At 39.0% G+C, this 72,089-nt stretch overlaps 1 long non-coding RNA gene across 2 annotated transcripts; it reads right to left on the bottom strand.

The window, feature by feature from the left end:
- Positions 1 to 28,698: 28,698 nt before the first annotated feature.
- On the bottom strand, positions 28,699 to 66,889 carry LOC110741343. Of its 2 annotated transcripts, XR_002517390.2 has the most exons (7): positions 64,696 to 66,889; positions 64,243 to 64,408; positions 58,305 to 58,351; positions 43,204 to 43,354; positions 39,647 to 39,774; positions 33,879 to 33,950; positions 28,699 to 28,972 (listed from the first exon to the last, which is right to left on the bottom strand). It is a non-coding gene; the product is annotated as an uncharacterized LOC110741343 (long non-coding RNA). The 2 variants fall into 2 exon arrangements; XR_002517391.2 differs by lacking the exon at positions 43,204 to 43,354.
- Between the last annotated feature and the right edge of the window lie 5,200 nt (positions 66,890 to 72,089).

Raw genomic sequence — 72,089 nt, 5'->3', positions numbered from 1 at the left:
CAAACGAACAAACAAACAAGCAAAACAAAACAAAACAGAACAACTCTTTATTCAGGTTTCTTGTCTCTCAGTGCAGTGTTCTCCCATGTTGCTTCTGCATGAAGCTTTTCTAACTTCATTAATCTTTTTAAAGCCTCTAAAAATAGGGCTGGCCTTTACCGTATAACACAACAGGTCATCTAAACTCTGTTGGGAGTTGTTCACTATTGTAGGACATGCCTTTCTCTTGTTTCCTTGCTCACACTGCAAGTTCCTTAAAAGCAGGAACCATGCCATCTATTTTCTGTTAAAACCATGGTACACTTGGCAGAATGTAAATAAACCTACAGTCAACATCCATTTGAATGATGACTCTTGCTGCAAGTCATTTTACTGAAAGCTCGCTGAATGCCCAACAGTCCCTGGTGCCTTGGGAAAATACAAAGTATAGAAAACAGTTTCTCCCCTTAGGAAGCTTTGGGCTTAGGTGGAGAAACAAGACAGTACAGAGAAATAACTCTGATGGTGTCTCTCAACATGAGCTCCATGGATCACTTGCATCAGACCTACTTGAATAACTTGCTATGAATTCAGACTCCTGGATCTCTTATGCAGAGATTCAGATTAGGGAAGACCCAGAAATCATCATTCATGATAAATTCCTCAGTTGACTTTGCACATTTGCAATTTTGCAAACTGGAAAATGTTAAGTAAGTTAGTGATCGTTTATGTAGTAATGGTCTTGAAAACAGCATTACAGAACTTTGATGATCTAAGGAGAGAACTCAGGCTGTATGATGTCAAGTGGAGAAGCTGGGAGATGGAGTGGAGCAAGGGACCCACGCCTGTTAAAGCTGCCATGCTAACTGCCACTCACCCCTGAGAAAGTGTGCCCTGAGCCCTTCTGGATGATGGTGAGTGGCGTTTTCATACTCCTGATCAGCTTGTACTCCAGATAAGTGGGCCACCAGCTCAGGGAGATGGAATGGCAGAATGAGGCCGCATTTCTGGACAACCCACGTGGAGGAAAGCAGACAATATGATCAGCACTGGAGGGGATTTGTCAGTCACTCTACTGGGTATCTATTGTTACATAACAAAGCATCCTGAAACTTAGCACTTAAAACAACAAACATTAATTATTTCACAAGGTTGCTCACAGAATTCGGAAGCTGTAATACTTGGGCTTACCCCCTCCCATAAAGCTGCAGCCAAGATATTGGCCTTGACGGCCATCATCTGAAGGCTTGGCTAGAGCTAAAGTATGTGCCTCCATGTTCACACACATGGCTGTTGGCTGGAGGTGTCAGTTCCTCACCACATAGACCTATGTAGATCTTTCTAGAGGACTGCTTGTGACATGGTATATGGTTTCCTTAGAGAAAGTGATGAGAGAGAGAAAGTGATGAGAGAGAGAAAGTGATGAGAGAGACCAAATGAAAGCCACAATGTCTTTGATAATATAATCTCAGAAGTGTTGTATACCCTCAATTGTGCCATAGTCTATTAGCTACACAGATCAACCCTGGTAGGAGGAAATTATACAAAGATATGAATACCAGGAGGTAAGAGTCAAAGAGCAAGAAACACGTGGCAAGAGTTACATCTGAGTAGAATAACTTGAAAGTTTTACTTTGTCCAGAAATATTGCCTTTTCTAAGATGTAAGAGAGATTTGATGATCTTAAAAGCATCTTAGAGGTCAAGTTACTCTGAGTCTTTTCTCTACTTCTTTTCCCAGAACTGAGTTCATATATACCTTCCTTCTGGATTAGAATAGGTATCTATAAGAAGACTTCTATAAGAAGACTTCTGTAAGAAGACCTGTAAGATCTTCTGACTGAAATGGGAAGACCCTGGAAGTCTTGAGCCTCCCAGTATAGATTATAATATATGTCACACTTCTTAGCAGACTGTGCAAAGCCACATGATGCTAGAGTCTTGGGTAGGTTGGGAATGATGACCCTTGTCCCCATTCTCAGAAGATAACTTTATCTCATCCTTTACCGTGATGGCTATTCTCTACTTGACCCCTTCTACATGTACATTCTTTGCACTTCTCTGGGTCCCAGGCTCCTTGCCACCTGCCTTTTGTTTGAGTTTGGCCACTGGAAATCACTGGTAGATGAACAATATTCTGTGTGTCCTTCTGGTTTGCTGTTATCTCTAGTTGTATCTGCATCACTTCACGACTTCAGCTCCTGCTGGGTGGCCCCTGTTCCAAGGATTCTGATCTCACTGGCTTTCAATTGCACTTATTGTTCCCCTTGTCCCTTCAACACTAACAGTGTAACAGCTTCTGGTGCTGTTAGTCTCTGAATGCTTCTTTTTTAAAAATTTGTGTTTGTGTATTTATTTATTTGAGATGGAATCTCGCTCTGTCACCCAGGCAGCAGTGCAGTGGCATGATCTTGGCTCATTGCAACCTCTGCCTCCCAGGTTCAAGCGATTCTCCTGCCTCAGCCTCCCAAGTAGCTGGGACTACAGGTGCGTGCCACCACATCCAGCTAATTTTTGTATTTTTAGTTGAGACGGGGTTTCACCATGTTGAGCAAGATGGTGTCGATCTCTTGACCTCCTGATCCCTCCACCTCGGCCTCCCAAAGTGCTGAGATTACAGGGTGAGCCACCATGCCTGGCCTGAATGCCTCTTTTTAACCTTAGTCCCATATCTATTAAGCGGTCTCCCATTATGCACTCTGATGATTTGGTTTTTGCCAGGATCCTGACTCATGTATTTTTTTATCAGAGGAAACATTGAAAGTGTGCAGCATGCTGACCCCACTGCAACATATGCTAGTCTCCCTCCAGTCCTATCTGACTGCTCCCCTCACATGAAGGTGAACAAAGTGGCCATCTTCCTACCTCTGCCTGGGCTCCAGATCCCAGCCCCACCCTCTGTGTTGAGCATCTCACGCTAACAGCTGTGCTCTGTCTCTCCTGGATCTCCATCTCTCAATTTCAGTTTGTGCTTTCAGAATCTAAATATGCTCAAGACTCTCACAGAGGAAAACCAAAAATCACTCTTCTTCAACTCCAGGGTCCCTGTCTCTTCTTCCTTTACAGAGAAATTTCTTCAGCCATCTTTCTACTTAGCAGTCTCTCGTTTTTTTTTTTTTTTTTTGGAGACAGAGTCTTGCTCTGTCACCCAGTCTGGAATGCAGTGGTGTGACCTCAGCTCACTGCAACCTCCACCTGGAAGGTTCAAACAATTCTCCTGTCTCAGCCTTCTGAGTAGCTGGAATTACAGACACCCAACACCATGCTTGGCTATATTTTGTTGTATTTTTAGTAGAGATGGGGTTTCACCATGTCTGTGGGCTGGTCTCAAACTCCTGACCTCAGGTGATCCACCCACTTCAGCCTTCCAAAATGCTGGGTTTGCAGATGTGATGTCTCTCTTTATTAATCTCCCATTCTACATCCAGGAAGAGTGAGGCTTCTGCACCCATCACTCCCAAACTGCTTTTGCCACATTTGCCTACCACTTCCATGTCACTGCGTGCAATGGATTTTTTTTTGTCATCACTTTGCTTACAGCAAGAGGTTCTGGTGATAAGTTTCTTTTTTTCTGAAGTCCCTTCTTCCCTTGGCCTCCACAACCTCATATTTTCCTGGTTTTTCTCCTATTTCTGTGGGCATTCCCTTTTAGTTTTATAGCTTGGCTTTTCCTCTTGACTCATCCCTTAAATATTGGTACTTCTTTGGGTATTTCTTTGTTGGTTTTTTTTTCTTTTTTTTCTTTTTTTTTTTTTGTCTTAGGAAATAACCTCATTAACCACCAAACTGTTGGATGCAAAGTCCTCGGAGTCACTCTGGACCTCCTCCCTTCAAGAGGAAACTTCAAAAAAAGCCCTATACCTCCAGCCCCTCAGCCCCAGTGATAAAGCCTGTGCTACCATCTTCAGCCTTCTCTGCCCCATTTCCCCTTAAGATCTGAGATGCTCCCGCTCCACTGGGCTAATTTCAGCTGCTCACGCCTCTGTCACATGCTCCCTTGCCTCCAGGCCTTTGCACATCCTACCCTTCTGTCAGGAGCACTCTTACTTTTGTTCATCCCCTCAAACTAAAATGTATTTATTTTATGCTTTGGTTTCTCTTCAGAATAAATAAATCTTTTGTCTTTTAAAATGTATTTATTTTTCAGCTCTTAACATAAGAGTGACTTCATCCAGGAGTCTCTTCTGGATAATTTAGACAAGCTCAGAACCCCCTCCCACTGCTCTCTTCTCTCAAGTCCGCATCCTTCCCACAGTATAATTTTATATTCACATTTATTTAACAATTCATCTTCTTCTCTAGACTCTGTTCACCACTGATTCCCCTCCAGGCACATGGAAGTTACTCTAGTTAAATGATGAAAGAAAGTTAGGAGAACCAGAAGTTTCCCATGTGTACAATGACCATATTCCTAAGGCAAGTTTTGGGGCATGAATATTTAACAATGTTTGATGTATATGATATTTGACATGCGGTCTGATGGGCTGAAGATTTGGAATCAAGACTACCCAAACTGTTAAAGAAAATGAAAGTGTTGTTTTTCTGTTTGGGGTGTGTGTGTGTGTGTGTGTGTGTTTCTTAATCTGGAATGTGTTCTTAAGGGCATGATGTGTGTATGAAGGGGAGGAGGCTCAGAAAACCAGGACCTGGGTCATTCCTCCTCTCTCTCCTGTCTGTTTCTACCCTCCTCTGTGCAAGCTTATTGGGCCCTTAATTATTTTCTATCAAGTTAATCAAACCTGGGGCCAGAGATGATTGAAAAGTAAATGCAAAGAGGCCAAGGCAATTCATGAACTGGGTCCCCTAACACATCTGCACACTTCCCTCCCAGCCTCACACAATCTTCCCTCTAAAGTCAAGCTTCCCATTCCCTAAGCTCCCCTACCTCCACTCAGCTCTCAAATATAGGATGTCTTAAGTCATTCATCCTCTCGCCCCTCACACCTTTCCTGGTGGCTCCATTCATGCCCATGATTTCAACCTCCACTCCCGTGTGGAATAATGCCGACGCCCAAATCTTTAGCACTCGCCCTCAGTACTCGCTGGGGTGCCAGACCTGTGTGACCAGCCAAATGCTGATTAATGATTTCCAGTTGGGTGTCCTCTGAGGCACCTATTGTGTCCACAAATAAATTTATCATTTTTCTTTTATTCCGCTCTCTCTTATCTTTGTTCTACAATATCCCAATAGAAACCTTCTAGTCACAATAGTGATAATGAGAAATATTTTTTAATGTCAACTATAAGCCAGGCACTGTTCCAGCAGTTATGTATGTATAAATCTGTTTTATACCTAAAACCCCATTTTACAGATGAGCAAGTGAAGCATAGACAGGTAAAGTAACTTGACCGAAGTTTAAGTCAGAAAGTCAGGATTCAAACTCTAGTTTAGGTGGAGAAGCTGAACTCATAACCACTATGCTATGTGCCTCTAGAGGATTAGATGTCTTAATATTGTTCCTTTCACTAGGGAGCAGGATTACTGAGGATTAGGCTTCTGACTGAATAAACTTTTATTTCCATCACCCAGTTTCACGCTTGGTAAATAGTGGTGTATATTGGATAAATAAATAAAGAAATGAAGGTGTGAAGAAGATATTGGAAAAGTAGCTATGAAGTTAACCACAAGTCCAAAAAAAAATCCATTCTAGAAAGGGATCCTCTACAGTCTCCTACTTCCTCTACATTGCCCCTTCTATTTGGATATTAGGGTCTTTAGAATCCCAGAAGACGTCTATAAAACATGGCACAATAGAAGTGGAGGTGGAGAAGTGGAGGGAAAGAGAAACAAACAAAAAGCATCTTCCCTTCTCTTATAGCAAGACTTTCCACTTCTCCTGGCTTTTATTTGTCACATTACAACAGAGTTTGGTATTTTCATTGTAATTATACAAGTATAGTTTGTTAATCTCAAGAGGAATAAAATATAGCCATATAATTTTATTTCCCTAGTGGAGAACCAAATAATAATAGCGAATTCTTAAGGAAGTATTTTGAGGTTCCAGGTGTTATGCTAAGCAGTTTCTAAGCCCATGGGTATTATTATTATAAGTTCTAATATGCAAGTGGGGAAACTGAGGCAAAGAGACTTGTTAAGGAACTTGCTCACGATGACAAGGCAAATACATGGAAGATAGGGATTTGGACACAGCCGGTGAGCCCATGAAGCTTCTGTCCTTCACCCTCAATGCTGTAGAAAGGCTTCCCAAGAAAATGGGCTTCTAAATAATCTGAACAGTGATGAACTGGGGATGGGAGGTGATGTGTCATTGGCAATATTTTCCCATTTTGTGAGGTATGGTGAGAAAAGCTGTTTCTCAATTCCATGGCAGAGCTTTCCCCATTTATTTTCTTGTGGTTTCATCAGCATACAACATGGGAAGGCAAGGGAAGGGAAAACAGCCATAAAAAATGAAAACAAAACCTAAAGTAAAGCCTGTTCAATCAGCTGCAGCTGCCATTAATTTCAATAAATATTCAGTTAAATTCATTGACAAGCAGCTTATGAATCTTGGAGAAAAATGGATCACTTCAAAAAATCTGCAACCTTTTGGAGGCTTGCTGAGTAATGTTATTTTTCAATGTAATGATGTTTAATATTAATTTTAATTTGCTGAATATGCCCTGGATAATTTGGAGCATCTACGGGGTTTAGTTTACAGGTTGCTTTTCCTTTTAAGGGGTTGAAAAATGTAAAAGAATTGATTAAACTGAGCATTCATTTTAAATATACTGGCAGAAAATTGTTTACTCCTCATGACTTCAAGCATCTGAATATCATGTCTCATGATCAGGGTTGCTTCTGGTTTGGTTTTTATTACTAGAGAATAGTCAATCTGAACAAAGCCTGAAAGAAAAGTCTATTCATTTCTGTTCGATTTTGACATTAAAGCCACTGCTCAGAATCAAATATACTTTTACTAAATGCTTGAATTTAGGTAAGCTGTGAGGATATAGGAAAAGATAAATTCAGTTTCTCCCACTATGCTTCTGACACCAGCTGAGTGTGTATGTTGTAGGGCTGGGGGTTCCCCAAACACTGAGAAATTCCCTGGCAGAATCTCCCATGGACACCAGTTGGATATCCTCCAATTCAATTCTGACACTACCTACCTGGAGATAGGGTCAGACTTAATAGGTTGAGGGCTCAGTCCCTAAGACTGTCCCCTCCCCCCTCCAACTTAGGATGCCAGTTGCAAGTCCAAGTTGTGGCCTGTGCTTCTGATCACTTGGCTGTAAATCAGCGTTCCCACAGCACCCTACTTGATCTGACGAATTTGCTAGAGTGGCTTACAGAATTCAGGAAAACACTTTGCTTATGTTTACTGGTTTATTTTAAAGGATATTATAAATGATAGAGATGAGCATCCAGATGGAAGAAATGCATAGAGTAAGGTATGGGAGGAGTGGCATGGAGTTTCCACGCCCTCTCTGGGTGAGTCACTCTCCAGGAACCTCCATGTGTCCAGCTATCTGGAAGCTCTCCAAACCCTGCACTGTTGGGTTGTTATGGAGGCTTCAACACATAGGCACAACTGATTAGTCATTGACTATTGATGATCAACTCAAACTTCAGCTCCTCTCCTCTTTCCAAAGATTGGAGGATAGGGCTGAAAGCACCAAACCTCTAGTCACCTGCTTGCTTCCCTTGGAAACTGGTCCCCATTCTGATGATATCTAGGGGCCCACGAAGAGTCACCTCATTAGAACAAAAGATGCTTCTATCACCCACGGAATTCCAAAGGATTTAGGAGCTCTGTGTCAGAAAACGGGGAAGAAGACAAATATATATATTTCACAAAACAGCATAAGCTGAGACCAAGAAAACAGCAGCCCTTTTTATATATTTCAATAGCCACTTTTATAAATTTCTGTATTCTATAAGAGAAGAATGTTTCTAAAGCAACTAAGGAACATTTGACTTCTTAATTATAATCTCTCATTGCCCCTATGATTTCATTCCCCCCACCGGTTTTCTAAAATTGTATCAGAAGTCCAGGAAGACCTCAGGGTACATGTATTTACATTCTTGTAGAGGTATCCAAGAGCACCCAAATATAAGAAATGGCGACATAAATTCATCTACTTTGGGTCCTAGATATAATTCTGTCATTTCCCCCATATAAATTAATGTATATTTGGGACTTAATCCACTTCAACTCCACAGACATTTTACCAACAGATCATCCTGTTATAACTGTTTTCATGTTGCCAGTATGACTCTCTTACATCATTACACACACACACACACACAAATGTCAGAAAACAAACCATCCTTGGTGAAGAAAATCATTTGCTCTTGTCCTCTTCCTGTTCTTTAATTCCTGGAAGCCTAAAGAGGAATAGGGATGAAATGTTTGTGTAAAAATGTACAACTATGAGGAAGGCATACTTTGGTAGATATCGTTTGTTGATACTTAATACTAACACATTACTTTTCAACTGTCACATGTACTATAGAGTCTTAAAGTATAGAAACTACATTTCCCAGACTTCTTTTGGGTAAATTCCACCAATGAGAGGTGCTTACATGAGATACAGAAGGTGAAGGAGAAGATACTATTCTACTATGGATGTTACAGGAAGATACAAGAGGGGTTTGCAGATGATTTTTCAGAAGACCTCCTGGGAATCACCAGGAGGTGATTTTGTTGCGACAGGTAGCAACAGTTCTCGGCTTTCAGTGCTTTGGGCATCCTCCTAAGAATCACTCACATTGCTAGTAACTCCCCTGCTATTCCAGCACTTCTTGGTATTTATAAATCAGCTTTACTGACTTTTCCTCCTCCAGCCTTCCTAGAGATGTGTAAGCCTCTAACACACTGTGTTAAACTTCTTTTACCTCTAAAAATCTGAAGTCATTTCAGGTTTTTATGACCAAACCCTAATGGATAACAGGTTCCCAGATTTCTTAATATTTGAAGTAAAACTCATTATGAGATAATACTTTAGAAAGAGAAGGAACTCTTCAGTTCTTATAAAATGGGTTACTGAGATATTTTGTTATCCCTAAGTAAAATGATATAAAAACTAACAGTGAATTGCTAACACAAAACTCTTCGCAGACTAAGAATTCAAAATAGATATGTTTCATACTTAGGGAGAATAAGTGCCTCATTTGAATGAAAACCTTGCTGTGTGCCAGCCTTTTATCTCTTTCTGAATGTCTCTGCTTTCTCTGTTTTGTGTTAGTATTGTTTGTTATTGTTATTGTTCCAATATCTCGATGGCTTAGCTTATTATATGGCTTAGAGTTGCTGTACAATAAATGTTAGTTGAATAAATTAATGAATGAATGTACGAATGAAAGTTGCTATGTTTCAAGTGCAAACTCATCTTACAATTTCTTCTACATTTTCCAGTCTTCTTAGTTCATTTGAAATTCTCTGTCTTGGGGAGTTCAGGGACAGCTAGTGAACCTGGGGATTGACTATGAGTACGCAATGTTTATTTATTCATTCTTGTATTAAACACACTGATTATGTATGGACACCATTCTAGGAAAAGGAGATACAGCGCTGAGTGGGGTACAGTCCCTGTCCTGGAGGATTGGGTGGAATGCAGTGCACGATGGACACATCATCACTCAGCTAACACTTTTATGGCCAGATAGAGTTCAGCATAAAGCATAATTACAGATTTAGAAAGATAATCTGGTGCCTATATTGTATATTTTTAACACCCCCGGTGGAATCTCACACAGCCCTCCACAGCCACACACAATTTTTCAGCAGCAAAATGCATGACTATTCTCACCAAATGGAGTAGGTTTGCACTAAATTTAACATTTATCATATCTAGATTACAGGGATTTGGGGATGTTTTGCTTGTAGATAAAGTGTTTGGATTTGTACAGTTTTCTATAATGCAGTATAAAGAAGGTAAAGGGAGGCAAATTGCCTAGGCACACTGTGTGTGTGAGGGGGGCGGGTGGCAGAGAGAAAGAGAGAGAGTAATGGGGGAGTATTCCAATCTTGAGTATGGAGAACAGGCTTCCCAGAGCCCAAAAGCTAAGTGGGAGTTGGTCAGATGGAGGTAATGGATTTTATGGGGAAGAGAAAGATGTTCCTGGCTGAAGCAGCATAATGTAGTAGGTGTGTCATGTGTAAGGTTCTGGGGAAAATGGCAACACCATGTATTATTGAAACTTCCAAGTGTTGTGGTGAATTGAAAAATGGGAAGTGTGAAAAGATGAGGCCACATTCACCGACGGTTGGAGAAATTAAGGGTAAGAAGTGCTAGATCTTATTCCTGAAGGAACTCCCACCGATCTGGCAAAGTTCCACCTCCTCAGTAACAGATCATGGTAACATCTCTAAGCTGCAAACAAGCTGCCTCCCAACTACAAGATGGCATTGCCATGAGCTAGCAACGTAGCTTTCCCTGAACCCAAACTTTCTCTCAGACTCAACACTGCCCTGCAAACTCTCATTTCTGCTTTTCTAGCAACGTGGAACCACATTTTTCCAACTATCTGCTTTACAACCCGGCTCTGAGATAGACTTGTCATTTCAATGTCTTTATTGTCCAGAGTTTGAATTCATCCACTGCAGCTTACGACCATTGATGTATATAATTCAGCACTTTAATCATCTTTGCAATTTTAATCATAGGGTTAAATGATTCTATTTTCCCATCCACCCCATTCACCTTTAAATATGCCAGGAACTGTGTATGTAAGTTGAGTTTTGCACCCATCTTTGAACATATTCTTCACTTACAATTTCATTTTTATTTTCAACATTCCCCCGCCACTTTTTGAATTAAGTAGAAATAATGGCAGCTGGTGCTACTTTTGGTGTTTGAACCTGAGTTAATCATGAATTCATCACTTACTAAGAGTAACGTCAGGAAAATTATTTAACCTCTTAGATGATTTCTGCTTTGGTACACCAACAATGTAAAAAGGCAAGATGCACCTCACTGGGTTGTCATCAAGATGACCCAAGTGAAGTGCCCAACTCATTCTGGGTGCTCATTAGCAGCATGACTCATTAGCAGCAGATCTCTTATGTAATATAAGTACCCCTCCCTTGTTCATTAGAGTATATATTGTGTGGTTCTTAATGCTCATATTTTCTCACTGGACTCATGGTATAAAGTTTCTTCTGAATTAACTTGTGTCAGTCAAATTGGGAGAAATTAGTTCCTCCAGTAGAAAATCAGAATTTGGTTGACAAATCTTGTACAGGTGGGTGTAGACATTTTTATTTTCCTTTGATCTGCATTCCTCAGGATTCGGACTTTTTAAAGACTGGTTTCTAAATGTGGACTTCAGCCTAGTGGATAATATGCCGCCATAGGAGGTAGATCAGATATATGGGAACATGCTTAAAGAAAGTCATGTCTGTTAAATGAGATGATCGAACTCTGAGCTCACGTGCATGGCGCCCACTGCAGTTGGACAGTGCAGTTTATGCCACTATAATGTGACAGTGTCACCTGGGCTTAACTTTGTGTTATCCCTGATGCTTTAGCAAAGTTTCATTTCACTGTCCTAGACGTGAGTTAGCTGTGCTAGAAGGAATAAAAGTAAAAGCAGGAGCATCAAATGAGAAACAATCCTCCATAAACCACCTTTCCAAAGCAGGTAGGTGGGAGCAAAGTTAATTAGTGGAAGGAGATGAAGAAAAATCTTGGAAAACAAGGGTTGGGGTCATGAGCTATGGCTTCTCCTTCCTTTGTAAAGCCACTACTAGTCACGGTGTTAATAATTTTTGTACTTTCCTGTTAAACATCTTCTTCCACAACTTTTTTCTTTTTAGTTCTGTGAGCACTTTCTCATCTGGATCCTGCTTCTAACAATGATCCTAAATAGGTTCTTTGAGGGAAGCTAAGCTTTTTGTTTTTGATGGAAACAATCTCTAACTCATGGTCTTAGAGCTTGCAAACAGGGTAAACATCTAACACGATTGCTATGGTTCCAGTGTATATGTCCCTCCACAATTCGTATGTTAAAACTTAATTGCCAACGTGATAGTATGAAAAGGTGGGGTGTTAAAAGTATTTTAATATTTGATAGTATTAAAAGTATTTGATCACCTCCTAAAGAGGTAGAGCCTTGTGAATGGGACGAATGACCTTATAAAAGAGGTGTAAGAGGGCTGTTGTCTGCATTTGCACTTCCAGCCCATCTGCCATGGGAAGACACAGCTTTCAAGGTGTCATCTAGAAAGTAGAGATGGGGCCCTCACCAGACATAAAATCTGCTAGCACCTTGATCTCAGACTTCCCAGCCTTCAGAACCATGAGAAATAAATCTCTATTATTTGTAAATTACCCAGTTTCAGGTATTTTGTTTTAGCCACACGAAAGGACTAAGATAATGATTTATTGAGATCACATCTCTGTGCTCTTCTCAGCCTCTGACCTGCTTTATTATCTCTGCTTACTACAGTCTAGGAACAAGCACTACTGTTGTTGTAGGAAATGTCAGCTCTTTAGGAACCTGGCGAGCGACCACAATGACTGGACTGTGGCTATCCTCAGTGGAGCTTGCTGTCCTTCTGGAAGTGGATTCTATCTCTCAATTTCTACTCTGTGGAAATATTTCCAAGGAAGAGTTGGAGTTTTCCTCCAAAGTTCCTATGTATCCTGCACACATTTTTTTGTAGTTTCTCTCAGTAGCATAGAGTTCGAATAAATAAAACCTACTGTTGAGAGGAGATCCCGCATTCATAACTCTCTTTACTGTGCATCCTAGAAAATAGCATATATCTTACCACTCTCCCCAGTATAGCTCCATTTTTATACACACAGTAAAAAAAAATTAAAATCTTTATTCCACATATTTATTATTTATCATGCACTATTTTACATATATTGTTTTATTTAATACAACCTCCCTATGATGAATAAACTCTTACTACTCTCAATACAGAGATAAGTGTCAAAGAATTTAACTGCCCTACATAAAGTTAGCAAGTGGTTGAGAAAGGGTTCAACCACATATCTAATTGATCCAAAGCCCATACTTTTAACTTCTATACTTTTCCTAAATACACTACTAAAACAAAAACGATCTGAATTTAAATGCCTCTGTTTATTTGCATCAACAATTGAATTTGCTTGTATAAATGTTACGGCATTGAACAAAATTAAAAAGCTCCAAACGAAGCTCAGCCATACAGACTTCATATACCCATTCATTATACAATACATTTTTCTACCATTCAACATTTAAAGAAACATCCCTTTCCTGACTGGGCATGGTGGCTTACGCCTGTAATCCCAGCACTTTGGGGGCCTAGGCAGGCAGATCACTTGAGCTCATGAGTTTGAGAGCAGCCTGGAAGACATGGCAAAACCCCGTCTCTATAAAACACCCAAAAGTTAGCTGGGCATGAGTGGATGAGGTGGGAGGATAGCTTGAGCCTGGGAAGTGGAGCTTGCAGTGAGCCGAGAGTGTGCTACTGCACTCCACCCTGGGCAATAGAGTCAGATCTTGCCTCAGAAAAAAGAAAAAAAAGAAAGAAATTTTCCTTTCTTTTAGTGGCAGCACATCTGAGCATTCTGCCTCTCCCATCTACCTCTGGGTATCTGGCACAAGGTCTCCTGGCTTGATGCAGTGTGAAGTTCACTCTGGATTCAGTCACATCTGAGTCCTTGTAGTGAAGGCTTGAAGTGACTCTTCCAGGCTATATGTGCATGAGGAACCTAGGAAACCACTTGTGGGGAAAAAACTAATCTAAAGAATTAGAGTCCGGCCTATAAACCTGTCCCGGTAACACTTCCTCAGTCATTAAAGAAAGATGCCAGAGAGACCAATTCTGAACACTGGAAGGTATTCCATGACTCTTTTCTTCGTTGGACTCAACTTCACATCCTCCAGGCTGACTAGGGGGGAATTTATGGTATAGCTCTGCAAGTAGCTAGGTCAAAATGAATTGTTTTCACTCATATCTATGAGACACAGAGTCCAAAGTAATGTGGCTTTTGGTACCCAGGGATCACAGTACAGCGAAAAAGACATGTGTTCACTGGTTGCAACTGATGCATGTAGGATTTGGGAAACCACGGTGCTGCTTGGATCTATTAAGGCTTTGACTCATTAGCAGTACACAAGGCCTGGCTACAACAACTGTGACAGCAGGTCCCACTTACAGAGGTAAGGGGCAAAGGCCACAGTGGTAGTAGCTATGTTCCTAATGCCCCAAGGCAGAAGCCAGGGTGACCTGTCAGTGGAAGTGTGTGTCTCACTTCCTCATGCACTTCCACATGGCTTTGCTGGCAAGAGTGTGAGGGACTTAAACACGGCTTTGCTGGCAGAGAGTGGGAGCATTTGAGAGGCACCATTTGCAATTATGTAGGGATAAGTATCATGCTCAGAGAATGGTTGGATGTTCTGCAGGACTTGAGAGGTGGGAAAGAAGAGAAGTGCTGGAGAATTGTTTGAGTTAGATATGTAACATTAACTTGCATAGTTATTTCTCTTTGATTCTTACAAGTATCCACAGAAATTTGGGTTATTGTTTCCATTGTATTTGTGAGGGGGCTAAGGCTAGGTAAATTGTCCATGATCAAATAGCTGGTAAGTAATGGAGAGAAGATCAAAACTTAGATCCTCTGACTTACCATTCTTTCCTATAACCTTCCTCCTTTCACAATCTCATGAAAATTATTATCTTCAATAAATTGTGTTTTTTTTTTTTTTTTTTACCAGCAAATTAGGCTTATGTAATCATAATTTTCCTTTTTACATTGACCATTAGAAATCTGAGTTGAATTTTTAAAAATTCTACTGGCAATATTAATCCAGTTAGTTAATATGTTTACCACAATTTTTTCCTAAAATTTTTCTATTTTCTGTTTTTCTTTTAACTGCTTTTTGTTACACCTCTCTTTTGTTGAAAGCCACTTCAGACCTTCTTGGAAGCAAGTGGGATATTCTCTTTATGTAAGTAAAGGAAGAAATCTGGAAATCAAACTTCCTACCTTCAGAGTGTGAATCAGATTGGTCATTCCCAGAGAATAAACTGAGAAATTCCAAGTGAATTGGGAGATATCACATAAACTTTGATTTTTTTCCCATAGTCTTAATGAATTTTGCTGATGTCTTGATATTCCCACTCAATCTCCCCTTTTAATCAATGTTATATGTTGGAGATAAATTCGGCAGAAGTTGGAGGATCAGACTTTAGTCATAGAACACAGGAAAGAATATCTAACAATTTAATAAATGCATATAAATTAAATGCATAATGTGCAAACCACTCCAGATTTGAAGTATTGAAATCTGGGGAAGAATCACAGTTAAACTGGCTGACTGGGCACTTCTTGACTTAATGAAAATTTGTCAGCAAAAGGCTACCATACGAGTTTGGGAAGGTGTACCTTAAGCACATCTTGAATGGCATGACCTTGTGGGTGAGGAAGATAGCATTTGCTATGAAATAGTAACAGGAATACACATGTCACACACAAGGGAAGAATAGCAATTGTTCCTAACTAGAACTGACAGTATGGTCCAGGAAGGTATGGAGATGAGTTAGAAGTTCTGGGGGGAAGAGAAGAAGAGCTTAGAAAAAAAAAAAAAATAGGAGTTAGAAGTGCCTGTGAGGAACTTAAAGCAAAAGCAATCTGAGAATGGAAAACCTCATAAAGGAAGGATGAATAGGAGTAGGAAAAACCACTGAACCACCATTATCTACAAGACAGGTGTATCACCTATGCTTCAGAAGAAATCTCATTAAAAATGCATGTCAGGATTGGACTGTGAATTGTCATTAAAATATTTACACAGAGGAAGAAAACTAATTTTTTTAAATGATAATGTGATTCTGTGAGGGTGATGACACTGGTGGTAGTATAGATTTTGGATCCTCCTGGATTCCCACCTGAAAATAGAAAAAGCAAATAGCAAGCAAGCCAGTGAAAACATGTAAAGCATTTATAACGTAAAGAGATGTCAAAGTAGCCCCAGGAATTCCAAAATACAAGCAGTTGGGAATTAATGGCCGACAGCCAGAAGACTGCGTGATATTGACACTGTGCAGGAAAAATAAAAAAGGAAGCAGTGGAGATTCAGATAGATAGACCTGGGAGGAGGAGAATCCCTAATTAGCTAAAAGGTATTCACCAGAAAGTAATGCAGACAATTTGACTTCTAGCAGGGGTTTCACTGTTCCACAAACAGCTAAGTGCAAGGATCTCTGCTAAATTTCTCAAGGGGTAAACATATAACCTAGTCCCTGCGAACTTTTGATCATAGCCAACCAGGACAGCTCTCCATGACAGAGTGCCAGACTTACTGGGGGCAGAACCTAAACTATTCGGAGCAGAATTAAAATGTACCAGCATAAACAACAAAGAAAAAGGAAGGTTTCCATGAAAGTCATGTGGGAAACAGAGCCCTCTAGTTCCAACGTTTCACAGAAGCAACAGAAGAAGGAGCTCTGTAAGGTTAAAAACGGTAATAAAAGCTATCTGAACCCAGCTTTTGCCTAAAAGTGCAAATAAATTAACTTCACAGGAAACTAAACAACAGAAAAGTATAAAAGTCAAACATCGCACAGAATTAATATAATAAAAAAGAGAATAAGAATCAGAATAACACCTCTACAGACAACGAAATCTTGCCAGAGACATGTTCCAAGAATGGATTAAAATTTTAATATATTATTTTAAAACAAAATAAATTTTTAAAAGTACATTACATAATACACGAAGGACACATAAGTAAAAATAAAAACACATAAATAGGAGACATAAGAAAGACTTCAAAATAAAAGAAAAAATACTTTCAGGAAATAACAAAACTAGAAAGTATGCAACAGCAAATAAACATAAGAAATAATGCCTTAAGAGAAATAGAAAATGAAAAGAAAAAAACTGTAAAAACATAAAAGAATTAAAGTACTGCCAGTGCTGTAATTCCAGCACTTTGGGAGGCTGAGGCAGGAGGACCACTTGAAGTCTAGAGTTCGAGACCAGTATGGCCGACATGACAAAACCCCGTCTCTACTAAAAATGGAAAAATTAGCCTGGCATGGTGACGCACGTCTGTAGTCTCAGCTACTTGGTAGGTTGAGGCACGAGAATCACTGGAACCTAGGAGGCAGAGGTTGCAGTGAGCTGAAACCACACCACTGCACTCCAGCCTGGGCAAGAGAATGAGACTCCATCTCAAAAAAAAAAAAAAAAAAAAAAAAAGAAAAATTAAAGAAAGTTGTAAAAGATTTTTGACAAGTATCAAAAAAACAAAAAAAGAAAAAAGACCTAATACAAAGAAACAGAGGTCTCCCAAGGAGAAAATTAAAGCAAAGAAATAGAACAATTAATAAATACTATAATTTAAGATAACTTACCTAAAATTAAAATATTCTTTAGAGAGTAAAACGGTGGCTGCCAGGGGTTAAGAGAAGGGAGGAGTGGGAAATTATTGTTTAAAGGATACAGAGTTTTAGTTTTGCAGGATTAAAATAGATGGATGGTGGCGATGTTTGGACAACAATGTGATATGCTTAATGTTATTGAACTATGCACATACAAATGGTTAAAATAATAAATTTTATGATATCTATACCTTATTATAACTGTAAAAATTAATTAAAAATACAAAACACGTTTTATAAAAGCAGGTACATCTAAACCATAGTGTCTCAGTGATGAAACCCTAAGGAAATGCAAGGAAGTTATTACTATAAAGCATGCTGGCTATGTAGGAAAGATGAAGCGGGCTGTGACTGGCTAATGTGATGAAGTAGCCAGAAGAGCGTTTTGAGGAGGTGGGCAGGAAAGTTCTACATATTGACAGAGATGGGAGTCACAAGAGTTTTGACCTGAAAATAATTCACTGTGCTATACATTTGTATTGTTTATTTTTCTATGTTCATCTTTTATTTTAAAATAGAAAGGGAGAAAGAATAGAAAATAAATGAGATAACTATGAATGTGTTCAGATACACAAAATCTAATAGAGTATTTCCATTTGCTTTGGTTGCATCCCAGCTATAGATCTTCACCGTGAAGACATTTATCTTGTTTATAGGTTTTTCGTTCAACCTTTCTCTCATTTATTTAACTTTCGGATTAATGTGCTTATGTTCTAGAAATCAAATATAAAGTGCTGAAGCAGGAAGACAGATACTAGTTACCCTCCCTTCCCCTGCCCTTGCTGAGGCCCATTCTCATCACCTTCTTTTATCTGCTCTGTGCTGCTGGAGATAATCCTTGTAGACTGAGTCCTCCAGCTCCCAGGTCCTCTGGTTTCCATTTGTGTTTGGCCAGCCAGAGACACCATCAAGAGACTGAAGGGCAAGTCGGGGAAGGAGAGGTCAAGGTATGTCTTGCCTCACTTTTCCCTCTACTTCTATGCTATAATTCTGGCAAAGGTTTTATTTATCTATGATTACTACTAGGATTCTTCTGTTCCAAGGCAACACTCCCATTGAGCCCCCATGACATTGTTTCCTACTCTTCTTCCTTTAAGCCTGGGGTGGTAATGGCTTCACACTGTTGCTATTCCCTTGGTGCCTCAATGCTCCTATGGGGTTCTTAAACCCCCATAATTATTTTATAATTATTATTTTAAATAATTTTTATGTCACTGCCATAAATAATTATTTTATGTCAATGCCATAACCACTTCAACATGTGTGGAAAAGAGGTTTTTGCGGATGTGATCTGGAGATGAGATTATCCTGGATTATCCATGTGTGCCCTAAATCCAATGACAAGTATCCTTATAAGAAACAGAAATGGAGAAGACATAAACACAAGGGGAAGGCTATAAGCTGAGGGAGGCTGAGACTGGAGTTATGCAGCCGTAAGCCAAAGAACACAGAGAGCCACTAGAGGTTGGAAGAGGCAAAGGAGAATTTTCCCCCAGAGACTTCAGAGAGTGCATGGCTATGCTGATGCCTTGATTTTTTGTTTTATTTTTGGCCTCCAGAACTGTGAAAGAGTAAACTTCTCTTGTTTTAAGCACCAAGTGTGTGTGTGGCAATTTGTTACAGCACCACAGGAAACTAATACACCATGTAAGTGTGCCTTCAGGATCCTGAATGAATTAGAGATTATAGTTTACTAAGGAAAGCAGACATTAAATAAATCAGCCCACATCTCCAACTCAATATTCTTCACACTATGCCTTTACTTCTCATCCAGGGAAAAAAACTGAATGGCCCTAAAGAAATTATTGCTAGACACTGACAGTTGAGGTTCCCCAGTGAAAGATAAGGCATCCCTCCAAACCATATCTCCTCTATCCCCACTTATCTCCCTCTACCCCACAGAAATTCCTATTTTTCTTTAAGGTCCTATTGTTAAACATGAATACACAAAAAAGGTTTACCAGACTTTTGAAAAATTATTTATCATGCAGACAGAGACCAAGACACCTATAATGCACATTACACAATGCACACACATACAAATACATACACACAAATACACACACACAAATACACACACAGAGAAATTCAGAAAACAAAAAAGAAAGAAAACTTTAGAAAATGATATGTCCTCAAAAAATAAGACAGGATACTGCATCCATGAAACAAGAACAGATTACTACTTAAAAAGAAATCAGAGAACAAGGAAGCAATTCTGAAACCACTTTACATGTTGGCTAAAATCGAACAAGTAAATATTAATACATAAATTGTAGATAATGAGAGTCAAGGTTCTCACTGTCAAAGAAAGAAGTAACAAATAAACAATGAGAGAAGGTTAGAATGAATCCCGTGAGGCTAGATTAGAGTCAAATAATATGAGCTTATGATTATGTATATATACAGCACACACAAAGATCTAGAAATATTTAAAATGTATATAATATGTATGTATATATGCATGGTATAAATACATATATCTCCTATCTCTATCCACAGAGTGACCTAGAAACAATAACACCCCAGTAACAATGAACACACCCAGAACCCATACCTTGGCTTCTAATACTATTCTTCAATAATAGGAACCAGGGATACTTGGAGAAATGGCTGACTCTAGGGCTATGGCAGGAAATATGCAAGATGAATCTGCAGCTTCTTATTAAGGTGTCATAATGTAAGGAAATGCTCAAAACTACAAAATAATGGGGATATGTCAAAGGGACACAGAAGCCAACTTAAAGAGATTCTAAAGACTAAAGTTAGAACAATCTGAGGAGCAAAATAAACAACATAGTATTTGATTATAATCCAGAGAATAAACTATCACAAACCAATACTGATATCAATACATGATTGAATAAATAAATAGGGAAAAGAGACAAATATCACATACAGATAAATTCCAAATAATTTTTGTTATTTATAGAGATGGAGCTTAATTCCCCATCACTTGAGTGTAGGCTGTGCTTAGTGGCTTGCTTCCAGGGAATAGAGTATAAAAAGGGCTGGGGACTTGCCATGGATGGGGTTGTAAATTCACAGTTGGGAAACCTAGAAAACACTCGGTTGGCCAGATGACAAGGATTAACACCATCAGGGATGAGACATGTGAATATCGAGCATCCTTTTACAGGATGTAATGAGAATAGCACTTTACCTCTGTGGTCTTCTAAAAACCCATAATCTCAAACTGATCATGAGAAAAATATCAGAGAAACCCAAATTAGGGACATGCTACCAAATAGCTGACCAGTACTCTTCAAAAATGTTTAGGTCCTAACAAACAAGGTTAAAATGGAGAAATTGTCACAGATTGGAGGAGGCGAAAATGATAGGATGACTAAAAGCAACATGTTATCCTAGCTTGAATATCAGAACAGAAAAAGGATGTTTATGGAAAAATCAGTGAAATCTAAATAGACTATTTTGGTTAATGAGAATTTCTTTGTTTTGATAAGTGACCATGGTTGCATAAATGTTAACATTAGGATGTGCGATGTGGAGCTTTCTGAACTGTCTTTGCAACTCTTCTGTAAATTTAAAATTATTCCAAAATAAACAGTTTGGAATAAGTATGGTTGGTTAAACAGGTATGAGTTGAGAGTTGAGGTTTTCTGAGAGCTTCCCAAGGGCTTGGGGATGATGGAGAAAGATATTCCTGAAGGAGAAGATGGTCATGGGATGAGATTGGAATCACATAATTTTAGTGACAGAAATAATAATAATAAGAGCAATCAATATTGTTATTCAGTTCTTATTGAGAACCAGACACTGACTTGGGGAGCTTATTTATAATATTTCATATAATCCTCACAATAGCTCAAAGAGGTTAATATTTATTTTTGTCCTTGTGGATGTGGCTGCTCAGTTGACAGAAAGGAAAAATAACTTTGCCTGGATTGTTCATGCAGGGAGTAGATCTGGGATTGGAACCCAGGTCCATCTGAATCCAAAATTCATACTCTCAATACCACATTTGATTTTAATCTCCAGTCCAACCAAAAACCAAGGACCACAAAACAGAAAGGACTGAGTCACTCTAACAGTTAGCTTTGCTGCATGGACAACAGACTAGCTTGGCCTTAATTGCAAGGTCCTCTTAGGGTTTCAATTAGCATCAAGAGGGCAAATCCTAAATTGCAGGTGTTTCTCAAGCCTCTGCTTGTACGATGTTTGCTAACATCCCATGTGACAAGGCAAGTTCCATGGTCTATGGAGGTTCAGTGAGTGGAGAAACTGACTCCAGTTCCTGGTCAGAGGACCGGCAGTATCACATTGCAGAGGACTGGAGCAGGGTGGAACACAATTGATGACCTCATGGGTACTTGGACGAGAAAAAGAGAGGCAGTGCAAATGCAGGCCTTTGGAGTTCTTTTCGGAAGGTTGTTAATGATCTACCCTGCCTCTAGGCTGAATCCTGAGATGTGGAGATTTGGACTGTAAGGACAGAGAAGGGTCAGGGAAAGCCTGGTGGAAGATGTGTGATCAGGCTGAACTGTGAGGCTGCCAAAGCTCAAAACAAGCTAAAATAGGACAAGCTGTGGGAAGAACAGTTGGGAGGAGCCCTTAAATGCTAAGCTCAGACACTGGGCTTGCTAGGCCAGGAAACCCCCGGCCAAGGATAGGTTCTAACTGGTTTCTGTGTCCTGAATAGAGCCTGACATCAGGTAAGAATAAGACTGTGTGTTAGTAAGTAAATATATGAATGTAATGTAGTGCATGGGTGGTTATAATTTATACAATCATATTTGAAAAGAAGCATGAACAATTTTAATTTTAAAAGATTAAGTTACAAAAATTATGCTAAAAATGAAGATTTCATTTTAGAATAAAATATCCTTTCTGTTACATCTTGCAAACTACCATTCAATAAATTATACATGCATTTTTTTTACTTATTTGAAAATAATTGGCTTATTTAACATTTTGTATCTTCTTGAGGTGACTTTCTTTTCATCATAAAAATCCGGTTGAGTACTCTGTAGCAATTTACATTTTCTTCCTTCCTGTTTATAGAGTACAGAATGAATATAGGCTCTTAATCTTACACCAAATAACTACATAAAATGCCAAGACTCTGGTTAATTAACAGTGGATCTTTAAATAACACATGTCCTCCAAATAAGGCAAGTCAGAACCTGAAGTGCCCAAACATGTCATAGATGATGGATGAAGTGTACCTAGTGATCCAGTAAATTGATAAGTTCACCATGACAACCATTATTTCAGATAACTGCACCATAGGCAAAGCAGAAACTGACCAGAGACCAGATATTTCTTACTCTCCATGCACTGTCTCAGAGAAGAGCACAGCAACCAATAACAGCAGAAGGTATTGGTGCTTGATAGTGCTGCAGCAGCATTGAGTTTACCTGAAACTCATGCTGCTTGGTTTCTGCCCACGCTGGATAAGGGGGTGTAATTAAAACACTGAGAGCAGAAAATGCCATGCCAAGGACATTAAATTTCACATTGTAATGTGAATTTAGGATTACACCTAAAGTTACAGGAATCAGTGTTGAGTTATACTCTGGTGAAGAAGGCCTTCTCGTGGCAGAGGGTCTGCATGGCCATAATCACCAGTGTAACGATGGCCTTAATCAGCTGATGGACGCCTGTGGATTTGCCCTGCAGAGAGAGGTTGGTGAATACCTTGTAATCACCGAAGCAGGGCCAGGAGGATCTTGGGGTGGCAGACATGTTGAGGCAAATATAACCAATTTCTGGCAGATGTGCAAGCCCAGCCAGGTGACCACAAGATGCCCCAGGGTCAGGGTCATGTTAAGGATCCTTTTGTTGAGGAACATGATGCAGATGGATACCACCAGGTTGCGGAGGGGCCTAGTGATGATGCTTGCTTTGGGCCACTGGGTCCTTGCTCCCCGAACTCCCAAGATGGTGGTGGGCCACTTCCAAAATGGCAGCAGGCCACTTCAAAGATGGTGACAAGCCTCCTGTTCTCTGAGCTGGGGTTCTTGGCCTCACAGATTCCAAGGAATGGAATCTTGAGCCATGTAGCGAGTGTTATAGCTCTATTAGAAGCCGTGGGTCACGGAAGAGAACCGTGGAATCCAGTGACTGGTGTTCAGTTCGATTAGGACAAACCTGGGCACTTAGCTGTGCAGGAACAATGGCAAACCTTTAGCCCAATCGGGAGCGGCAATGGGCGCCTCACTGGATCAGGAGCAGAGCGGACACTCTGCCGGATCTGGAGGGGTGGAAGTCAGTGGCTGCTCTGCCATGGCGCCAAACAGCAGTGGTGGATGGCAAGTGAAAGCTCAGCTCGAGCTGTAACAAACACGGACCAAAAGTGAGTGCAGTTGCAAGATTAATGGAGTGAAAACAGAGCTCCCATACAAAGGGAGGGGACCCAAAGGGGGTAGCCATTGCTGGCTCAAATGCCTGGGTTTATATCCCGATCATTGTCCCTCCCACTGTGCTCTCAGGCAATAGATGATTGGCTATTTCTTTACCTCCTGTTTTTGCCTAATTACCATTTTAGTGAGCTCTCTTTACTATCTGATTGGTCGGGTGTGAGCTAAGTTGCAAGACCCCTGTTTAAAGGTGGAAGTGGTCACTTTTCCAGCTAGGCCTAAGGACTCTTAGTCGGCCTAGGAAATCCAGCTAGCCCTGTCTCTGGCCACCACGAAGAGGAGTGCACTCATCATCTTCCAGGCAAGCAGCCATCCCTCAGCACAGCCCCAGTCCAATCATGGGTACTCTTGAAGACACATGGTTCTAATTGGTAAGAGATCTGGGCCTTATGGTAGGACAGGAGTAGATATTTTAGTTCACAAAGGATTTGAAATTCCTCAAATCACTTTCTTGGGGAATCTCTTTGCTTTGCCCATACAGTGACCCTTTGGGAAATGGCACCAGGTGTCCCAGGCTGGCACTTACAGTGGGAGTATTAAGGTAGTATGTGGCAGATTCTACCAGATAGAATATCACTATGCTTCCTTCCAAACAGAGCCTTATTCCTTCTACCAGATAGAATATCACTATACTTCCTTCCAAAGGGAGCCTTATTCAACTCCTCTCTGCAATTGTTGGTATACAGAATGTGCCAAAGGTCCCGAGGAGAATTCTAAACTCTGACACCACATGTGACCCAATGGAATGCAGAGGGTAGGGCCTCCTTCCAGAAACACATCAGCCCCAGTCCTAGCTCCAGTCCTTCTTGCTGAGGGGCCTCAGCTCTGTTACCTACACCCTCTATGTCTCAGTTTTCTTATAAGTAAAATGCTAATATTAATAGTAGCTAGCTCATATGATTAAGAGGATTAACTGAGTACATAAAGCACACAGAACATGCCTGGCACAGAGTGGGTGTAACTGTCTCATTAGTGACCATGACTTAGAATCATCAATTTCAGGAGTCCTCCTGGGTGGCAGGACTATCCTTTACATATATTCCAAAACTGCTTAATGAGAAGAAATACATTTCAGTTAAAAATAATTTACATTATAATATCCTTTAGTTGGGTTTAGTTAGGTTTCTGTTGTTGATCAAAAGTGCCCCATGTATGTTCACTGCAGCACTATTCACAACAGCAAAGACATTGAATCAACCTAAATGCCCATCAATGATAGACTGGATAAAGAAAATACGATCTATATACACCATGGAATACTATGCAGCATAAAGAAAGAATAAGATCATTTCCTTCACAGGGACATGGATGGAGCTGGAGGCCATTATCCTTAACAAACTAATGCAGGAGCAGAAAGTCAAATGCCTCATGTTCTCATTTATAAATGAGAACTAAATGATGAGAGCACATGCACACACACAGGGGAACAACACACACTGCGGCCTGTTGGAGGGTGGAGGGAGAGAATCAGGAAGACTATCTAATGGGTACTAGGCTGAATACCTGGGTGATGAAATAATCTATACAATAAACCCTCATGACACAAGTTTACCAATATAACAAACCTGCACATGTATTCCTGAACTTAAATAAAGTGTGGTTCTCAATCAGGGACAGTTTTTATCCCATGGACCTTTGTCAATGACTGGAGCCATGTTTGCTTGTCACAACTGAGGGTGTTACTGGATGTAGTGAGCAGAGGCCAGGGATGCTGCACAGCACTCTACAACACATAGATAGCCCCTGATGACAAAGAGTTATCTGGCACCAAATGTCACTAGTGCCAAGATTGAGAAACTGCTCTACAGGACCTAGTAAAAAGAAATAGCCAGCAAACAATTTTATTCCCATTAGGCAAAAGAACATTTTCTCTTCCAAAGGAAGTTAGAGGACGGGGAGGGTGGCTCATGTCTGTAATCTCAGCACTTCGGGAGGCTGAAGCTGGCGGATCATGAGATTAAGAGATTGAGACCTTCCTGGCCAGCATGGTGAAATCTGTCTCTACTAAAAATACAAAAATTATGCAGGTGTGGTGGCACACACCTGTAATCCCAGCTACTAGGGAGGCAGAGGCATGAAAATCACTTGAACTTGGGAGGCAGATGTTGCAGTGAGTCAAGATAATGCCATTGCACTCCAGCCTGGGCGACAGAGTGAGAGTCTGTCTCAAAACAACAACAACAAAAAAGGAAGTTAGGTAAAGCCAAACATGCAGCCTGGATTTGGGCTTGTTGTGCTGATTTTTTCTGTTGCTGATATATGATTCTAAGCTTTCTTTCCACTGATGTTTTGTGGGGAGGGTGTCTGAAGAACAAAGGGAAAGAGAACAGAACAATCAGAGAAGAAAATAAGTGTTTTCAGCTAATTATCCTTCCAATCCTAAAAGAGTAAAATGTTTACTTCCCTGATGAAAAGAAAAAAAAAAAAGTCATTCATAAATAAAAAAATCATTTACAAGAGTTTTTGACACCAAGATGATTAGAGATCTCAAAGCCATCTTGGGATATCTCTAAGCCGAAGATTGAGTTGAAATAAACATTCCACTTACCAATTCCTTATTAAAATATTAACCATATCCACTATAAAATGAAGCAGAGAGCTTTAAGAAGAAATCTCTAAATGAAAACAAACTGCTGGAGAAGTAGTTACTTTAATTAAATATCATTATATACTACAGATTTTTAATAAGCACAGTACAAAACCTAGAAAAAGTGTCCTACTAGAATCAGAGATATACAAGCTCTTATATTCGGGCTTTTAAACATCTGAGCTAAAGATGTTTAAAATAGTTTAGTTTTGTTTAGTAAAAAGTATCTCCCTTCCTACTAAGGATGGAGTTTATTTTCCCGTCCTTGGACCCATCTTGGACCATCTATGTGACTTGCTTTGACAAATGAAATATTAGCAGAGACCTGAAATGTGCTTATGCAGTTTGTTTTGACCTGTGTCTTTAGGCGATTTGCCACGAGAAGGACATGGCCTGGTGGCTACTGCACCTTCAGCTTCAGCACACGTAAATATATATGGAGCACACTGGACCCAGTCTCTAGCCTGGAGCCATGCCTGCAGCATGAAGCAGGGCTAACTGGCCAGATTCAGCCTCCATCAGCTGAAGCACAATACACCTGCACACCTATGAGTCTGAGAATAAAGGTTTGTTATTGAAAGCCACTAAGATTTGGGGTAGTTTGTTATACAACATTCTGATGGCAACAGCAGTAATAGATCACCAGGTCTTTGTGATTTTGCTTTTAAATAAATTCACTAATTCTAAATGGAATTCTCAATAGATATTTGCAAATTAATCTTTTTTCTATAGAAAAAATGACTACTGCTTCTTTGTCTTGAGTTGTTAATAAAAATATATGTTTCACAGAGCATAAAATTGGCTACATGAGGGCAGACTTCTACAAGGATTAATTTCTATAAGATGTGGAAGTGTCTTTTATATCACTTTAGAACTCTCCCAGGCATTTAAATAAGAGTAGTCTTTTCTTAAGGAAGTTCTATTGGCTGCATGTAAACTTTGAAATAAAATGAGCTCCAAGTTAGAAAACAATTGGTATAGCAATTTATCTACGGCATTCTTGGAAAAAGTTGGGTGGCATGATTATTTCAGTCTTTGAATTCCCAGAAACATTTCTTCCATTTGGCTTGTGATATTAGGGATTTAGCGAAGAAGTAACAAAACAGTACTTAGATAGGCAACGGATGAACTGCTTAAACAAAGATTTCTAATTCATTGTGATCGGGAATCTCATTTACATAAAATGAAAAATAATTAAATCGCATCTTAATTGTGATCTTTTCCAATTTAATTGAGTTTCAACACTTAGGTCAGTGACTGGAGTACAAAGGCAATTTCTTCCTGAAAAGTTGTATTATTATTTTATAATTAATTTTTTTCCTTATTCACAGGACGGGAGTGAGAAGCCCAATGTGAATGAACTACTAAGGGGCTATATTAGGTTTTGGACAAATACATTGACTTGGGTCCAATAAACTTGCAAAGGTGGCTAAGTGTATGTATTTAGTTGTCACTGGTGAATTTGCATGTGCAGGCAGATGCAGAAGGAAGGTTGTGATATAAGCTATAGACTGTAGTCATTTCTTTCACTCCTGAGGATGGGGTGAACAAAATGAGCTTGAAAGCAGTATTCTGAAGTTAGGGGTCACCGGAATTCAAAAATGCTAGAATTTAAAGCTACCCAAGAAGTCCGTGAAACTACTTCAACCTGCCATGTGAGGAAATGGAAACTCTCAGAAAGGCAGTGATCTACCCAAGACTGAAAAGATAGTGAATTCCAGAGCTGCGTGGTCCATCTAGATTCTCTGATTCCTAATTCTGGGTACTTCTCAAGCAGATTTAAGGAAGATTATCTGATGCAAAGTTACCAAAATTACAGAAATTGTTTATTATGGTCATATATACAGGGTCTGACTTACTAGCCTTTAAACACAAATGTGGTCGTTGCCTATACTTTACCATATCATCAGCGCATACTTGGGGGGCTTACTGGGTGGCAGAGCCCCCAAAGACCAGCCTCTCCCATTGGGAGTTCTCCAAGATCATTGTCCTTCTCATTTAGGAGTCCACATTCCTACAGGGCCTATTCTAACAAAGCTGTCCTGGGTGCCCTGTGGCCTCACAGTCATGTCTGTCAAGGTAGCATGGTTGTCCAGGACAAGCACGTGTATCAGTGGCTCCTGGCAGGTGACGATTTACATAAGCATCCTGCCAGCCACCCGAGTGGAAACGCTGGCCCCAGCACTTCCAAGAGAAGAGAACATGCCAGGGGTGCAGCGTGTGGCTGGGGTGCACATGCTTTCTGGCCTGGCGGAGATCTTTTCCAGTGAAGTGATTTTTCACATTGCGGGAGGAAATACGAGAAAAGGTTTCTTCATCTGCCAGACTCAGGGTGCCTTAAAACACAAAGTGCTTCAACTGTGTTTGAGCTTTGAGGGGGTTGGGGCTTGTTTATTTTTACAGTTATTTATGCTTTACTCTCATTTCAAGAGGCAAACACTTTATTCAGTTTTCTCAGTGGAGCAAGAACAGACTGATTGGCCCTCTGGGTGTCCGGGAATGAAAGGTCACTCATCCACTTTGCAAACACATCCACTCAGGCGGAGAAAGCCCAGACAGCCTGTGACCTGAAAAAGCTCCTCATGCGATGCCCCTCGGCCAGGCCAGATCCAAATGCTTTCCTCAGAGGGCTGAGACATCAGGGAGAATCACTGATAAGACCATCTAGCAAGGATTGGACATGGACAAGGGTCTTCACTGAAAAGAGAGAGAAGATGGGAGCAGGGGGTTAATACATACAGAAAGAGAGAGAAGCTTGAGACAGGAGGGATGTGGAAAAGATTGTGGAGATGGTAGAGGAGAAGGTTGCTTTTCCTTATTTGAGAGCTATTTTTATCAGGATAGCATCTAGGCCAGAAGAAAGCAGCTCTTGTTTCCAATGTATCAGGTTAACACAAAACATGTTTGTTCACCTCCAGAAGCATAGTTTTGTTTCCTTACCAACGTTCTGTGAGGAGTATCACACAGTGGCTAAAAGGTCAGGCTCCTGAGTCAAATGGACATGGATTTGAGTCCCAGCTCGAAGATATACTACCTTCCCTAAAGCTCTATTTTATCATTATACTGTGAAGAAAGAACAGTAACTACTGTATAGAGTTATTTTGAATATGCAATGAGATAATGCATGGAAGTACATGGCAAAATATCTAACACATAGTTCTCAAATATTAGCTATCAATAATTAGTGAGTATTGCAATGGACATAGCGCCAAGAAGATGTAGAGACACAAAAAAAATAGAAACTGCTTTCAAGGAACTTACAGTCAGCTTGAGGATATAAGAAGAACATACATGAAGCACTATGGAATGGCCCAAGGCAGCATGAAGCGTATGAAATACACTAAGTTCTGCATGACTTTACAAAGCCCACTGTGATGAAAAGTTGTGTAATAATTCAAGATACTATGGGTAATCATCAATGAAGTGGTATATTTAAGTAGGTGCTAGAAGTGGAGATGAAATATGAGTGTTTTTTAAAACAGTGCTTCCCCAATTGTAAGGTGCATATGAATCACCCAGGGATTTCCTGATAATATAACTTATAGTTCAGTCCTGGGGTGGGGCCTCAGAGCCTGCATTTTTAGGAAGCTCCTTAGGTAATGTCCATGTTATTGGTCCTCGGACCTCTCATTGAGTAGAAGGACTTAGAGAAAAATGTTGGAACATGTTCCTGGCAGGTAATGTGTTTACCCAGTGACCTGTTCCTTATTTTATACCTATTAAATATTAAACATGAAGGATGAAGAAAAGAGAAGAAAAGAGTGGCAAGAGAAATAGGCCACAAGGTTCCTACTCACAAAGAGTTTTGGGGTTGTTTTCTCCTAAATTCTTATTGATCAGAAAAACATCACCATTACCACCACTCCAACACCATCACCACCATTACCTACCCAAAACAACTGGTGCAAAAATACCCATTGAACAAGCATGTGACAATCCAGTACCAAAGCTTTAATAAGCTTTAATAAGCCCTAAATAGAAGTGGAAGAGAGCAATCACCATGGGGCAAGGTTAGTTAGGGAAGATTTCCTAGATAACTGACATTCAACCCAAAAGCTAAAAGAAATGACAGCAAGGAGTGAAAAAGGTGGATGGTGACAACACCCAGGAACAGGAGCTCCCAGCTCTCCTTACTTTTGCTTCTTACTCTTATTATGGCACACTTACTTATGTGCTGCTCTCTGATTGTTTTTGAGATAATTCATTCAAACACATTTGTAGCCACCCCCTCATTCCCCAACAAACACATACAGTAGATTCTTCTATCCTCATATAGACATAAAAATTATATTCTTCTTAAACCTTCAGTTTATGATTAGTCTAAATGTAAGCCATGCTTGCTCTTCCAGAAAGAAAATTAAGTGTAGAGAAGTCAGTGCCTTAGGTTGTAGATCATGAAAATGTTCTAAATATTAGAAGCATTACAGAAATGCAGAGATAGCTGATATGTTTACATGGCTTGTGTAATTCTAGGTAACCATGTGTGTTCCTTCTGATTTATAATAACACTAGGTATACAGGAGGAGCTTCTTTGATGAGGAAATGAAATCTGCTTTGCTATCTTATTTAACTGAGCAGATCTTAAAATATATGCTTTGAAATGTCCGCTCTTCCTTGGTATTTATCCAAAGTCCTGCAAAAAGAGTTATAATCCACTTATCTCCAAGAAGCAAGTTGAGGGAGAAGTTACATAAAGTAGTTGGTTTATTTATAGATGTAGATCTATTCTGTAAACCCATATGTGAAGACCAGAAGGGCATTTTGTCCCTAAAACCAGGACAAATAGAAAATTTGTAGAGGGAGGCCAGGTCATCAGCAGCTTCTGCTTTTATAGAAGATGATTTCTTAGACTACAAAACTTGCCCCATCATGCTTACTCGTTACAGATATTTGTATAAGTATGGAACAAGAAGTTGGATTTCACAATTAAAAAGATTTAAAATGATCACCTGCATTTTGGAGTCTTTCGCACATCAATGGCCTCACAACAGCCACACCTGGCAATAAGTTCTATAATAGTTTGTTTTTTTGAAACTATTTTCCCCAATATTGGCTTTTATATTTTGTCACTACTTTCCCTTTAACTATCAGTGCTTCAGTGGTCAGATGGAGAAATCAAAGAACCTGCCTTTTCGAAAGAGAGTGGTTTGGATTTTTTGTTTTCTTTTATATTTTCATTGTTTGACCCTGCTTGCCACATCATTTGGAAACTAACCATCCTAGAAAAGAGGATCCTGTGTTCACTGACCAGCACTGGTGTTTGACATCTGCTAACTGGTCCCATCTTATGCAATGCTTGAAGCTGGCTTCTCGTCCAAGAACATGTTTAAAAAGCTATCTATATAAAAACAAAAAAAATCCTTAATGTCTGGTTCTTTCAAAACACCTGTTGAGGTTTGAACATTTTCCCCAAGTAGACCTAGGATAGGGATATAAAAAGACATAATGATATGGGAGAATGGTAGATTTTATCACCTCGAGAAACAATTTTTACAATTTTGCTGGAGGGTAACATCCCAGGGCAAAAGAAAGGGTCATCACTCCCTAGATTCCCCCAAAATGAGATGGCTCAGATACTGGAAATGGCTCTGGCTTTGGTCACTCTATTCTCTCTGGCAAGAACCTCGAAAGCCAAAGATCAGAAAGGAATTGATTGACAAGCTAGGCCTGGATCTCTGACCTCCTTTCTTCCATTTAATCACCCTTCATTATATCTGAGAAACAAGGAAGGGACAAATTGACCCTACTGAGTGGAGTTACCAAGCTAGACTATACTACGATAACTGCATAGGGTGGCTTTGAGAAAATTTCTACCAAGTCAATGGGCCATCCCTGAAGAGAAATTACCTATCCAGCATTGGGCTAGAATGACCTGGCTCTTGAATCCCCACTATTTTCCTAATAACCTCACCATTTCAGGCATTGCCTGGGAGCAGCCTGAGGGAATCTCCACAGAAGTGGACCTGAAGGAATAGCAGCCAGGACACTGTCAGTCACTATGCTCCTTGCCACAGGTTTTCTGGAAGGAAGAGCTGAGTGCCACATCATTAAAGGCCACCCATGGGTTCTTAACTATGCATAAAGTTCATCCCATGAGGAAAGGGAAGAATTATTTTAATTAGATAAATCAATGTGAACTCATGCAAACAAAGATAAAAAGATCATAAAAGCGGCCGAGCGAGGTGGCTCAAGCCTGTAATCCCAGCACTTTGGGAGGCTGAGGTGGGCAGATCGCAAGGTCAAGAGATCAAGACCATCCTGGCTAACCTGGTGAAACCCCGTGTCTACTAGAAAATACAAAAAACTAGCCGGGCGAGGTGGCGGGCGCCTGTAGTCCCAGTTACTCGGGAGGCTGAGGCAGGAGAATGGCGTGAACCCAGGAGGTGGAGCTTGCAGTGAGCTGAGATCCGGCCACTGCACTCCAGCCTGAGCGACACAGAGAGACTCCTTCTAAAAAAAAAAAAAAAGAAAATCATAAAAACTATGGATTTTATCTTTAAAAAGGAGTACAACATGCAGGCAGGCATAATGTCAGAAAAGCTAAAGCTTAAAAAGAACTCAAGGAAGAAAAAGGACTCTTTTTAACATACATTTGGAGCATGAATAAGAATGAGAACACTATGGTTTCTTTTACTGGAAAAGAGGGAACAACATTAAGAGGGAACTAACATTAGTCAGTTAACCAAAATGTATTGAGTATCCCACTACATACTGAGAATTCTACTGCTAAACACCAGGGATAAAGATAAGAGACATTTTCTCTTTTCCTTTAACATATTAGAGGGTCATAGATCGCTTTGAAAATCTGATAAAGCTGTATAACCAAAGATGGCAAAGCGTTTAGGAGGAAGCAAGTGGGGAGAAAAAGGGAATGTTGGGTGGTGAAGGGATAAAAAAAGAGGAGAGAAGCAATGTATGTTATAGTAAAAATGCACAAAAATTTGCACGCAAATTCATAAGCCCCCTAAAATGGGGAGCCCTTAGGTAATTTAATTCATTAGATTTTAAACTCCTAATCTTAAACTCCTAATTCACATCTGTTTTCAGTTAGGGGGATGATTTTTCAGACAAAAACAAATAGAACAAATATTCACCAAAATAAATTTTAAAAAATGTAAGAGAGTATGCTGCTCTCAGTGTGTTTATAGCTATTGATTGTAACAAATGTCATCTCAGGATACTCAGGGGTTATATATTAATAATGCTGCCAAGTCAAGATCTGTTTTCTTCAAGAAAACATGGAGAATAGGAGACATTTTGGGTAAAGGATGGCATATTTCCAAAGGAGAAAGATGTAGATAAACCAATAAGCACATTAGTAATCCCAAGTAGGATTCTAAAACAAGTTGTGTGTGCTTAGAAATGGAGAAGTGGTCACTAGTAGCAAGTATGGGTTTAGTAAAAGCAGAGCATAACAAGTTAACCATATGTTCTTTGGTGACAGGTTATCACTAGATTGGTAGGTTAGGGGAATAAAGTAATCATGTGTCTGTAATTTGTCAAGGATTTCATAGTGTATTGGATAGAGCAGTGCAACTGAACGATAACACAGCTGGAAGAAAATACAAATGCTTAATGACTAAACCCAAAGGATCTTTATTACCAGACTGATGTCTTCATTGGTGCTCCTCAGAACTCCAACTGACCAGTGTCCAGTTAAACTTTATATTATGGACTGTAATGAGTTCAGAAATAGCATGGTATTAAAACTGGTGAATGGCATCAAGTTAAGAATGTAGCTAATACGGTACTGAAAGAATCCGGATCTAAAATTCATGGATTTTGTTATTGTTAAATTTAGGGTTGAAGGAAACAGAACACTGCAAACATAATAGTGTCATTTTATTTTGCATGGGTTAGAGCACACTTTCAATAACACATTGTACTTCCAGGTACACTGTTATTAATAGTACATTGAAAGACTCAACCTGTCCTGGTAAGAAAGATAACATAATAAAGGACCTCAGAATAATTCAATGTAAGGAATGACTGAAAGAACTAGAGAGTGTTAAACATGGAGAAGCTGAACTTAGAGAGTTCATGTTGTTTAAATTATTCAAAAGGATTACATAAAAAGAGAATGACACTTGTTCTCTGTGGCTCTGGAGAAAAGAATAGGGACAATTAAATATACATTACAGAAAAATGTTGACTTCGCTTAAAGAATAACTTTTTAATCACTGACTGCTGAAAAAAAATAAAAGAAAATGTTTTCCGAGTATGACAGGTTTTCCATTACTAGAGGTATCCCAGTAGATAATCAGATGGATAACTCAAAGACCACCTGGTAATGTCTTCAAGAGACATTGTCAAACTAGGATTTAGTTGGACAAAATGCACTCAAAGTATATGAAGGTAGAAAGAACCCAACCAGAAAACCTGGCCCTCAACCTCCTTCGTGCAAAATTATCTCTTGGGCTCTTTCTAATTAAAAAGCTCTAATGTTATTATGATGTATAACTTTTAAATTCATTTCTGTGATCCTGCATCAGTCAAAATAGGTTACGCTGCAGCAACTAACAACTTCAAAATTCTCAGTGGCTTTTAAAAAAACAAAGATTTATTTTTTGCTTTCAGGTTGATGGGGAGCCTTAAGAATCTGAAGGAACTTGCTCGGGTAGCTAGCAGAGTGAACTCAGTAAATTCTGCACTTGCTCTTGATGGCCTCTAGTCTATCTAGAACTACTCTCAAAGCTCACTCAACCTTGAGAGTAAGCCTTGAGATGGGGATGGGAGGAACAGGCAATGTAGTCTTACATGTACTCAGAGGAGAGGAAAGACAGATTTTATGAGCAGTAACTGACAACCGTCTGAAATTAAAATGGGTTTAAGACCTCAAAAAACAAAATAACCCAAAGAGAAAGCACTGCTGTCTCTTCCTGGATCAGGTCCTGCTCTCACCATGAATCTTTTCTGGGTAGGTCACTTCACCTTTCTATGCCTCAGTTTCTATAAAACAAGGATTGGAATATATTTTTCTCAGGATTGTTGTTTCAATATAATTAATAAATAAAAATGTAATTCAAGATATTTTAATAATCTTTGTTAAAATAAATACTTTACGTAAATTAAATGTATTAATTTTCTTTGAACATTATTAAATAAATTCATGCAGAGTTTATTTGAGCAAAGAATGGTTAATGAATTGGGCATCACTCAGAACCAAAAGAGGTTCAGAGGGCTCTACCCAGACAGTGTGAGCAGCGAGCTTGTTTGGCTGAACACAGAGGCAAAGAACAGAAATCACTGGATTGGCTGTATCAGAAATCACAAACATTTGCCTTATTTAGGTTTGGTGCGATGCACTGGCTGCCTGTGATTGGCAGAAGCTCAGCTGTTTGCGTTGGCTGAAACCCAGCTATTTGTTACAAAAAATATACTTCTAGTTAGGTTTTGATTTGTCTGACATACTAAGTTAGGCTGTGATTTGTTACCTAGGAACTCAAAGTTCAGACAAAGCCTCAGATAATAGCCTCCTGCTAATTTAAGTTAACGCTACACAAATTAAGTGGGTAATTCATAAATACTCTCTGCCAAAACCTACGATAAAGAACCATGCAACTGAAAGTCTCCTGTATATCGAATACATTTTTAGCAATTTTGTAACCGAAGGAAGCACTCCTACTTGTGCAATTTAATATTGTTTTAACGGTCTTCCCAATTCCAGCTAGCTAGGGACAAAAAAAAAAAAAAAAAAAGTTGCTCCAATCCATGTTACAGAGGCCAGCTAAGGCATAGGACCCAGCAAGGGCTCCTCTGAAAACATCCAGAGCCGGTGTCAAGATCAAGAATAGGGCGCCCTGGCTCCCCACGCCTACCGGGCCAGTTTGCGTACTCTTCCTCCTCTCCTTTGGCCTTGCTCCTCCCTTACTCCCATTTCAATACCTCCACAAACTCTTGGCGTAGAGAACCGAGAATGTGGGGTACTTGGGCAGTGGATGAGGCGACCTCTGCCAGTGGCCTTCTCAAAAATAGTTTCAGTTCCCTGCCGACCTGCCATGCCCCCTTGGGAAGGTCACAAGAGGGAAGCTGGGCACATGACCCAGACGTTTTGGTCCAAAGGCAGCCCAGATGTTCCAGACACCCACGTTCCCTGTACAGATGCCGAGTAATAATCGCGGCATCCAGGAATGTGGGCCCAAGTCCCTGTGCTTCCGGCCGGGGAAAACTCCCCCGTCAGGGAACTAATTGTGACTTGGACGGTGAATTGGAATGTTTGGAGGCACAGGTCATGGACTAGATAGGGTGTAGGCAGATCCACAGGCAATGAATGCTCTCTCATCAAGGAGTCACTGACCTACCATGGGGTAGGAAGCAGCTGTGGAAGAGACGGGCTAGCGTCACGGTGTCACAGTGAGGGCGAGGATGTGTGCACATACTCAGACATCGAGTGCACACATGCAAGGCCGATTACTGGCGTTCTTAGCAACTGCTTGCCAAGCTCAATCTAAAAGGATTTACTAAAGACCCAATAAGAGATCATCAAAATTTAGACAGTTACAGTGCCTGCCCTTAAAAAACTCATAAACTGAGGAGACCAGGCATAAACACATGTAACAACTAGAAAAAAAAAAAAAAAAATCACAAAGCAGTGCAGAATACCACCAATATGGTAGAATTCAGATGAGGTAGAGCAGAAGTGGGTCTGAATTATTGGGAAATTTTTCATAGGTAATTTATATTGTGGCTCATGTCTAAAATCTGTCTTTTTCACGCTACTCCAGACAATTCCAGCTTCTTGCAATCTAAATCTACTTGCTTCTCAACTAGCTAGATCGCTTTCTCCTCCAAACAAACCAGTATAAAGAAGCAGCCTTGGCTGGACATGGGAGTTCACCCCTGTAATCCCAGCACTTTGGAAGGCTGAGGCGGGTCGATCACAAAGTCGAGAGCGAAACCATCCTGGTCAAAATGGTGAAACCCCGTCTCTACTAAAAATACAAACATTAGCTGGGCATGGTGGCGAGCGCCTGTAGTACCAGCTACTTGGGAGACTGAGGCAGGAGAATCGCTTGAACCCGGGAGGTGGAGGTTGCAGTGAGCCGAGATCGGCCATTGCCCTCCAGCCTGGAGACAGAGCGAGACTCTTTCTAAAAAAATAAAAAGAAGAAAGAAAGAAAAGAAAAAGAAAAAAAAGAGAGAGAAAAGAAAAGGAAAAAGAAGCACCCTTTCATGGAGAAGCAACTAACCACTCTACTAAAAGATTAAGACATATATACATACACCAGGCATTGGAAATGATTAGTGACATTTTTCTTAAATATTGCTGTTCTACTCTTTGTAATTTTTAATAGATAATCAAATATCCAGCTGCTGTTCTGCCTAATTGTGACTCTTTTCCATGCTTTCATTTAGCAGTAAAAATAATTCTGCTTGTCATAATATCATGTCAGTTATGAATTAGATTATCAAAGCAGAGAGATCTGGAGTGTGTACAAGGGAAAATACCACCTGTATAATCCCTTTATGTAGGACTTGCCATCACTCTAAGTTAAAGATGATGGGGGAACCCTTTCCATGCTGCCTAATGCAGCAGAGCCTAACAATATGGCAAGTGATCAGTCTAAATGGTTGCTAAATGAACAACATCAGCATTTTTTGAGTTATCCGAACTTATGTTCTCCTTGAACACACCAAGATAAGGTACTTTCCTCAGTCTAGAGGGGAACTATGACTTCTCCTTGTTTAGTTGTTCTGGCTTTAGAATTTATTTCCCCAAATCAACTCCTATAGAAACATTCTTTAAAAAAAGAGAGAGAGAGAGAATATTTTATTCTTTAAAAAAATAATTCAGGTTTTACTTTAGATACAGAGGGTATATGTGCAGATTCCTTACGTAGGAATATTGAGTGATGCTGGGGTTCTTTTTTCCTCTTGAAAATGGGATGAAGGAAATGACAGTCTAGTGTTTTCTTTCATCAGAATTATCAAAACAGTCAGCAAAAATTCCTTATGTTTGCAGAAGTTTCACAAATGAAGGAAAGGTCACAACCAACGAAGGCTGATAGGAGAGGAGAGGCCCCAGGCAGAATTTGCCTTAGAAAATTGAAAGAACCAGATCTCATCCTGCCAAACACGTTCAGTCTTTTCACCTTTTTTTTTTTTTTTCTTTAGGAGATTTCTGATGACTAAAGCTGCTTAAGAGATCCTTAAATAACATTTTGGTCCATGTAACTAGCAGATTTTTTAAAGAGCTCAATACAACTGTCAGTATGGACACGGGCAATATTATGTTAAAATAGTGTTCATTCCACTAAGTGTTCACAGGGTGAACATTTTATTATATGCCACTGAGAGGTCTAGGTATGAGACCCTTTCTTTCTCAGCCCTATTTTTAGAGGGCACATGTGATACGTGGCACTTGCACCTGTCGTTAGTAAGCTCAACAGCCAACGGCCTGTTTGTGCTACTACTGTACGTGTGTCCAAATGGTGAGACCAGTGCTGGGGCTGAGGCTGCGTAAAGGTCATGATCACCCGTGGCCTTCAGAAAAGGACATGCTTGCTGGTCCTTTTAACCTGCATGCCCTTCGCTCAGAGTCAAACCCTAACATCCCAAGGTAGTAATTACAATTGTTTTGCAGGAAGAAGACGGTTTCCCCAGTTTATTTGTTTAAAACAAACAAAAACAAAACAACATACATACATACAAATACGTAACATATACACATATGTATTTACATATGAAAGATTTAAAATTATGTACCAAACTAATCATTACAATATATAGGTAGAGTAGAATGGGATTTAAAAATAAAGGAAGAAGAATATTTTAACGTAACTTTTACTCTATGAACCTTGGTATTGTTTGAATTTTTAACGATTAGAATATTTTCATTACCACTACTGTGATTTTTAAATTTCTTGGCACAGAGGCTGTTATATAATAGGAATTTAAGGGAAAGAAAGAAAGAGAATGAGAAAGAGAGGGAGGGAGAAAGGAAAGGAATAGAAATAGAAAGGAAGAGTATGTACAAATTGTCAAGAGCCGCATCCATCAGCTCTGAATGAATGGAGTGATTAGAGATGAATGGAGCTAATTCAGAAAGACTTTATGAAATGGTTGAATTTCAGCTGCATTTGTAAAACAGTTTAAAAAATAATGATGTACTTACTATATCCTGTAACATGTTTATTCCAAAAAAATTGGATTATATAGAGGAGCACAAAGAAGAAAATGAGCATACCAGGAACCCAGTCTCACAGAGAAAACCACAGCTAACATTGCACTGGCTTTCCTTTCATTTTTCTTTTTGTCTCTTTGTTTTTTTCTTGGACTACATTTTGAAGGGCAGCAGAAACAAGGTGTAGCAGAGAGAATGGGGTAGATGCGGGGAGGGCATTCTAGAAGAGCAATGAAAGAAGGGTGTACCTGAACCTCCCTTATCTCAGGGCTGAGAGCTGAGAGAGATCTTGTCTGGACCTGGAACACTGGTATTGTGTCTATCCCTGAAGTTCTGCCATAGGGACAGGATCTCTTGATCTTAGGTGCCTCCCATTCTGTAAAATAGAGATATTCTCTTTATCCTACCCACCTTGCTGCATGAGATACAACACACAAAGACAAAGCATACCCCCAAAAGTTCCTGTACAAATCAATTTTTACCTGCAATCCAAAATAATAATATTATGCAGGTTTGTGAACTAGTTCCCAAAAGTCTATTTAAACCAAAACGTAGCTGAAATTCTATACTGGGTATTTATAGCGATGTATCATTTTATCACTATGGGTGTACCATTTTTAGTCACCATATGGGCACTTTAAGGCAAATTCTGTGTATTTATCTAGGAACCCAACCGACATTTATTCATCTGAGAAAATGCATTTTATTGGCTTATACAGGGGACTACTGTTAGCCTTACCTACAATTCTGGGGCATCTCTTAGAAGCATTATTAGGAAGAAGGGAAGATTGCAGACTGGGGACAGGTTTCATTTTTTAAGAGCGCTCCTCAAACAGAAAATGCATAGATCTATTTGATAACAGAATAATAGCCACAACAACATGTGAAAGCAGTAATGATCACAACTATCTTTTATTGAGGAACAACTATACTCCTGAAATACTTTATGTACCTTATTGTGTTTAACTTTCAAATCAACTCTATGACAGTTAGAATTCTCTTCTCCATTTTATAAAGGAGGAAACAAAGCACAGAGAGGTGAAGTAACTTACTCAAGGTCATTCCATTTAGATTGAGGCAGAGCCAGCATTTTCACTCTGATATTCTGGCTCCATAGCTGAAGCTCTTATCACTTGTTAATACACAGGCAGATAGATGAACCTAGGTTACCGTTTGTGATCGCCATCACTAGGAAGTTGTGCTAGGCTATTTTAAAGATCATTTGGGCCTTTTGTGAGTTCTTCTGAAGGGTAAGAAGACAGCAACGGTGGAAATCTGACCTCTCTCCCAGAGATGTTTAACAGGCAATTGCCCAACCCTACTCACACTCCTTCCAGAGACGATGCCCTGGGCAGCCTGGCACTGGAGAAATGTGTTCATTCTGCTTGAAGTGGTGATTCCGTCACTACCTGTCACTAGGAAAGTTCATTTAAGGTTCTATGAACAAAGACTCTGATGTTAGGATTTGGTATGTGTAGGGGTGGGGGGATTTACAATCATCCCATTCTCTCCCTCAGTGCCCACTTCTCTGCTGGATCCATATTTCTGAGTCATCTCTCAGTTAGAATCAACCGCCCATAACATGCTCAAAAATGCGTTTTGATGCTAGCCTCTACACATTTTTTTTTTTTTTGCTATATTCTTATAATGTTTGTGCAGCTGCTTTGAGAGCTAAATATGCAATCAATGTGATGCAATCATGTTCCTTCCTTATCAGAGAAGGGAGAAAATGTCAACTTGAATTTTAGGCAATTGTCAAGAACTCCACGATACAAAATCATAAGTGTATTTAATTGATGTGATCTTAATTGGAATCACAAGGAAAATTGGAATGTCCATGCAGTTCACTTGTTTGTGTTTTTAATAGCTCTGTTTGGCTGAGATTGGACCATTATCTGTCTCTGATTCACCAAATGATGGAGAGTTTGTATTTCTAAAGTTTGATGAAAACTGAATGCTATGTTACAGTATTTTTTTCTGGCCTTTTTTGTTTTGGGCTTCTTATGAGATTTGGATTTTGTGGGTTATGATTTGAGAATGAGCTACCATAAGTAGGCATAAATATGTACTTCTGTTCATATTCTAGCAACTAGAATACATTGATAGTCATTTCCTATTTGTTATTATAATTGGTGATATTTATTTATTCACTTGTTTATACAGACATTTATCCAATCAATAAATATCTGCTGATCCCAAGCCATCTCTTTGTGTGATAAGAACAGAAAATGGATAAATGAACAAAACTAAATCCCTGCTCTCAAGGTCTGACCATAGTTGGAGAGATGAGCAAGTAAAGCACGTGGAAGTCCTGGGGTAGAAGTATGCAGAGGGTGCTGAGGGAAGAGAGAGAGAGCTACAGCTAGACTGAGGAAGATCAATAAATTTAAAACATAGGGCTAAGTTTTACCAGAGAAGGAAAAAATGATGACCCCAGAAGCCAAAGTGATTGGAGAGATTTTGCTTTGTTTTTAAGTTATCTTGCCTATATTAATCAAACTGAATAAACTTTTAAGAACTCATTCATTTTTCATCACTGATGTTCTTCCATTAAATTCGAACTGGACGAGCTCATTGAAAAAGAGAAGAGATTAGGCAATTTAGTTTGTTAAATTGGTATGTATTATCCTAGGTTTTCAGGTACCAATGTTGCATATTTCTATTGAAAGCATTTTTTACAAAGCATCATATCACATGGACTAGAACTAGGATGTGGTTTTGTCCAGAGGAGTGCATTCATTCAATAAGTCCAAAATGTGTTAGGTATGGATTTTACCTCCTTTCTGCCCTCAAGTTAAAATCTAGAAAGGGAAGATATATCAGTTACCCGAATTGATTTGTTTAACATTCAAGGAGATCTTTTAACTGCATTTTCAGTCCTATGCATTCATAAATAACATCACAGAAAAGCCTGAAGATGCCTAATGTCAAAGCCCATATTGCACTTCTTCAAGTGCGAGTAAAGAAGCAAAAGTGATTCCAGCATGGCATTCTAGTGTTTGTTATCTTCCTTTGGGGAGACCATAGGCCCTAGTCACACCCTGAAAACATAGAAAGTTTCAATCACTCTGAAATGGCTAAAAGATTTAGGAGAGAAAATGGCACTGTGATGGAACAAATACTGAAAGAAAAAAAAAAAGGAAACAAAAAGAGAGATTGGTTCTGTTCTGTTCCTAGTTCCTAGCTCATCAGTCTCTATGTGTATGATATGACTTTGAAGAATTTCTTAATGTTTCCAATCCTTAATTGCTTCATCTAAGATATGGGGGAATGGAATACATGATTCATAGACTCTAAAATATGAATTACAAGAGAAACACAACATTTGAGATGACTCTTGGTTACTTAGCTTGAATCGGTCAATAAAGATAATTTAGTTAAAAGGGCTTTTGATAGAGAATCAGAAGACCAGATTTCAAGTTCTAAGTCTCCTACTAACTTATCTGTGTAATATTGGATGAGCCACTTCATCAGTCCATAGTTGCCTCTTCTATGAAATAGTATGGGATATGTGGTGGGTGGGGAGTGGTTTGGAGACATGAACTATATTACTGCTGTGCCATATTCTGGTTCTAGCCTTCAATGGTTACACAGATGTGCCAAGATTCCCTGAGAAATTGTACAAGTGCTTCTCTAGTTTCCCTAAAATAGTACACGCTTACCCTCTGTGGAAGGGAGAAGCAAGGTGGCCATTTTCATTTTATAAAGCCAAGTGATCTTTCTAATACAGCTTAGATTGTGAAGTTCTAATGAAATTGAAATTAACTAGGACAATTTATCTTGTTTAAGACCTCATGATAAATACCTTCATTCACAGGCTAAGACAGGAGGTTCTTTCTTCTATTTTCTTTGATTATTTCCAAAACTAAAAGGCTTCTTATCCCTTTGAAGATTGTTTACGTCTAGAAAATGAGTTCATGCATCCTACAGCTTGTTCTTTTCTGGGAGTCCTCAGGCTTGTAAATTGAATGGATATAGAGAAAAAACAGATGTTCTTGTAAGCTTCCTCCAAACTGTAGAAGACTGTGGTACACATTAGAGGCCCACTTGATTTGCTTACTTGAGGGTCCAATCACAACAGATTTTAAAGAGCTATTAGAAACCTTTTGAACTCTCATTTATACCTTTATTAAATGATAGTCTTTCTTGCATGCGTGAGCCCAGAGAAGAAATGTAATAATTTCAGAAAATTTGGAGCTGATAACACTTGTTGATATTTTTATAGCCTGTCCTTTACAGAGAGCTTTCATATGTATTATCCTAGCAAAACATGCAGACTGTGTAACAGTAGTCCACTTACCTAATGAGAAACCCAAAGCATAGGTTAGTAGGTCACATGTCCAAGGACACACAGCTAAGGAGGACTGCAGCAGGAGTTGAAGCCAAATCCCCTCCATCTTTAGCGATAGCTAGTTCAGTCTCCACTACTTAGTATTGATCCCCAAGTGGGGGCCCCCTGTGACCCCTGGGGAGAACTGTTGAGTATGATAGTAACAGTAGGCTTCATATCACGAATAGGGGGATTATTAAAAGATTCTCTTTTAGCTTTTAATCTCTACTCCTTCTTTCCTCATCCTTAACACATACTGCGACCTTGAAAAGAGATAGAAACTAAAAATCTTCAAGTGGCTTTTTGGTTAATGAATTACTTTGTAGTACTTCTTGGAGATTCTTGGATGTTTTCTTTCTGTTTTAGAAGGTGATACAATATGCAGTGTGTTTCTTCTCTCCTGGGTTGGAAGACTTTGCAGCTCCTTAGCCAGTGACAGAATTTCTAATGCAAGGCCATGGCCTAACTGGTTTTATTTCTTGCTTGATTCTCCCAACCAGGGTCAAGGTCAGAAGTAGATTTAAGTGGAAAAAGCCCAATATTCATCAACCAGTGAAAGAATAAACAAAATGTGGTGCACATATACAGAGGATATTATATTTGACTACATAAAGGAAATGATGTTAGATGCTACATTAACGTGAATGAAACTTGAGAACATTATCTATCCTAAGTGAAAGAAAGCAGTCATAAAATACCAAACATTTTAAGATTGTATTGATCTGAATCTTCCAAAGCAGAGAAATATTTAGAGACAGAAAGTAGATAAGCAAATAAGGGAGCAATAGCTAGAATAAGGGGTTTCTTTTTAGATGATAAAAATGTTCTAAAGTTGATGATGAGTATGATTGTACAATACTGTGAATAAAGTAAAAACTATTGAACTTTACACTTTAAATGGATGAAATACATGGTATATGAGTTATATTTCAAAAAAGTTATTTTGAAAAGAAGGAGATTTATAATAATATAGCACTGTCTCTTTTGTATTCCATTACTATGTAAGGCGCCCTGATATTATTAGTCATTAAGAGCACCTGTTGCCTCTACCATTCACTTAGTTAAGGACTGATCAGCAATCATACTGGCTATGCAACCCTTTCCTTGAAACACACAACCACTGGCTGGGTGTGGTGGCTCACGCCTGGAGTCTCAGCACTTTGGGAGGCCGAGGCGGGCCTGAGATCAGGAGTTTGAGACCAGACTGGCCAACATGGTGAAACTCCGTCTCTATTAAAAATACAAAATTAACCAGGTGTGGTGGCAGGTGCCTGTAGTCCCAGCTACCCAGGAGGCTGAAGTAGGAGAATTGCTTGAGCCCTGGAGGTGGAGGTTGTAGCAAGTCGAGATTATGCCACTGCACTGTAGCCTGGGCAACTCTGTCTCAAAAAAAAAAAAAAAAAAAAAAAAAAAAAAAGTTGCAACCACAGTGTATTTCTTAAAACAAATAAACTTTTCTCCCTCAAACACCAAGATAGTTGATTCAAATCTCAGCCCTACTTACCGCATATTGCAGTTATATTTTTAGTTCTAAGTTTTTTGTACTCAATCATCAGCTCAAGGAGGGCAGGGGACATTTATTTGTCTTTGAATTCCTATTACCAACCATAGCGCTTCATAGCAAGTAGGTTCACCATAAAAGTGGAGAAGGGAAGTAGGAAAGAAGGGAAGGAGGGAAAACAACCATCTCATTTCATCAGGAGTCAGTGAATTCCTGAACATCTGGAGTATAGTAGCTGCTTTGTGCATGAGGTCCTAAATCACACTCAGGTTAGTGATGTCTTTGAACAGCATGCAGTTGAGTGATGGGTTAGACATGGGTTAAATTTATGCACATCTTTGGAAAAAATGCATTCCATCAGAATGTCTGAATTTATCTAAATAAACCATTTAACCTTGGTTTATAATAAATATAATACTACTCTTTAATTATTGTCTATTTGTGGTTTACACATATGAATCCCAGAGTGTATCTTTCACTCGGTCTGTGCTGGTTATAAATTTAAGTCCAGGAACCTTAGATTCTACATCTTACATGTCTCTCAAAGCATAAACCACAGAACAATTTATTAATAGAGACTTGTTCTCCGAATAAATGGCTGAATGATAACATTAAATAAATATTCTAAAAATTTTAACAGTGTGGCAAGTCTAAATAGCGAGGTTAGGTTGATTTTTTTAAATGTACCATTAAGTAAACAACCTGATTCTTCATACACTAGAATTCCAATTACTACCTGCCTGGGTCTATATGATAGGCTATTTTGTGGTATTGATGTAAAAGAAAATATTTAACTGAAAAGACTTTTGCATCTGCAATACAAGGAGATGCAGTTATTTTATCCATAATTTCTGTGGTCATCAGTGGCCAGGTACAAAGATAAACCTTTTCTCTGAGCTTGTGACTCCTGGCTCCCGGGCACACCACTCCTTCCCTCCCTGGCTGCCAAACTGTTATATGTGTGAGGGAATCAATTCTGCTCAGCAGTTTCTACAGTAGCATCCTCTTAGGTCCATGCCAAAATGTAAATTATTATCACCATTAAGCACTTATTAAATGCTTCCGTATGTATGATGTGGGAGAATGGGTTTCATAGCCAGAGTCCTGGTCTTCTATGAATTTATATATTCTTTTGGGCAAGGCAGTTGAAAACGACTGAAAATCTGATGGTTTACCTACATAGGGACATTTGTAGCAAGGGTGGCAAGAGTAAAATTTGTCATTTTGTCTACAGAAAACTTTTTTTTGTGAAGCAGGAAGCAAATAATCAGGCCAAGTGTGTGAATTTTAAGGCAGTACTTGGGCTTATTGGAGCTGTCTTATTTGTTCTCTACCGGGACATTTGATCCAATGGGGAGGGATTAGGATGGGCTCAGGTCCAAGAATTACGGCTGCTATTTCCAGTGCTTCCAGCAACTCAGCAAGGCTGTCTTCACTGTGCCTGGGGCAGGGCCAACCTCAGGGCAATGTGAGGCCACACTGAGTGACCCTAGGTGGCCTTATGTATGAGAAAAAACTAGTTCTCCTGCAAACTAATACATTTCTGTATTGTGCAACTCTTCAATAGACCAGGATCCCAGATGGAGGACATGTGATGGAGACTTTGGGGAGAAAAGGGAAGCCAGCACGGGCAGAGTTGTTTTGAATTTTCTTCAACCCAGACTAGCTTCTCCAAAGTCACTCATTTGATTGAAGGAGTGTTTACTAAGCAGCTACTATGTGCCAGGCACTATTCTAAATAATGGGAGTACTATGAAGCATAAAACAGACTCTCCCATGGGACTTATTTTTTGACAGAGGAGTCGTACACATATGGGCACCCTCTCAAAGAACCCATTGAGCTTTCCTAGTTTGCTGCAGCTGCCCAAGGACTTCCCTTCTAACTGGACATTTTCTGGGCCAGAGAAATTCATTTAAGAGAGGACATAAGACATAAGCAAGAATGCTTATTACAACTTAACACAATCAAAGTCCTCATCTTGAAGAGTAAAATATTATTTCTGATATCCCTTTGTGATAGGCAATGACTATGTAAGAGGTAAGGCCTCAAAGTCAGACTCTTTGGGTTTGAATCCTGGCTCTTCCACTACTAGCTACATGTTAGTAGGTAAGTTAGTTACACTATATGCATCGCAGCTTCATTTGTAAAATGGGCATAATGTTAACAGCCACCTCATAGAGTAACCATGAAAATTAAATGAGGTAAAGTACCTGGAATGTTCATGGGCCTGTTTATTTTTCAGTATTAACTTATTATAAATATGCCAGTTTGGAATGTGCCCCAGCTGTCTTACTGGACAAGTACTTTCAGCTCTATTCTAACTTTCTCAGGGTAGGGGCCTTGTTTTGTATATCATTGCCTTTCCTATAGTAATTCTTCCAAGGGTTCTACATGCAATAGGGGATCAGTCAGTGTTTGCTGACTTCTGCTAAGAAGATGAATTGAAGGTCATTTATATGGCTTTGAAATTGCTGAGATGAGCACACAGTACATATTAAGTCATCTTACCTTCCACCTTCTTCGATTCTGTTCAGAGTCCCCATATTCTTCCCTATCACCCAGAGCCCAGGTCCTAGGCATTTCTGCCTCCTTCCTTTCATTAAAAATAATACCCAGTTAAACTCCAATGATCAGTTCTTGGGACAGTGTGCTTTGTCATATCTTTTTTATTCATTCTGCTGCTTTTAGTCCACCAATAGCTTCCCTGTCTAGAATCTTATCATCTTATGATAACAACTTTACCTCTGTTGGTAAAGTTGTTGCCTCTGACTCAGATTATGAATGCTGAATATTTGGTTTTCACCCATTAACAAAGAGCAACCCGGAATCATTTTATTATCTTATACCAAATATATGTTAATGGAAAGTTCTTACCACCTATGAATCCCAAGGCAGAGGAAGAAAGAAGGTGGGGATAGATACCTGAGAATTGTTTTGAAATGTGGTCCTTTTTTTCCCTCCATGAATGAGAAAAGCATACTCAGCCTCTGGTTTGTTATCTAAAGCAGGGGTCCCTAACCCTCAGGCCATGGATGGGTACCGGTCCATGTCCTGTTAGGAATCAGGCCGCCCAGCAGCAGGTGAGCAGCAGGTGAGTGAGCATTACCACCTGATCTCGGCCTCCTGTCAGATCAGTGGCAATATTAGTTTCTCAGACGGGTGGAAACCCTATTGTGAACTGTGCATGCAAGGGATCTAGATTGCGGGCCCCTTATGAGAATCTAACTAATGCCTGATAATCTGAAGTGTGACAGTTTCATCCTGAAGTTACTCCCGTCCACCATCCATGGAAAAATTGTCTTCCATGAAACTGGGCCTGGTGCCAAAATGGTCAGAGACAGCTAATCTTAAGGAAGTGAATATACTGTCATACTAAGAAACCCTTCTCATGTGTGAAAGATACTACTTTATAAGATGAAAAGCAATTATAAAGCAAAAGTTGCCTAATACTGAATTGATCAGAGTTCAAGAAGACTCCCTTTGCCTCCCCTCTCTCAAAAGATTCTGAAGCACTCGCCCTCTTACATTGGGAATAAGTGACTCTGACAAAGTTTTTTTTTCTGATAGTTGAATCCATATCAACATATATTTATCAATTCATTCCATTTTATTTTATAGGCATGCTGCCTCTGTAATTGATTACAGTAAGAAACACTTAGGAAACTTTAAACACAAAATATATCCTGAACTTCTGGAAAATATGAAGTAACAGGGAGTAGATTTATCCTCCTGAATGAAACAAGTAAAAAGTGAAAAAATATACGGAACAGTGTCATTCAAAAAAAATGGTCTCAGACAATGAAGGATCATGATAACTGTTAAAAGAAAAAAGCTTTAGACATATTAAATTTAGCGAAGTTTATTTGCACAAATAATGATTAATGAAACAGGCAGCACCTTTAACTGAGAAAGATTCAGAGATCTGCACCCAGCAAGGTGGGCAGGTAGTATTTTCTGACAGAAAAAGGACTTACTGAAACAACTTGATTGGTTACAGCTCAGCATTTGCCTTACATGGCCATGGTCTGCTCAGTTAGCAGCCTGCGATTAGCTGAAACTCAGGTACTTGTTATAAGAACACACTCTTAAGTTGGTTCTTATTGTTTACATACTAAGTTAGGTTGCAGTTTGTTTACATACTAAGTTAGGTTGTAGTTCACTATGTAGGAATTCAAAGTATAGAGGCATCTTTAAGACAAATTCAGTTTAATTAAACACAGCTAAGATGGGAAACAAGTGAGAGAAACCCAATGACTACTCTGGCTTGCTGACTGGGTAAGCTTCAGGAAATGACACAGACAAGGGGAACCTAGGCAGAGCTCTGCATTCTCTTTGATTAAAAGTCTTAGAGCTGAAACCTCAGGGATGTCAACAAAGCTATAGTTTACAGTGAGAAAGAAAGTACAGGACAGAGCTTCCGGGAAGGAGAACCCCAGAGATCTGGAGAGGGTATTCCAGGAGAACTCTGCTGAATACTGACCTGCACATGAATATAAAGAAACTGCCCATGGCTAGAGAAAGAGTTACTGCAAAAGATTAGGAGAAATAGTGCCTAAACTCACATGGGGTTGGATATATTGTCCCTAATAATTAGAGGAAAGCATACTTTAGGAAGCATTGATTAAAGTACTAACAATGGTCTTACCTCAGTAGTGAGAAAAATTAACCTTAAACTAAAATGCAGGCCAAGCGCGGTGGCTCATGCCTGAAATCCCAGCACTTTGGGAGACTGAGGAGTGGGGGTCACCTGAGGTCAGGAGTTTGAGACCAGCCTGACCAACATGACGAAACCCCGTTTTTACTAAAGAAAATTACAAAAATTAGCTGGGCTTGGTGGCAGCCACCTGTAATCCCAGCTACTCGGGAGGCTAAGGCAGGAGAATCGCTTGAATCTGGGAGGAGGAGGTTGCAGTGAGCGGAGATCATGCCACTGCCCTCCAGCCTGGGCGACAAGAGCAAAATTCCTTCTCAAAATACGAAACTAAAATGCAGCCCTGGTCCAGCTTAATAAAGCTTAAAAACAAAATCCAAGGGGATCAAACTGTTTTCAAGTGACTTAACCACCTCCCAGGACAAAACTCCCTAGAATAACTATAATAATATAAAAATAAATAATACCAAATAAAATTTTTTTTAAAAACCTGACATCCAACCAAAAATTACCAGGCATTCAAAGAAGCAATAATGGACAGAAAAACAGATCAATTGACCAGGCGCAGTAGCTCATGCCTGTAATCCTAGCACTTTGGGAGGCCGAGGCAGGTGAATCACAAGGTCAGGAGTTCAAGACCAGCCTGGCCAACATAGTGAAATCCCATCTCTACTAAAAATACAAAAAAAAAAAAAATTATCCGGGCATGGTGGTGGGCACCTATAGTCCCAGCTACTTGGGATGCTAAGGCAGGAGAATTGCTTGAACCCAGGTGGCGGAGGTTGCAATGAGCTGAGATCGCACCACTGCATTCCAGCCTGGATGACTCAGTGACACAGTGAGACTCTGTCTCAAAAAAAAAAGAAAAAAAAAAAAACAGAAAGAAGAATAGATCAATTGACACTGACCCATAAATGACACAGATGATAGAATCAGAAGACAAGAATATTAAACAGTTGTAATTTATTCCATATGTTCAAGAAGCTATAAGAAAAGATTGAACATGTTAACTAGCTACATGAAAGATATACAAAAGACCTTAATAGAACTATTAGAGACAAAAAATTACAATGTCTGATAAAACACACTGGATGGAAATAATAGCATATTAGTTATTGCAAAAGAAAAGATTAGTGAACTTGAAGACATAGGAATAATAATTTCTCAAAATGTGACACATTGAAAAAAGTGAACAAACATCAGTTAACTTAGGATAATTTTAAACAGCCAAATAGATGTGTAATTGGAGTCTATGAAGGAAATGATTGGGTGAGATATTGGTAGAATAAAGGGCAAAACTATAAATCCACATATCTAAAAAGTTCAACAACCCTTGAGTAAAGAAACAGGAAAGAGGTACAAAAAATAAAATCTTTATTGAATTACTTAAACCAAGTGATAAAATGAAAAAGTCTAAAGCAGCTAGAGAAAAAAAAGATAGACGAACAGGAGAACAAGGATAAGGATGACAACCGATTTTTGTCAGTAGTCATGCAAACAAGAAGAGAGCAGAGCAACATTTTTTAACTATTAAGTTAAAATTATTTTAAGGGGATATAAGCTTGTTAAACTAGAACTTCTACCTAGAAAAAAATGCATTTCAAAATGAAGGTAAAGACCTTTTCCATGCATAGACAAGCTGAAAGAATAAATCACCAGCAAACTTGCATCATAAAAAAATGTTAAAGAGGGGGGCAGAGCAAGATGGCCGAAAAGGAACAGCTCCAGTCTCCAGCTCCCAGTGCCAGCGACACAGAAGATGGGTGATTTCTGCATTTTCAACTGAGGTACCGGGTTCATCTCACTAGGGAGTGCCAGACAATTGGTGCCGGTCAGCTGTTGCAGCCTGACCAGTGAGAGCTGAAGTAGAGTGAGGCATCACCTCACCTGGGAAGCGCAAGGGGGAAGGGAATCCCTTTTCCTAGCCAGGGGAACTGAGACACACAACACCTGGAAAATCGGGTAACTCCCATCCCAATACTGCACTTTACCAAGGGTCTTAGCAAACGGCACACTAGGAGATTATATCCCACACCTGGCCAGGAGGGTCCCATGCCCGCAGAGCCTCCCTCTTTGCTAGCACAGCAGTCTGCCATCTAACTGCAAGGCAGTAGCGAGGCTGGGGGAGGGCCGCCCACCATTGCTGAGGCTTAAGTAGGTAAACAAAGCCGCTGAACTAGGTGGAGCCCACAGCAGCTCAAGGAGTCCTGCCTGTCTCTGTAGACTCCACCTCTGGGGACAGGGCACAGCTAGACAAACAAACAAAAAAAGCAGCAGAAACCTCTGCAGACGCAAATGACCCTCTCTGACAGCTTTGAAGAGAGCAGTGGATCTCCCAACACGGAGATTGAGATCTGAGAACAGACAGACTGCCTGATCAAGTGGGTCCCTGACCCCTGAGTAGCCTAACTGGGAGACATTCCCCTACTAGGTGCAGACTGACACACTACACCTCACACGGCAGGGTACACCCCTGAGACGAAGCTTCCAAAACAAGAATCAGACAGGTACACTCGCTGTTCAGCAATATTCTATCTTCTGCAGCCTCTGTTGCTGGTACCCAGGCAAACAGGGTCTGGAGTGGACCTCAAGCAATCTCCAACAGATCTACAGCTGAGGGTCCTGATTGTTAGAAGGAAAACTAACAAACAGGAAGGACACCCACACTAAAACCCCATCAGTATGTCACCATTATCAAAGACCAAAGGCAGATAAAACCACAAAGATGGGGAAAAAGCAGGACAGAAAAGCTGGAAATTCAAAAAATAAGAGTGCATCTCCCTCTCCAAAGGAACGCAGCTCGTCGCCAGCAATGGATCAAAGCTGGGTGGAGAATGGCTTTGATGAGTTGAGAGAAGAAGTCTTCAGTCCATCAAACTTCTCAGAGCTAAAGGAAGAATTACATACCCAGCACAAAGAAACTAAAAATCTTGAAAAAAGAATGGAAGAATGGATAACTAGAATAATCAATGCAAAGAAGGCCATAAATGAACTGACAGAGATAAAAACCATGACACGAGAAATACGTGACAAATGCACAAGCTTCAGTAACCGACTCGATCAACTGGAAGAAAGAGTATCAGCGATTGAGGATTAAATGAATGAAATGAAGCAAGAAGAGAAGTCTAAAGAAAAAAGAGGAAAAAGAAATGAACAAAGCCTTCAAGAAGTATGGGATTATGTGAAAAAAACAAATCTACATCTGATTGGGGTGCCTGAAAGTGAGGGGGAAAAGGGAACCAAGTTGGAAAACACACTTCAGGATATCATCCAGGAGAACCTCCCCATCCTAGCAAGGCAGGCCAACTTTCAAATTCAGGAAATACAGAGAATGCCACAAAGATACTCCTCAAGAAGAGCAACTCCAAGACACATAATTGTCAGATTCACCAAAGTTGAAATGAATGAAAAAATGTTAAGGGCAGCCAGAGAGAAAGGTCAGGTTATACACAAAGGGAAGCCCATCAGACTAACAGCAGATCTCTCAGCAGAAACTCTACAAGCCAGAAGCGAGTGGGGGCCAATATTCAATATTCTTAAAGAAAAGAATTTTCAACCCAGAATTTCATATCCAGCCAAACTAAGTTTCATAAGTGAAGGAGAAATAAAATCCTTTACAGATAAGCAAATGCTTAGAGATTATGTCACCACCAGACCTGCCTTACAAGAGACCCTGAAGGAAGCACTAAACATGGAAAGGAAAAACTGGTACCAGCCATTGCAAAAACATGCCAAAATGTAAAGACCATCGATGCTAGGAAGAAACTGCATCAACTAACGAGCAAAATAACCAGTTAATATCATAATGACAGGATCAAGTTCATACATAACAATATTAACCATAAATGTAAATGGACTAAATGATCCAATTAAAAGACACAGACTGGCAAACTGGATAAAGAGTCAAGACCCATCAGTTTGCTGTATTCAGGAGACCCATCTCACATGCAGAGACACACATAGGCTCAAAATAAAGGGATGGAGGAAGATCTACCAAGCAAATGGAGAACAAAAAAAAAGCAGGGGTTGCAATCCTAGTCTCTGATAAAACAGACTTTAAACCATGAAAGATCAAAAGAGACAAAGAAGGCCATTACATAACGGTAAAGGGATCAATTCAACAGGAAGACTTAAGTATCCTAAATATACATGCACCCAATATGGGAGCACCCAAATTCATAAAGCAAGTCCTTAGAGACTTACAAGGAGACTTAGACTCCCATACAACATTAATGGGAGATTTCAACACGCCACTGTCAACATTAGACAGATCAACAAGACAGAAAGTTAACAAGGATATCCAGGAATTGAACTCATCTCTGCACCAAGTGGACCTAATAGATATCTACAGAACTCTCCACCCCAAATCAACAGACTATACATTCTTCTCAGCACTACATCACACTTATTCCAAAATTGACCATATAATTGGAAGTAAAGCACTCCTCAGCAAATGTACAAGAACAGAAATTATAACAAACTGTCTCTCAGACCACAGTGCAATCAAACTAGAAATCAGGACTAAGAAACTCAATCAAAACCGCTCAACTACATGGAAACTGAACAACCTGCTCCTGAATGACTACTGGGTACATAATGAAAGGAAGGCAGAAATAAAGATGTTCTTTGAAACCAATGAGAACAAAAAAACAACATACCAGAATCTCTGGGACACATTTAAAGCAGTGTGTAGAGGGAAATTTAGAGCACTAAATGCCCACAAGAGAAAGCTAGAAAGATCTAAAATTGACACTCTAACATCACAATTAAAAGAACTAGAGAAGCAAGAGCAAACACATTTGAAAGCCAGCAGAAGGCAAGAAATAACTAAGATCAGAGCAAAACTGAAGGAGATAGAGACACAAAAAAACTCTCCAAAAAATCAATGAATCCAGGAGTTGGTTTTTTGAAAAGATCAACATAATTGATAGACTGCTAGCAAGACTAATAAAGAAGAAAAGAGAGAAGAATCAAATAGATGCAATACAAAATGATAAAGCGGATATCACCACCCACCCCAGAGAAATACAAACTACCATCAGAGAATACTATAAACACCTGTATGCAAATAAACTAGAAAATCGAGAAGACATGGATAATTTCCTGGCCACTTACACTCTCCCAAGACTAAACCAGGAAGAAATTGAATCCCTGAATAGACCAATAGCAGACTCTGAAATTGAGGCAATAATTAATAGCCTACCGACCAAAAAAAGTACAGGATCAGATGGATTCACAGCTGAATTCTACCAGAGGTACAAGGAGGAGATGGTACCATTCCTTCTGAAACTTCCAATCAATAGAAAAAGAGGGAATCTTCCCTAACTCATTTTATGAGGCCAACATTATCCTGATATCAAAGCCTAACAGAGATACAACAAAAAAAGAGAATTTTAGACCAATATCCCTGATGAACATTGATGCAAAATCTTCAATAAAATACTGGCAAACCGAATCCAGCAGCACATCAAAAAGCTTATCCACCATGATCAAGTGGGCTTCATCCCTGGGATGCAAGGCTGGTTCAACATATGCAAATCAATAAATGTAATCCAGCATATAAACAGAACCAAAGACAAAATGATTATCTCAATAGATGCAGAAAAGGCCTTTGACAAATTCAACAGCCCTTCATGTTAAACACTCTCAATAAATTCGGTATTGATGGAATGTATCTCAAAATAATAAGAGCTATTTATGACAAACCCACAGCCAATATCATACTGAATGGGCAAAAACTGGAAGCATTCCCTTTGAAAACTGGCACAAGACAGGGATGCCCTCTCTCACCACTACTATTCAACATAGTGTGGGAATTTCTGGCTAGGGCAATCAGGAAAGAGAAAGAAATCAAGGGTATTCAGTTAGGAAAAGAAGAAGTCAAATTGTCCCTCTTTGCAGATGACATGATTGTATATTTAAAAAACCCCATCATCTCAGCCCAAAATCTCCTTAAGCTGATAAGCAACTTCAGCAAAGTCTCAGGATACAAAATTAATGTGCAAAAATCACAAGCATTCTTATACACCAGTAACAGACAAACAGAGAGCCAAATCAGGAATGAACTTCCATTCACAATTGCCTCAAAGAGAATAAAATACCCAGGAATGCAACTTATAAGGGATGTAAAGGACCTCTTCAAGGAGAACTACAAACCACTGCTGAGTGAAATAAAAGAGGACACAAACAAATGGAAGAACATACCATGCTCATGGATAGGAAGAATCAATATTGTGAAAATGGCCATACTGCCCAAGGTTATTTATAGATTCAATGCCATCCCCATCCAGCTACCAATGACTTTCTTCACAGAATTGGAAAAAACTGCTTTAAAGTACATGTGAAGCCAAAAAAGAGCCTGCATTTCCAAGACAATCCTAAGTCAAAAGAACAAAGCTGGAGGCATCACGCTACTTGACTTCAAACTATACTACAAGACTACAGTAACCAAAACAGCATGGTACTGGTACCAAAACAGAGATATAGACCAATGGAACAGAACAGAGTCCTCAGAAATAATACCACACATCTACAGCCATCTGATCTTTGACAAACCTGAGAAAAACAAGAAATGGGGATAGGATTCCCTATTTAATAAATGGTGCTGGGAAAATTGACAAGCCATAAGTAGAAAGCTGAAGATGGATCCTTTCCTTACTCCTTATATGAAAATTAATTCAAAATGGATTAGATATTTAAATGTTAGACCTAATACCATAAAAACCCTAGAAGAAAACCTAGGCAATACCATTCAGGACATAGGCATGGGCAAGGACTTCATGTCTAAAACACCAAAAGCAATGGCAGCAAAAGCCAAAATTGACAAATGCGATCTCATTAAACTAAAGAGCTTCTGCACAGCAAAAGAAACTACCATCAGAGTGAACAGGCAACCTACAGAATGGGAGAAAATTTTTGCCATCTACTCATCTGACAAAGGGCTCATATCAAGAACCTACAAACAACTCAAACAAATTTACAAGAAAAAAACAAACAACCCCATTGAAAAATGGGCAAGGGATATGGACAGACATTTTTCAAAAGAAGACATGCACACAGCCTTCAGACACATGAAAAAATGCTCATCATCACTGGCCATCAGAGAAATGCAAATCAAAATCACAGTGAGATACCATCCCACACCAGTTAGAATGGTGATCATTAAAAAGTCAGGAAACAATAGGTGCTGGAGAGGATGTGGAGAAATAGGAACACTTTTACACTGTTGGTGGGATTGTAAACTAGTTCAACCATTATGAAAAACAGTATGGCGATTCCTCAAGGCTCTAGAACTAGAAGTACCATATGACCCAGCCATCCCATTACTGGGTATATACCCAAAGGATTATAAATCATGCTGCTATAAAGACACATGTACATGTATGTTCATTGCAGCACTATTCACAATAGCAAAGACTTGGAATCAACCCAAATGTCCATCAGTGACAGACTGGATTAAGAAAATGTGGCACATATACACCATGGAATACATGCCAAAGTGCCGACCTACCTGCCTTCCTCCTTTACCCTACCTCCACCCTACCTACTGTTAACATACCCCAGGCCACAGTCTCTTATTCACAATTCGGAGTAAAAAATCTGAAAAGCCAAAAGTATTTTATTCAAATTTGGTGGCAAGATCTAACACTAGGCTTTTCACAATCTTTATTTTCACACTTAATATGCATACAATTTACTGCTGATTGATATATTAATGGTTGAATATGGGGAGCTGTCCTAGATTCTGAGGCGTGGGATTTCATATGCAATGTGCACAAAGAAAGTTAGGGCTTCTAAATTGTTAAAAAACAATTTGTGGCATTATTCTTCATAAGCATTTCTAATACTACAGGTTTTATTTTGTAACTCAACTTTAAGTTTTCTTTAAAACTCATCTCTAAAAGTTTGTTTTATGCTTTCCAGTCCTTAATAGTTGCCAAAGCAAAGGATTTGCAGTCTCTTTTAAATGTATGATGCAATCCATAGTAAGAAGTACATTTTTCTTTATTGGGATCAAGTCCACCCATTTGAGTTCATATGTGAAATAAAAGTTTAATGAATGAATATTCCTTTGTGCAATGTTCTCTGAGGTTTCCTAACTTATTTTAGCAAAGACAACTAGCCCCATACTATTAAAATGATCATGGAACCTGCATTTTGAAAAATATTGTTGTTTTTGTAATTGCTAAATCTGGTTTACATTATATCAAAACTTTTCTTTTTTTAACTTTTTCAGGTTCTGGGGTACATGTGAAGGTTTGTGACATAGGTAAACATCTGTCATGAGGGTTTGGTGTACAGATTATTTTATCACCCAGGTATTATTCTATGTGTAAATTTGAAATTTTTCATAATAACAAGTTGAAAAGAACAAAAAAGGAGTCAAGCTGCAGACCGAGATAAAATATTTTCTGATTACTTACCTGATAAAGGACTTGTGCTCCAAGATTTGTAAAGAAATGTCAAGACTCTATAACAAGAAAATAAGCAATCAAGTAAGAGAAAAGATTCGAACCATACTTCATTAGACAAATTATACAGGTGGAAAATAAACACACAAAAAGACGCTCAACATGAATAGGCATTGGAAAAATGCAAATTAAAATCGCAATGAGAAATTGCTTCATACCTATTACACTGTTTAAAATTGGTGAGAATGTGGAGGAATTGGATCTCTCTTAGACTTCTTGTAGGTGTGTAAATGGCTACAATGAGTTTGGAAAACAGTTTGTTTATTAAAAAGTTAAACATACATCAGATGTATGATACAGGTATTCCACTCTTAGTATTTACCTAAGTCAAATATCCATATCCATATAATACTTGTACCAGAGGTTCATAATAGCTTTATTTGAAATACAAAAGTGGGAAAACCCAAATGAGGGTGATTGATATTTGTTATCTTGATTATGATGTTGGTTTCACAACTGTATTCATTTGTAGAAGCTTATTAGACTGTGTACTTTACATTTCAGTTTATTATATGTCAATTATAACTCAACAAAATTATTAAACAATTATTCCTGTGACACATTCATATGATTAATAACTTTTGGTAACTTCTGAATTAGACCTCTTTGGACTGTCATTACCTTATTGGCTATCATCTGAGCTATTATTCAACTCAAATTATGTCAAGAACTATGCATGGCATTAAAGAAAAGTATGATAAATATATGCAAAGGGTGATAGAGGAATACAGGAAAGGAATGCTTTGGCCAAGCATGGCAGGTCAGGAACATCTTCCTAGTATGGTAAACTTTAAACTCAGAGGTAATGGAGTCAGCCAGACATCTACTGGCAAGATTAGAGAGGCATTTACATGCAAAGGGAACAATGTGTATAAATGATCAGAGGCGATAGAGAGAATGGGATTTGGGGGAATAGAGTGATTCAACACGACTGGGAGAATGATTGTCAGGGAGTGTGGGCAGGTAAAAGGTCAGATCATGAAAGACCCCATGCCATCCTAAGGAGTTTGTGTCTGTCACCAAGAGTAATAGAATGCCACTGAAGGGTTTTTATTAAGGATAAAGTGTGTGAGATGTAGAAAACACACACACACACACACACACACACACACACACACACTCTGCAGTGACTAGGATTGAAGGCAAGACTAGATGTAGGAAGTGCAGTTAGGAGAGTTAAACAATGAATCATCAAATTAAAGGGTGATTGGAGCGTCAACTGAGATAGTGAATGTGGGATTTGAGATATGGATAATTTGAGAGTTATTTCTTCTGCTGTGAGAATACAAGAGGGGAGTAGTTGAATGGAAAGAATGGTAAGTTCAGTTCTGAACACTTTGAGATGCCTGCAGAACTCCAAGAAGATGTGTGACTCAGGGAAGCTGCCTCAAAAGTATCTAAGATGTTTTCCTCAAACAGAGTGTGATGCAAATAAAACTACATTAATGCTATTTCTTATTAATGTAAACCAGTAATACATATAACATGCTTTACTTATTTTCTTCATTTTACCATAAATCTGAAACATTTCAAGATTTAAATTAAAAAAATGAAAAGATACACGATACAGTGTATGGTAAATTTGAAGTCACTCTCCTATAATTTAACTAAAAATTGGATAAACTGAACAGGTAAGCTTTTAAGACTGAACTCACAAAATAGAGAAATGTTCAAGCCCTATTTCAAAAATTGTTCCTGGCATTTAAAATTTAATCCTGAAATGAATCTAAGACCTCTTTGTTATTTAGTGGCCCTCAAAAGGGACTAAAGTGGTTGGCAGATATAAACCCAAATCCTTTCTGGAGGAAATCAACCCCAATTTAGGGTCTCAGGATTATCGTAGATCAAATTTCATAAAATAAGAGCTTACATACCCACACACACATACACAACAAGGAAAAAGACAGAAAAAATGACAGCAAAAACAATAAATGATTTAGGTCCCCAAGTACTTCACATATTAGAATTATCAGGTAAAGAATATTTATGCTTAAAATGTTAAATGAAATAAATTATTACATTTTGTAAAAATGAGTAAAGAACAAAAGTCTATCAAATGCAATCCTACAGATTTGAATAAGAACACTCACAGAAGAACATTTCTATGAAAAGTAAAATATTGTCATTGCAATTTAAAAGTCAGTGAATGAGGTAAATAGCATAGTAGAAATAGCTAAAGAGAGATTTGGTAAGCTGTGACACAGAGCTGAATAAATTACCCCAAATAAAACAGAAATACTGAGACAGAAAATATGAATAGAATGAGAGGGTAACCCCACCAGATATTAAAATGTATTACAAATCTCCCATAACTAAAACAGTGTGGTACTGATGCATGAACAGACCAAAAGAATAGAAGTTTAGAAGTGAACCAAAAACATTAAACTCTGATGCATTATAGAGGTGGCATCTCAATTACTGGAGCAAAGATGGTCTGGTGTCATATATATCTAATCAAATACAGGGAACCCAAAGAATGAAGAAAAGGCAAAAGAGATGATGACTGAGAATTATCCAAAAACTGATTAAATACATGAATAAGCAGAATGAATGAATACAATGTATAACAAGCAGGATATAAAAAGAAATGTATCTGGTACATCGTAGGGAGACTAGAGAACACTGAAGAAAATAGTAGTACAGATTACTTTCCCCGCAAAAATTTCAGGTAGCCTAATAGCAGACATAGCCATAGCAATAATAGAAGCCAAATAATCTCTTCTGCTGAGAGAAAATGACTGTCAATTAGAATTACTTACTGAGCAAAATTATCCTTTAAGAGTGAGACTGTGTAAGTTACTAAATACTTAGAAAAAAATCAATTAGGTAACTGTGTGAGGAGTATAGTTAAAAAAAAAAGGAATGACTTCAGAAGGAATATTATTCTAGTAGGAATGATGAGAAAATGACTAGTAAATAACTATAAAAATATAAAGAGGCAATTATAAAATGATGAAACAATAATGTCTAATCTATGGGTTGATTTTTAAAAAATGACAGAATTCAAGTATTAGACAGGAGGAGTTTAAACACCAAGAAGGAATGCCTGGATTTAAACTGTTCGAAGCCTTTTATTTTGTTGAAAAGGAATTATTTTGATTAACTATAGACTTTAAACATTGAGAATGCATAGTAAAATTTTAAGTAATCACAAAAATGCACATATAGTAAAACATCAGCTAATTTAGAAAATTTTTAGGGAAAAAAATGAATTGTCTTAAAATACTGAGTAATTGGAGTAGATGGGCATTACCAGATGTTATGGATATCATAGCATATCATAAATCACCAATTACTTAGTATGGTATCATTTAAAACATATTCTAATATGAAAAAAAGGGAATAAAAGAGTTACTCAACAGATAACTCTAGAGGAATTTCCACTAAGTCAGGAACAGGAAAAGATGCCCACTATTTCTACTAAAATTGAACATCAATCTGGAATTATTGCTCAAGGCAATTAAATAAGATAAAACAACTAGAGCATAAGAATAGGAGAAAAAAATCTCTCTTTAGAGATAACAAGATAATATATCTGGAAACCCCTAAAGAATTAATGACTAAAAAAATACAACAACTAAAGAATTCAACAAGACAGTCTGTGTCTTTTTATTATCAGACTTTCAGCTCACTAGACCACATCACTGGTAAACAGTCACTGATACCTCAACACATACATCCACACATACACATGCACACACACATCAACTAGTCTGTAAAAACAAAAACAAAAACAACTCCTGATGCACGAATTACAAACTGGGGACTTTTACAGATGAATCAGGATTGTACTCTGACTAGCCAGTGTGGCTATACGCAGAGTGAGCAATGGATTTCAGAGGCCCAGAGCACCCTTCTGACCCCAAACATGTCCATCTGACATCCTGAAATAACTTTTATGTTAAATGTTTTATTGAGAAGATTGATATTTAATGAGTTAAGAAAGGAACATGTTAGAAGAGATTTGTGTTCACTACCATCAAATTACATGGGTTCCGATCCTAGCTCTGCCCTACCTTCTGTGAATTCTTAGCTGCTCTGTGCCTTAGTTTTATCAACAGTAAAAAAAAAAAGAGCCTATACCATAGACTTAATAGAGTTATATATGTAAAGTGCTTAGAGTGAGCATATCATTAGAGCTATGTAAGTGTATTTTATTATTTTTTTATACATTCAACAGAGTAAGCAACTATATTATGCAAAGCACTATGCAAGGTCCTAGAAATACCAGTATATATGAAACAAATAGCTTATAGACTATTGGGGGAAAGCAACAATAAGCAAACAGATTTTTTAAGCAAATCATCATTTAAACCTGGAGGAGAAAGACGATGAAGAGGGAGAGAATGCAAGAGTGTTCGTGGGGCGGGGAGTGAGGAAAGGGACTTGGATTTGGCCATCAGAAAAGGCTTCTCTGAGGAGGAAGCATTTGACCTAAGGCCTGAATTGAGGGGAAGAAGCCAGTTCCCAAAGAGGAAGAGGAGGAGCACTTTAGACACAGGGGAAAGTCTCTGTAATGGCCCCCAAGGTGGGCAATGACTGTCCAGTAGAATCTGGGCTTAATGAGTGAACATGAGTGGCCTTCAAGGAAGGCAGGGGTCAGATTATGCAGGGTCTAGGAGGGAATGGTAAGAGTTCAAATTTGATTTTATGAACCCTGTGAAGTCATTGAAATGTTTGAAGCAAGACAGTTACATGATCCAATTTACTTTTTCAAATGCTCTATCTGAATGCCCTATAAAATTAGATTGGTATCAGGGCAAGATAGATTACAGGAATGCCATCACAGGGGACCTGGCTGCGACATCCCATGAACTGCACAGGCCACCCAGGCAGTGGTCTGTTTGGGTCACACTTACAAAATGTATCCTTTTGTGTTTCAGGGAACCAGTCCAAGATCTTGTGTAGTTTTGCGGCTTGGATCATGGAGGTTCCATTGGGGCTGGGAGGGAGAACGTATTTTGACCATTGGATAATGTCTTGCAGCTTGTAACATGTGGCTTTGATCTATTTGAGTGAGAACCTCAGTCTGTTAGCTGACATCATTTATACAGTCTCTTTGGCACTCGAGAAGTAAATTATCTCTCTTTAAATGTTTTATTATATCATCAGCTTATTTTAATATTTTACTATTAATAAGAACATTTTTCTTTCCTCCTCTTGAAGTGGACATTTGAGGAAATAATGTCAAGATTGAAAATCATTTCATATTGAGATTATCTATATCCTCAATCATTTGGCCGGATTCCTGTGGCTTTGTTTGTTTGCTTGTTTTTGAGTAGATATGTTTGAATGTCTGGAACTACATGGTACCAATAATTAGCTTGACTGTTATTTCCTATTTTTATTCAGGCCTGTCTGGCGTTACATAAATAGTTCTGATGTGCTGAATATCTGTTGATCCCTATTTTGACTCCTAGTGGTTATATGAATTTAAATCTCTGAGACTGTCAGCTAAGTCAGCTGTGACTACTTCCATTCTAATATTCTAGGGCTTTGGATAGTATCTGAGGACACTGGGGAGGCATAGCAGTGTTTCCTTTTAGTTATGATTTTATAAAATTGTCCTGGTTGGGTTCTCTGAGAATAAGATGCTGAGATGGGGTTGGGAGTGCAAAAGGTTTCTTGAGGAATAAGACTTGTGAAAAGAAAAAGGAGGTAACAGAATTGGACTGAGATGTCATCACACTGTGACACAGTCCTGACAAACTCAGGGCTCCAGATCAATGACTGCCCATTAAGAGTCTTGCACTAGACAAAAATGGTTATGCCTTAGTGTCACCATCTGACTCAATCTTTGGCTTAGAGTCCCCTCAAAAGGAGCAGAACCTCAGTTCAAATATTAAAGTGAACCCCAGAAAGAGCTAACCACTGGAGACTGCCAGCTTACCATACTTCTTGCAGCTGGATAGCAATTCTTCCTCTGAAGGGGAAACAAAGTGGTGGTATGTCTCTTTGTCTTCCACAGGTAAATCACATCCCTCTGCCTTTCAGAGAAGCTTGTGCTGTGCAATCTGCTTGTCTACACACATGAGAGAACAGCTTCTCCTTTCTTCCTAATGGTAAATGTATAAGAGGGAAGTTAGTGGAACAAACTATGGCCCTTGTGGCTGCCCTTGGTCTAAAGACCGCTACTGCTGCTCATTGTTTCCTCCTCCACTCCTCATTCAAATTTGTTCTTATCCCCAGCTACCACTTCTGTTGGTCTCAGCGGCTTACTTGATGGTGTCAATCAACCCTCATTTCTGAGGGATCTGAGCTCCTTCTCAGCCAGGGCTACACCCTTGTTCATTCTCAATCACAATTGGGCAAGGAAGAATAAAGAAGCACCAAACTGGATCACCTGGGTTCCACGTGGATTCCTCCTTGCCTCTGGGGTGTAACAGCAGCTGTCTCCTTCTGCTGATTGCATGAGAAGACGGTGAATCTTCTTCTTGCCTACCACTCCCTGCGCATGAGGAGCCCGAGATGCCTCAGTAGTAGCTGCAGTTTATAGTTTCGTTACACCCTTGCTGTGTACACTGGCAAGAGTGCTCCCTTCTGATGCTGAGAACCTTTATCTCTACAGTAACCTTTCAGAAATATGAAGCACAGTTTGCGGTAGTGGTAGTCAGAGGTTCTACTCCCCATATGTGCCTTGGTTCTCAAATCCATGTATTCTTTCTACAATGGACCCAGTGCCATAGAAACATCTCTGACTTCATAGGTATGTGGCATCCTGAAGGATGATGTCCAATTTATATAGAGTTTTGCCTCTGGGCTGGTACTTCAGCTATGACTTCAAACAGACCTTTTTAATACTCTGAGCCTGGCTGCTTCTGGATGGTATGCTAGGTGCTTCTATACTATATTATTTGGGATTCTGTCTCACTGAATCAAACATTCTGTAAGCCCCATGATAGAGGTGTTAGCTGAAGTCCTGAAGGCAGAAATGGCAAACCTGTATCTGAAATAGGTGTCTACTCCTGAGGGATCCAATATAATAAATTGCCACCAACTGGTCAGTTGATCTCCTCAAGGAAAAGCTCCAAAGGGGCTTCCAATTAGCCTTTTTTGCTGATAGGTTAGACATTCATCAATGGCAGTGGTTAAACTGATCTTGGTGAGTGGGAGATGGTCCTGTTAATCCCATGTGTAGTTTTCATCTCTGCTTCCATGCTCACATGATTCACCTGCCTGTTTTGTCAACACTGGAGCGGCTGCTGACAAAGACTGGTTAAAACCAATTGACCATGCCACTTTTTCCACTTTGGTTGTTCAGTGCCTCATTCCTGGAAGATGCTATTTCTAATGAGCTTTAATATGTGAATTAAAAAACAAAAACCTCCAAACTTGGTTCCCATTCTAATATATCCAGCCACATACCTCCACTCTCAATATTTTTGTCTCCAATCTTCCAATCTCTTTCCTTCTAGGCTCTGAACCAGCTAACCAGGCTATTTCCCACTGACCAGGGAGGTTTTTCCCCCCATCACTGGCATTTTTCTAGGTATCCTCTGAGTGAGGCTATCATGTAGTCTCCATGAATTTTTGGCTTGTACCCACTCGCTAAGATGACCCATTCCAACACCAAGCTCTGGTTTTTTGTCCTTCCTTCTTGGCTTTACAAAATGGCCTTTGCAATAGGCCTAACCCAATACAGCCATAAGTGAGATAAGAAAAGAATACTAGAGCAAATGTGGCGGATGAATGAGAATTTGGGCTACTTGCTCATGCACCATGATGACACTTTCCACTCCTGCTCATAGTAGGCCTTGAATATACCATTTCCATCTTATAATCAACTGCTGTGGTCATATTCCCAACTTTTTTATTTGGTGAGTCCAGTAGGACCCAGCTGTTTCAGACAAATGATCATTTGGTGTCTCATGGTCTCATGGTCAATTGTTTTATATCTACTACATTCCAATATCATAAGAGCCTAAGAGCTCTTTTCCAGTGCTGGGCAATTCTCTGCTAGAGATGGCATAGCCTGTCTCCAGAAATTCAGGTTTGTTTATTGCTATTCTTACACTAGAACTTGCTATAAAGCCCACACTACATATTTTCTTCCACTGCTATCTCCTGCACCATAGGGCCTGCCAGATTATGTGACCCAACTGCTAGGGTTGCTCTTTGAGAAGTCAAAAAGTCCCACCAGGCATTGTGCATGCTTCTTTGAAAAAAGAGACGCAAGATGAAACAATTTATCTTTTACTTGGAGCAGGATAATTAAGCATGCCAGTAGACCCTAAATATTTTACTGAGATGGCAGGCCCATTAATTATTATAGCATTTATTTCTCACTGTCTGGAGTGCATGCATCTTACCATGGCTTCCAGTGTACTCTCCACCTTTTCCTCACCCTCAATGTGATGTTCTGCAGGATGTCCAGATGGAGGAGCTAACAAAACGATTAACAGTGCGCGACACTGTAAATACGCATCGTTTTCTGTTCCACGTGAATGCAAACTATTTCTGAAAGTCTTTCATCATTAAGATAGGGAAGAATACATTTGCCAAGTCACTGGCTGTATATCATATTCTTGTGGCCACATCAATCCACTCTAGCAACCTGAAAGAGCAGCTATCATTGGGGCTGCTGCAGATTGAAGCCGTGACAGTCTACACAGTTATTCTCCAGGACCCATCCAATGTTTTCAGGGTCAAACCAGCAAGGTAAGTAGATAGTGGCCACCACCTTACCAAATTTAAGCCTGATACTAATCTCTAATAACTCCCACTTTCAGAGCATATGATTCTGTCTGTGTCTTACCATCTTGTACAGATGGTATAAAATGGCTCCTTGGGAGAATGTGCTAATAGAGGGATAGGCACGGGCTGGAGGGATGATTTTAAGTATTTGAAACATACAGAGGTGTTGCTGGTGGTGATGGTGATAAATATAGGGATAATGATTTTGGATGATTATTACTAAATTGCATTTATGCCTTGCATGTAGATGATGGAATGCTGAGGGTAGTTAACAATGGAAGTTCCTGAGGGAAGAATTATCTTTGCCTTTTGGAGAAAAGGGTTTCTCATTTTCTTCCCATACGGGAAAACACTTGCTTTTATTGGGAAAGGGCTGCTCACTTCCACAGGCTGAAATTATTCAAAGAAGTTTATGGAGTCAAAATATTGAGGGTATTATCCATATGTCCCCAAGTCATGTGTCCGGGATGCAGGTTTTTCCAACCAAGGCCTTGGCTTTGTCAAAACAGACTTGCCTTGGTTGGGCATCTGACAATCTTTGAAGTTCAGCTGCTGTTTATTAGATTCTAGATTTGATCTCATACTTTGCTCACCACTGCAGGAGAGGAGGACTTTGTGTAGCCTGCCAAAGAGACTCTCTGGCTCTCATGCTTAGTTTTAGTTCTTTCCATTGTTAACTGTCCTCAGCATTCCATTATCCACATAATGGAATAAGGCATCAATGCAATTTAGTAACCATCATCCAAAATTATTATCCCTATATTTATCACCATCACCCCCAGCAGCAGCACCCCTATACATTTCAAATACTTAGAATCATCCCACCAGCCCATGCCTATCCCTCTAACAGCACATTCTCCCAAGATACCATCAGTGAAGGTTTCAACAGTTAGACCACCGCATCAGCCTCAGCCCATCTGTGTTCCACCTGCCACCCAAAATGGGGTCCTCCTTGCTAGCTCCAAGGTAATTGTTCCAATGCATACATCCCATATTGCCACCTGCTTTCTCAGAACATTCCCAGTGCCAACTGTGCCAGTTGGGTTCGCTGAGAAGGTGTTTCTGAGATAGAATTGGGAACGAGATCTATTGGGGAATATTACCTATAAAAAGAAAAGGAAGGAGACAGGGTGGGGTAGAGGAAGCTGCCAGAACTTGATGCTGCCCTGACAATGCCTCTGCCAACCCAATGAGGCACTTCAGAGAAAAGCTTTCCCATTAAAGAAGTTTTGCATTGTGGTGAACATCTGTGTTATTAATTTGTTGACTTAAAGCTGCCCTGAAAAAAGATGATCTCAGCTGTCACCACTTTTTTCTGTCCTTGACTGAGGATCACCCCAAAAGAAGTGACCTCGGCTTGAAAGCTGAGAAAGACACTGAAGGTTTTTCTGGAGGCAGCCAGCTAAACATATGCCTTGTAGCTTGGAAGAAAGTATTTTCTTGAAGGAAGCTATAGAAAGCCTATCTCTGTACCTGCCAAGAAATCATAGACACCCACAGCCAGACAAAATTTTGAAGAATTTGTTTCATCCCTTCTGCTTTCAAATGCTACTAGTCTAAGATGGGCCATTGGTTTGTGTACTTCCAAGAAACACACACAAAACGACAAAGCCAATCATAAAAGTCCATCAATTTATACACATCGCATTGCAGAGTTCTTAAAATCTAGAAATATATGTATCTTAGAACTTGATGAAACATAGTACTTGCTTTCCTTTTTGATAACACTTCACAAATGGAAACACCTTTCAACTCCTCTCTGGTGCAGGGACTCAGGCCAGCATCATCCTGAATTGGAAAAAGAAGCTCAGCTCTATTTCTTCATGGTCTGTTGACTGTGTTGCATGTAGAGATGAAATAATTGACATCTCACTTTTTAAAAAATGCAAAAACAAAACAAAACAAAACAATAACAGCGCTTCTGGATCATATAAAGGTCACACTTCTCCTTTCCACCTCTGCTCAGAACACATAGAAATGAGAGATTAAATTTAAAAAGGAAAACCAAAGAACACAGCAAGCCTTAAAAACATACCCAATTCATTCACCAGTGGATATTAAAATTGGTACAGCCACTTTGGAAAACTGTTTAGCAGTATTCATTAAAGATGAACATGTGTATACCCACAACTCAGAAGCTCTACTGCCAGATAAATAGCCAAATAAATACATACCAAAAGGCATGGGTGCGAATAATAAAGGAGCATTATTTATTATAGTTCCCAACTGAAAACAACTCAAATGTTCACAAACAGTAAAACAGATAAATTAATGAAATATAAAACAGCAATAAAAATGGATGAGCCACTGATATATGCAACAACATGGATGAATTTCATAAAAGGGAGACACAAAGCACAAAGAGTACCTTCAGAGATACAATTGTGCTCATAAAATCACAGAAATCCAAAAAACAAATTTGCAATATTAGAAGTCAGGACAATTGTTAGTGTTGCGAGAAATATGAAGATCATGGCTAGGAGGCATGGAGCTACACTGATGCTTTCATACTTCACCATAGGTGTATTTCAACACAGTAAAAAACTAACAATAAATGAAAATAATATGAAGCACATGTAACTGAAAAGTCAGAACTTGACAGAGCTAGGTGCCTAATAGTACTCAGTAGTTTGCTATGTTGTTTTGCATTTTCTCATGTGCTTTAAAAATTTATTACAAAAAATTTTAAATCACTTAAAGGTCATGAAAAAGTCAAGTCTCAGCTTTCTGCCTCCTGTTGAAAATTTGCTTAGTCATTGGGGAATCCAATGATATGAAGGGCAATAATTCTTGTCTCAAGGTCAAGTTGGAGGCAAAAGTATGAAAAAGATGATCATGCAAGTTTCAACCAAAGGTCAGATGATATAACTGTATTTATGTCATACAAAATAGACTTCAAGTAGAAAAAATGCATTTTAAAAATAAAGAAGGTCATGTCAAAACATAAAAGCTTCAAATCCATAGGGAGATAAAAAATTAAAAATGTATTTGTACTGCTCAAAGCACAGCCTGAAAATATATTTAAATGAAACTGAAGAGGTCAGGTGAGTGGCTCACACCTGTAATCCCAGCACTTTGGGAGGCTGAGGTGAGAGAATAACTGGAAGCCAGCAGTTCAAGACCAGCCTGGTAAACATAAGGAGACTCCGTCTCCAAAAATGAATAAATAAATAAAATAAAAAGAAATAAAAGAAACTGAAGAACTACCAAAAGGAATAGACAAATTGACAATTATCTAGGTAAATGATAGACTACATAGATTAAAATATCTGTAGTAAAATGTAAAATCACTATAGAAAAAAATATTTTATAGTGTAATAAAAAATACTACATAGCACACTTATAAGACACAGGTAAAGCAGTTCTTAATGAAAAATTATAACCTTAATTTGTGTATTAGAAAAATAAAGAAAATTAATATTGAGAAACCATTGGAAGATGTGAAAAAAATAACAGCAATATAAATCCAAATGTAGTAGATGAAGAATATTTGCAAATAAGAGCTAAAATAAACAAAATAGGAAGGATAGATACAATTAAGATTTTTGTAGCTAATACTAACGGAAAGTTTTTGTTTTAGATGATCAATAAAATTTGACACCTATAGCAAAATTTCTTTAATAATTAGCATAATAGATATTAAGATTGAAAAGGACTATTATAAAGTGATAGGAGATAGTATGAACAATTTTACAGTAATCAATTTGAAAATTTAGATAAAATGAGAAAATTAATAACCTATAAAAGCAAACCGAGTGAAAAATAGAAAACCTAGAGCTTCTAAAACTATTAGAAAAGAAATTAAATCACTTTTTAAAAAAATGTTTCCACATAGCAAAACTCCTGCCCCAGATAACTTCATCAAATAATTATATCAAATATTCAAGGACCAGATAAGTAAAATCTTATCCAAGCTATTCAAGGATTAAATTGAATTTGTTGGTTTGAAAATGATATTGTAGAGATGCTAATTCTCCCCCAAACACATGGCAATCTAATTAAATTGCCAGTCATAGGCTTTGAGGAACTTGTCAAGATACATCAAAATTGATATGAAAATATAGAGGGTTAAGAATATCCAAGACAATCTAAAGGAGAGAAGGTATGAGTCCCTGTCCTACCAGACACCAAGACTTATTTTAAACTAACATTATTATTATCATTATTATTTTGAGACAAGGTCTTGCTCTGTAACTCAGGCTGAAGTGCAGTGGCCGATCTCAGTTCACTGCAACCTCCACCTCCTGGGTTCAAGTGATTCTCTTACCTCAGCCTGATAGTAGCTGGAACTACAGGTGCATGGCACCACACATGGCTAAGATTTTTATTTTTTGATAGCGACGAGGTTTTACCATGTTGGCCAGGCTGGTCTTGAACTCCTGACCTCTGGTGATGCAACCGCTTTGGCCTCCCAAAGTGCTGGAATTACAGGTATGAGTCACTGCTCCCAGCCCATTTTAAGTTAACATTACTAAGACAGTGCACCTCTGGCACAACAATATACAAATAAAACAATGGATCATAAAAGATCACCAAGAAATAGATTATGTATCCATAGCCACTTAATTTATGATAGAGATAGTGTAGCAGATTACGAACAACAGAGTTTTTAGCAAATGGTATTGGGACAACTGGATATCTAATTAGAAATCCCACACCACATGAAGCATTCAATCTCGATGGAATAAAGACAACTGTAAAAAACAAAAGTATAAAATGTTCAGAATATAACATAGGAGAATATTTTATAGCTCACAGAAGGGAAAATATCTCTTAAACAAGATGTAATAAACATAAACTATATAGAAAGAATATACATTTGACTACCATTAAATAAGAACTTGTGTTAATCCACAGATATTAGTAAAAGAGAAAAAATATGAGCTACAGTGTAGAAGTTTCTAAAAATATATCCAAAAAGACTACTATCCCAAATATACAAGGAACTATGAATTAATAAGACAAGCAAACTGACAGAAAATAAGCAGAATTAAACAGATATTTTACAAAGAAACATTAATGACAAGAAAACAAGAAGAAACG

Source organism: Papio anubis, chromosome 1 (genome assembly GCF_008728515.1).
Source record: "Papio anubis isolate 15944 chromosome 1, Panubis1.0, whole genome shotgun sequence".
In the NCBI taxonomy this organism is placed as follows: domain Eukaryota; kingdom Metazoa; phylum Chordata; class Mammalia; order Primates; family Cercopithecidae; genus Papio; species Papio anubis.
Note: the sequence above shows the minus strand (reverse complement) of the source record. Positions and strands in the feature narration are given on the sequence as shown.